The 72,089-nt window shown below is 38.1% G+C and overlaps 3 protein-coding genes across 3 annotated transcripts; 2 read left to right on the top strand and 1 right to left on the bottom strand.

Moving 5' to 3' along the window:
• The first annotated feature begins 3,547 nt into the window (after window positions 1-3,547).
• Window positions 3,548-4,426, top strand: LOC149022057 (F-box/kelch-repeat protein At3g06240-like). The gene has a single exon (XM_089147535.1). The coding sequence runs from the start codon at window positions 3,548-3,550 to the stop codon at window positions 4,424-4,426; it is 879 nt and encodes a 292-aa protein (XP_089003661.1).
• A 29,023-nt stretch (window positions 4,427-33,449) lies between these two features.
• LOC149022056 (uncharacterized) lies at window positions 33,450-35,909 on the bottom strand. The gene is made up of 5 exons (XM_089147533.1): window positions 35,458-35,909; window positions 35,142-35,350; window positions 34,901-35,037; window positions 34,172-34,798; window positions 33,450-33,965 (listed from the first exon to the last, which is right to left on the bottom strand). The coding sequence occupies exons 1-5, from the start codon at window positions 35,907-35,909 to the stop codon at window positions 33,450-33,452; spliced, it is 1,941 nt and encodes a 646-aa protein (XP_089003659.1).
• Window positions 35,910-43,843: 7,934 nt separating this feature from the next.
• Window positions 43,844-46,147, top strand: LOC149022055 (F-box protein CPR1-like). The gene is made up of 2 exons (XM_089147532.1): window positions 43,844-45,054; window positions 45,859-46,147. The coding sequence occupies exons 1-2, from the start codon at window positions 43,844-43,846 to the stop codon at window positions 46,145-46,147; spliced, it is 1,500 nt and encodes a 499-aa protein (XP_089003658.1).
• Window positions 46,148-72,089: the final 25,942 nt, after the last annotated feature.

Genomic DNA, 72,089 nt, shown 5'->3' with positions numbered 1-72,089 from the left:
TGGAGAGTTTTTTAAAAACAGCTCTAGAAGCAGAGGCACTCGCCCTCGAAAGACCTCAATGCTGGTTTCAGAATCTTGGACTGTCAAATTTGATTGTTGAAGGAGATAAATGTTGAAGTGACTACAAACTGTATATGTGAAGCTTTGCTGGGACTTAGTTCTCAGAATAATTCAGTCTAAATGTGTGCAAGCAGGGGCCGAGGGGGCCATGTTCCCCCTGGATTTTTAGAAAAGAGTACTAATTCTTTATTTTTTTATAGTTTTTATATAAATTTCCTTAATTTTTTCGGTTTTTTCTCTTCCCACATGTGAAATGTCACTATTTGGCCCCCCAAATATTGAGAACAATTTTCTTCAAGGTAAAATAATGGGTATAAATGTCATTCCAAATTAAAAACTAACTCCTCAATCCCTATTTATTATCTCCTTTCTTCTCTCTTATCTTTTCTTCCTATTTATTCTCTTCTATTTCTATAAACGTGGATTAAGGAAAATTTTGAAAAAAAAATCTTTTAAGGTATTCAAAATTTCATTCTTAATTAAAAACTAACTCCTCAATCCCTATTTATTCTCTCCTCTATTCTCTCTCATCTTTTCTTCCTAGTTATTCTTTTCTCTTTCTATAAACGTGGGTTAATGAAATTTTTGACAAAAAAGTCTTATTAAGTATTGAAAATTTCATTTCTAATTAAAAACTAACTCTTAAATGCCTATTTATTCTCTCATATCTTCTCTCCTTGCTTTCTTTCTATTTATTCTCTACCCTTGGGGAAAAAAATATACTACACAATTAGGTACTCTTTTTCTCTCTCAATTTATTTATCGTTTCTCTTTTTCTCATTTTCTTTGTTATTCTTTTTATTTGATTTTATATTTTATGTTTCTTTATTTTTTTCTACAATTTTTTTATGTGATTTTGTATTGTGATTTGGGAATAAAATATCTATAGTTAGTAAGGTAACTACCATTGGTTTGCATCTCTTACCCTAAAAAAAAAAAATTTGGTTTGCAACTCCTACCAAAGAAAATTTTGGTTTACATATAACTTTTTAGGGTTGAATTCTATCGTGCGACCCGGCGGCTTATGTGCGACCTGTAGCCCAAGCCTCCTATTTGTTCAGGGCGGGCGGCGTGAACTTTGATTCGATCTGGGTAATCAATCCCGCCGCTGAGATGCTCAGTTGACTCCTTAACCTTGATAGGAAGATGGCTTATCCCTTTTTTTCAAATATGTGTGGGCCGCACAAAATATTTGTTGGTTATTCCCTAATATAGTAAAATAATTTAGAGCTGGGATCCTCAATAGATCTTATAAGAACCTACACAATATGTGTGGCAAAAAAGCATTAGTGCTTCCCCAACGGGAAGGTTATCTGACTTTCATTCTTCGGCCCCCCTCAATATTGAATCCTGGGTCTGCCCCTGTCTGCCCCTGTGTGCAGGGTTTTCAAATCTCCAAAAACAGGAGACAGGACGTTGTTGGGGACTTCTGGATATAAAAAATAAATGGATCTGTGCGTGGTTAGGAGTCATATATGTGACGGATATTGTTCAAGCTGTTGTCAAGGGATCGCTTCATGGGGTACATCATGCTACTCAAGCACGTGCCTAAATACATCTTGCTTGGTGTACTGAAGGGAAACTAGACTTGTACATTCCAAAACCAAAGAAAATTTGGCCACTGGACATAGGTTCCAATCAACTTGATCTTAGTCAGAGGCCGACGTACCCAACAGTTACCTACGGTACGATCTAAAATACATCGTCAAAATCAAGTTTGAGCATGTTGAAAGATTAAAGAAGTCTCCGAATTTAAAATCGAACTTATCAAAGTAATTTTAAAGATATGATCATTCAAATAAAATACATATTTATGATATTTTCAAGAATTCTCATTATCTCATGATATATGATCCTTCTTCAATTTAACTAATTGATATCAGTGAATTTTTTTTTTCTTTTTTCTGTTGAAGGTGGGGGACCGGGGTGTGGGTTGGCATGAATTTATTTATTTTTGGGGTAGGGGACCATGTTTCAAAATATTTGAAGGTGAAAAACTATCCAGTAACTTCTGCACAGAATTAATCACCCTTAATCTACATGAAATGAAATTTTCGAACAGTTTTTTTTTGTCTAGAATTTATTGATTTATTTTTTTGAAGAACACATATTATTTTTATAATAATGGGAATAAAATAAATAAATATATATTAAGAAAGAGAGACAAGAGACATGAATTTTTTTTTTTATTTTTTTATGTTTTTGGTTTTACACTGATTTATTTATATATATTGTCCATTATAATTCTTTGAATGAACTTACAGAAGCAAACATTTTCTTTTCTTTTCTTCCCCACTTTGACTGTGGGAATCGAATAGAAGTTCAAGTAACCCCTTTAATTAGGATTTGTAATTCTTTTGACTTTGAAGAAAGTATTGTTTCAAGTTTCAACTACCGCTGGCCTTCACCCACCATCTGAAGACGTGCATTTGTTAATTTAATGGCCTTCACGTTTTGTGACTTGTGAGTTTTACTTCTTTTAATCAATCATATTTAAATGGATCGATAGGTCAGTACTGGATCATGTCAATTAAGAGCGGTCACCCAAAAAATAAAAAATGCAGATGGCTATGGTAGTTTTTTTCTTTTTCTTCTTCTAATCATTCTATGTATTAAATATAGCACACACAGATTGGGTCTATTGTTAAATCAACCCATTTTATCTGGTTATTTTGTTTTGCTTGAAGAGTGAGTGTTCTTGTTAGATGGCTATGCATGCATGTTCTTGTTAATAGTCTAACAATGATGTCTTGTTATGGATGCGTTTCTGTCATAATAGTGGTAGTATTTTTTTTGTTTTTCTTTTTCCTAATCATTTTTTACATTAAATATAGCACATACAGATTGGATCTCTTGTTAAATCAACCCATTTTATCCGGTTATTTCGTTTTGCTTGAAGAGCAAGTGGTCTTGTCCGTGCTAGAATTGTTTAGTCTTGGAATTTTGTTATTGTTGCTTGTTTTTTATCGTCAAGAATTTGGACCAGGAATAGTGTGCATTGTAAAGATTAGGGGGCATTTCTAGGTGACAAGATCATTTGTGGGATTTGTAGGTTGATATACCAAATTCTATACTACACCTCCAATAGGGCTACAGAGGTGAGGTTGGTGCTTGCACTTGTAGTTTATAGGGTTAATACTTGCATGAATCAAACCCGAAAATCTCTAGTGTGAACATTGAGTTGCTGGGGTGCATGATCACCACGATTCCATCCCTCTTTTCTACCCAAAAAAATAATAATTAAAAAAAGGAAAAAAAAAAAGAAAAAAGAAGCTGATGTAATTGGTTTAGCCCAAAAATAAAAAATGCTGTAATTATCAAACAAAAGGCACTGGAGCTGTGGAGCATTGATTGACGGAGTGTGAGTGAGTCATGGAGAAGCGGGAGACTAGTCTAACAGCCAGTTGTTAGTAGGTTATTGTTGGTTGTGTTTTGATTCGTTTCATTTCTTACTCTCTGAACTCTAAGGAAGAAAAGAAGACCAGCAATGACGGAGCTCGATAAGAAGAAAAGAGGAGAAGATGCAACGGTAGTGAGCAACCTCACAGAGGACATCATCTTGGAGCTGCTTTCATGGCTTCCGGTAAAATCTCTTCTGAGGTTTAGGTGCGTATGCAAATCTTGGTGTGCTCTGATAGACCATCCGGATTTTGTTAAGATGCATCTCACCCGATCCATTGCAACAAGTAACAACCTAAGCATCGTCTCTGTAGGTCTAAATTATGAATATGACCATTGTAACAATAGCTATTACGATGGCTTGAAAGTCACTTCAGTTGACCTAGATGATTTTGAACAAAGAGGAGAAGAGGCGGTAGGAGTAGAATTTGATTATCCGATCAAATTCCAGGACACCTTTGACATGACTTTTTGTAATGGCTTAGTATATATGTTTCACCGCGACGGCGGCTTTGAAGACCCCGCATTCCTTTTTAATCCATCTACAAGAACACACAGGGAGTTGCCCCTTGCGTATGTAGAAACTGCCCGTCAGGCTGGTATCGGAGTTGGTTACGACCCTACCACCAACGATTACAAGGTGATAAGGGTTTTTATGAACCATGATGATGAGTACCTCTCCCTCGTGATGGTGTATTCTCTTACTAGCAATTCATGGAGAAGAATCGAGAACATTCCCTTATTTCACATCCAATACTGGATTGGGGTTTTTATAAATTCTGCTTTTCATTGGGTCTCACCGGATAATGTGATTCTTGCTATTGACATTAAAGCTGACAAGCTTAGGGAGGTGCCTCTGCCTGATCTTGGAAAAGATGAATTTTACATGACCATCGCGGTTCTAGGAGAAACACTTCAACTCTGTATGCTCTGTAACTACTCCAAGGTCCGCATTGACTTTGGGTGATGAAAGATTATGGGGTGAGGGACTCCTGGGAGAAGCAGTTCTCCATTGAAGAACCATCGGTGTCAGGGCATGTTATAGTCATACCTAAATGCTATTCAAAGAAGGGTGAAGTTCTACTCATGACTGGTGAATCTGATCGGGATTTCGGAGAGCTGGTGCTTTATGATCCCCATAAAGGAAGGGCAAGTGATCTTAGGGATCATGAGGATATGGAATTATGCATTGAGAATCTCATATCACTTGATACGAAACATGAAGCTGATGACAAAAAACTATGGGAGGAATGCAGGTAATCCGGCAGAGCAGACTTTACACTTCAAGTTAATATATCATGTCTAGAATTGTTTTCACATCGTTGAATTGTGTTTTTACACTCTTCTTATGAATTATAGTTTCATCTCAGAAATTTTCGTCAATAATTATTCCATTCTTGCAACCATCTAAAGCCGTAATGAAACCAATCAAAATTCAGGTGTCGGCGGTCGAAATAGAGGAAAAGTTGGTTGAAGAAACGAGCTTCAGTTTTAAGCTTAACGGATAATGCATTTGGTTGATGTGAATGGACTTGTTTTTAATTTAACTGTCAATTATAATGACTTGAGGTCTATCTATGTGACTCACATTTAAGTTAGTTGGATAAGAGTAATTAGGATTTAAGTTATTTAGAAAACAGTTAAGCAGTGAGATTGCGAAAGTCCCTTTAGGAAATTTGTCATGTTTTCCTTTTTAGACTACATGTTATCATCAAGAAGCTGTACTTGTAAGAATTTGTTTGGAAACAATTACTGCTATTGCCCATAATTTTTTAGATTACATACCCCTAACATTTCAGTTTTATCTGTTAAGTCATGATATCTTCACCTAAAATTCTTCAAAACTAAGAAATTCTTTCCTTCAACAGATCCGTTTTGGTTTATCTCTTTCTTTTTGTTTTGTGCCTCAATATTGGTACACAATATGCATTGGGAGTCTCACTTCACTTCATACTAAAAAAGGAGCTGACAAGGAAAAGAAAAAGGAAGAAACAGAGGTAATTTGATAGAGCAGATTTACACTTCAAGCTGCTCTATCATGTATAATTACAATTTTTTTCTTGTTAGTTTTGTGTTTACACTCTTCCACTTATCAATTATAGTTTCATGTAAAAAAAATTCTAGGAATTATATTATTCCTTTATTCCAACAATCTAAAGTCCTGATGGGATCAACCAAAACTTGGAACTGTTTACAGAAGAGTAGCTAAAGACATGAAAAATAGTTTGAGCTTAAGATGTTTTCATTTATCACAACACCAATGCATTTGGGTGATGTGAAATTGTATTATTATTTATTTGTCAGTTCGAAGTATTGGAGATCATTCCTTTAATTAGACTGCTAAAGCGCTTTTGGAAATTGTCTTGGTTTTCCTTGCTTTTCAAATACTCTTTAGCCTGTGCTGAATTCTGTTAATTTGTTTCTCCTCAGTATTTATTTGCTCATCCTTCACTGTTAATGAATGTTGCTGCTTGGAATGGTAGCCTTATGACAGATTTTGGAATTTGGGAATAGAGTGATGTATGGATCTCTTTCTCTATTGTTAACAACATTAAGATTTAGACTTATGTGATTCTTCGCATTAACCAGTGAAGATGTTTAGGTAGATTATCATTACAAGCACTGCCGGAGGAAGTTTTGTGATTGGTTCATATGTTGAAAAATATTTGTTCAAAATGTTTATATCCCACCAAGTGTGAAAAGAGATTTGGGTATTTGGATTAGCATTCTTGGCGAGTAGATTTGAACCTATCTTTTTGAAGTTAAGGTTTGATGATTTTGTTTTGATATAGTTATATTGTAGTTCTTTGATGTGATGATATAGGTTAAACATGTTGTTGATATGAAATCGTTGTTTTCAAGAATTCTTGTGGTATCAATTTCTGGAGTACATTTATATTTTGAGGAACATGTGCATGCAATAGAAAATCAAAGAATTGCCAAGGTTATAAAATTATATAGGAAATGGTGAGTGAGGAGATAACCAGTAATTTTATTCTTTTCTTTTCTTCTTTTGTTTGTTTGTTTGTTTTTTTGGAGATGGATAAAGAATTCATAACCGAACTTTGAAGAGGAAGAAAAGGAATGTGAACCAATTTGATTATGACCCTTTCCAGTAGGGGTTTGGATACTGGATGAGGATACACCCTACACCTTACTAGAAGTCCAAAAGGTGAGTTTCTTTGAAGCCTTGGAAAGACTAAGACTGGTGATTCATTCCAAAGCCTCACTCAAATTTCATGAGCTAGCTCCTCTATTCTTGGGTCCCACATTCTAGATATATCTACCTATACAAGAGTGTGTTTATGCCTCACTCTTTTGCTTGGTACAGTTAAAGACCTTGACCTAATAGAATTTAAATTACTGGAGAATTCTCTCTTTAATAACACCATTGAGTGATCTGCTTTATTTTATCACACTGCATCATTATTTTCATATCATAAAGATTTACCATGCTTGTTATTTATTATTATTATTTTTTTGGGGGGGTTCTCTGGTGTTAAAGGTCTAACTTTCTAGGCTCTTGTAAGCTCAACTCTTTGATTTAATGTTTCTCTTAGATTAAAAAAATACCAGGAGGAGGTTGAGGAGGTTGAGAAGGCTTACTTGTTGGACCCAAGCAGCAAGAAATTGAGGGCAGACCCCAGGGAGGGCACATCTCTCATGGCTCAGGAAGAAGTGTATACTCCAGAGTCTTTAGCCATGCCAATTTTTGCTCCCCAGTGGAACTTGACTGAGAAATCATCAGTCATCAATGATCCTTTTGTGTCTCAAGTCTGGGCCACACTTGCCCAGCTCCCTGTTGATCGTAAGGCTATGGCCGAGCTTGATGACAAGAAGTCTACTGATTCTGCTTTCTGGTATGCCCCTGAACTTTGTATATATTGCCTTCTTGTATTTCTGATTCTCGACCGTACTAACTTGTTTTTGTTTCCTGTGTAGTGCCTCGGCCGAGTTGCTCCCTTTCTTTGTGGAGGCAATCAACCGTGCATCTTGTTCTTCAACAGAGGCCTCTACTTGCCTGAAAAGAATCAATGAGCAGCATACTGAGATTGAAGGTCTTCATGACTCTATGAAGAAGCTCATGGGCGAGGTGGATGACCTCAAGAAGGAGAAGGATGTGCGAGTCCATAAGGAGAATTTGATCCTGAAGGAAAGGAATGAAGCACATTTAGAGGCCCAAAAGGCCAAAGTGGAAATTGCCCATGCTCGGGATGAAGCTGCTAGGGCCTGGGAGGAGTTTGCCATAGCTCAAGAGGAGGCCTCTGTATACGCCAAGGAGCATGCCAACCTCAAAAGGAAACTAAATCTACTACACTTGGCTTGGGAGAACACTATTGAGAAGGCCAAGGCCCAAGCAGTAGCCGAGTATCTAGAGAGTCTTGAGTTCGGGAAACTCGTAACTAGCTATGACTTCAAAGCCTTCAAGCTAGGTCTAAAGGATGTGTGGATGAACCTTCTTCGGGACTACCCAGATCTTGACACTTCAAAGTACGCCATTTGTTGCAACCCGGCCATCTATGATGAGTTGGGAATGGAGAGACCGAGCTGGTTCCCTCCAAAGGCTAACTCTAAGTTGGAGGTTGTTGGCAAGGAGAAAGGTATGGAAGAAGACGAAGTGGATGAGGTTAGCAAAGGATTCCAAGATGTGGCCAAAAATGGAGTCCAGGACAAGGCAACCCAAGAGAAGGAGACTAATACCTGAACATAGGAGGTTCCTGAGGAAAGGGAGAGGCCACTCACTCTAGACATTAGATATTGTGGGTAGTCTTCTGGAGCACTGGTGCATTGGAGTCTTGTTTCACTTGATACTAAAGTTGGAGCTGATAAGGTAAAAAAGAACAAAGGACAGAGTTAATTTGACAAAGTAGAGTTACACTTCAAGCTAATGTATCATGTTTTTAATATTGTTGTCATTTGTATTTGTGTTGCACTCTTGCACTTGTCAATTATAGTTTCATGTAGAAAATTTTGTTTGATAACTAAAAATAATGATCGCAAACCAACCGGGTTGAACCATGGTCGGTTCTGTTTATCCCCGTCAGTATCAAAATGAGAGGTCAACCCAAAAGTGCCCTGAGCACGAAGGGACTCAATAGTTTTGGAATGAAACGTGTTCCCGCTAAATTTGAGATAGGCAATCGTGCCTAAAAAGGAAATAGCAACTAACTCAAATTGTATAGCTACAAGATCTAGACTCAAAATTCATATGATTTGTTCATGAATTTCTTCTTGTATGACCTTCTTGAACTTAGTTTATATACTGAAGTTACTTTCAAGGATAAAAATTGAAGCCGTCGAGCACTCAATTGACGTAAACAACTAAAAATTACGTTGCATTATAGTGGTTAGGTTGGGTCGGATTGGGTTGAAGTTTTTAAAACCCTATTCTTCACTTTAATCTTGAATATCCTAAATCCCAATCCTGTTAAATCAGGTTAGATTGAGGCAAGTTAATTACTCAACCCAATCTTAACCTTGATTCTTGACTCTAACTACAAAATCAATGAAACAAATCATAATTTCATATTAAAACTATTATCTAAGTTGAAGCCCTCAACTACTCCAAAACTTAACAAGTGATAAGTTATGAAATTTGGTTACTAGCTAGGGGCACAAATATTCAAGCACTCCATTTTGGAAATGTGTCTATTTCTCTGTTGTGAGTGTTCCTGCCTTTCGTTGTTCCCTGCAGTTGCATTAGACTCAAAATCAATGGACTCATATAGCGGTCGCGGTAAAGGACGCCTTCCCCTAGGTACACACGCAGTAGGGAGAGGAAGGCATCATCCAGCGTATTCTGAATTGGTTTTATTGGACATCGAAGCCTATGATGTCGGTGATGAAGTGGAAAACACTGTAAAAACCACTAGAGATAACACCTTAGCAGGGTTGATTTTGGATGGTAAACCATGCCGAAAGCAAGCATTGTTCGAGGGTTTGTTAAATGAATGACACATAGGGTAGCTAGTAGAGATAAAACATATGTTTGGGGATCAATACATGTTTCATTTTACACACCACCAAGACCATGATCACTTGGTATGTCCTTCTCAACCACGAACCATAGGTGTAGTAGGTGGAAGTTAAACGACCCTACGTCTTCCAAACGTTATCGAAACATTGCATTTATTGTAAGAAATGGTACGTCTTCTCGAGCCGTATTTGCTTATCACATATCGCTCCTTTAACTCCGTGTGCTTGTTGGGAATAGGCGCCATCATAATGCCCTTTTACTCGAGCCGTCTTCATCTTTCGACCATTAACCATGGATTAATCTCGTTCGTTGGTTTCCAAGTCTCGAATCATCGCCTATTCTCTATCGTCAATCTAAATTAATCTCATACGTTCAAATCCATCCCTTGGCCTATTTAAGCCTTCCTCAGCCTTCATTCCACTTCTTCACTTTGTTTTTTCACGAATTCATCTGTTCCTAAAGATTCCAGAAAGCTTCAAGCAACCTTGTTCCCAATGCATATCTCTAATCTTGTCAACTCTGTTCTCTCCTCTTTCTACACTTCTCACCCCTCTTCTTTGGTTTCTTGATCTCCAGTAGCTCAGGGTTCCCCCTTTCTTCTTTCTAGTTTATCTCCTAAGTTTCCTTCATTATGGGTAGTGGAAGAACGTCCGAGGACGATTCTATTGATAGAATGGTTGAAGGGGACAATTCGGCTAATCAACCGAGCCCTTTGACCTTCGTAGAATTATCTGGTGATAGGAATATTAGGATTGTCGACCAATGGTTTGGTCCTTCGGCCAAATTTTCTAGTAGGGGGCCATCGGGAACCCAAATGGAGGGTGAGGCTGCTACTTCACCCCTTGCCTCTCGAAAGCATAAGGCTTTTTCCAAACCTGCTGCTGGTAGCTCGTGACCATCAAAGAAACCTTCTCAAGGTCCCAGCTATTTTGTTTCTCATGTTCATCATGATGATATCTCAGACCATTTTTCCATCATGTTTACATATCTCCTTCGGGTCCCTAACTCTATCGAGAGGGTTATTTGGAATCCTCCCCAAGAGTTTTTCGTGTATATTGACAGCTTGAAAAGTGGTGTTAGGTTTCACTTATTTTCTTCCTTATTTTCTACCATTCTGAATCATTGGGACTTGTGTCCTGGTATGCTCCTCCCGAACAGCTGGCGTCATATTGTCGGCTTCCTTTGTTTGTGTTTTGGGTTTGGAATTTCTCCCTCTTTACCCCTCTTTTAACATTTTTATTATTTGAGTAAATCCAACCCACCCAGATGGGTTTTCTTTTCCAAATGCCATCGCAATGAGTTGGGCTGGTTGGGGAGTATCATAGCCGATGGTAGTTGCCCATCTAATCACAAGGGGTGGTGTCACCAGTTTTTTTCTATTCTGTCGGGCACCTCCCACAGACCTGAACTTCCCTGTTACCTGGAACAATCGGTGTTCTTATACACAGGTTAATCGACCCCTTCTTCTCTCTCCCTATGAGGACAGTGTCATTCGAACAATAAAGTCCATGCATGCGTCAGGAGATCCATGGACAAGCCATGGAATACGAGGATGTACTCCAATGGTGGGGTCTTGCCCCTAGTGAGCCCCTAAGCTCTTAGCTTTTTTTCTCTTTTACCTTTGCTTCTTTATTCTACAAATTCCTGTTCGTTCATTTTTGTGTTGTGCCTCTCAAATACAACCCCAAGGTTGTGAAGGCTCTTGCCATCCAAGCGTTTGAAGCTGCCAAGGACAGGGACGGCTTGATCGAAGAAGGAGCCAGAAGTAGAAGGCTACATCCCGAGGGCTCAATCCCAAGCGCCCAAAGGGGTACTAAAGGTTCGTCGGGATCCAACAAAGTGGGGTAAGGTTTCGATCGACGTTGTCAAGTCAACCTAGGATGGCATCAACTTGGCAAAGAGGAGGCACTACCTCCTCGACGATGCTGCGTTTCAAAAAGCAAGGGTTGAGCAGGGAGATACATACATCCCCCTTGGAAGTTTACGGTGAGGGATAGGGTCTCCAGAGATCCCAACCTAGCTCTTGAGTGGGGCACTAGTGCTTGCATGCCAGTGGATCGAGAGATCCTGAATGCTATGCCCGATGAAGAGTTTGTAAGCTCTTCTATTAGGTAAGATTACTGATTTGGTTGTGCCTTTTTTTGCTTTATTTTGGGTCTTGTCGTTCTAACCACTTGTTGATTTTAGGGTCCTTACCAGCGACTTCCACATGTAGATGGAGGCTTTATTAAGGGTTGGGTGTCTGAGCGTTCAGTTGAAGTGCCATGACAAGGAGATAAGGTCAAAGGAGAAGAAAGTCTCTCGCCTTTGGGAAGAGAGCTCAAAACTCAGTAAAGCTGGGGAGGAGCTGATGGTAGCAATTGGGATAATTGGGGAGCAGGATCAGGAGGTGATCAGGCTTCAGGCAACACTCACGACTTTAGATGCCAAGGTTGAGAGTTAAATGAAGGAGCAGGATGAACTGCAAAATCTTCTTACTGTTGCTGTTCCTTTTGAACTTGAACAACTTTCCTCTGAAGTTCGGAAGGCATGTGTTTAGAAATACTTGAACAACAAGCCTTTCACTACCTTGATGGTCCATTACATCTCTATGACTTATCACTATGGTCAGAATCAGGTGTGGAGGTCCATCCTAAGACAGGACCCTTCATTCAACACTGAGGCCCATCAAGAGGTTTGCCATAGTGAAGTATTTGGAGAGCTAAACCTGAAGGCCCCCCAATGGACTCTCGACAAGCCCAATCATGAACCAATAGATCCAAATATCGAAGGCTACCTGAGCAATGAGCCCCCAGCTTCTCCTGAACCCGAGGCTGCAGAGGAGAATGTTCAAGATAAAACGAATTTGCTTGCGTACGACTCGACCTAGACTCAAGGCCCCTACAAACACTACTGCCGAACCTTAAATCATTTTTTTTCTTGATCATTTGTAATTTTTCCTTTTCTTTTTCTTTTTTGGTAAGGGTTGACCCCCTTGGCCCATATGAATATAAATTGTGTTTTTTTATCCTAACTTTATGATCGCTAAAATGTTGGCAATACTATTACTTTAACTTAGCCCTTGTGATCAATTCAAATCATTCAACCCGAGCGTTCTAATATGCTTTATTTGAGTGAGTCGAAGCCATATATTAGGAAATATTCTCAGATTTCCCTAAGTGTTAGAAAGTCTAGGTCAGCGTGTACCGAAGCCTTCCCTTAGAAAAATTCACAGATTTTTCTAAGTGTTAGAAGGTCTTAGTTAGGCATATACCGAAATATTTCCTTAGAAAAACTCACAGATTTTTCTAAGTGTTAGAAGGTCTTAGTCGGATGTATACCAAAGCCTTTTCTTATAAAAACTCACAATTTTTTCTAAGTGTTAGAAGGTCTTAGTCGGGTGTATACCGACGCATTTCCTTCGAAAAGCTCACAATTTTTTTCTAAGTGTTAGAAGGTCTTAGTCGGGCATATACTGAAGCCTTTTGAATCCTTACATCACATGTCCCCCATTCATAAGCGGTTCGGTGTGAGGAAAAATCTTTTTTTTGAACCGATAAAGACTAAGGGTAAAATTTCCTCAAGTTTCGAGCATTCCACGATCTGTCTAGTTCTTGACCAGTTTCTACGCTTTTCAACTGATAAGCTCCCGAGCCCACTTGCTTTACTATTATAAATGGTCCTTCCCACGAAGGATCTAATTTCTTCTGGTGTTGACGGCCTGAAGCAACAGTATATCTTAGGGTAATATCTCTCGGACGGTATTGTTGATGCCTTACTCGGGAATTGTAGTATGACAAAATTTTCTTATGATATTGTTGGATTTGGATCACTGCCTTTGCCCAAACCTCATCTAGGATTCCAGTTGTCCAGTAGACCTACCTCATTCGACCTTTCTCCAAATTCTGTTTCTCTGAGAGTTTTGGCCATTACTTCTACTGGAGCTAAAGCCTCTAACTCGTAAGTCAATTTTGAATGGTGTTTTTCCAACTGGTGTTCAAACTATAGTTCTGTAGGCCCATAACACATTCAAGAATTCTTTAACGCATAAAGCCTTGTTCGCTTCCAGTCATTTCTTGATTCCATCTAGCAGGGTTCGATTGGTTACTTCAACTTGCTCGTTACTTTGGGGGTATGCTATAGAAGACATTCAGTGCTCGATTATGTAGGTGCCACAATACTAAGTGAACTATGGATTTTCAAATTGTGTCCCATGATCGATTATGATATCAGGAGGCCAAATCGGTGTATTATTGAGTGGAACACAAATTTCTCAATCGTTTTTCAGTTATTATGGCAAGTGGAATTGCTTCAACCCATTTTGTGAAGTAGTCAATGACCATGACCAGGTATTCCCTTCCTCCAAAAGCTTTTATGAATTTGCCCATTATACCCATCCCCCACATAGCGAACGGGATTGGGTCTAAGATGGATGTTAGAGGCATTGCTAGTCTTTTTGGTACGATTGAATGTATTTGGCAATTTTTGCAATGCCGAACACGTAACAACCCCTGCATTTCTAACTTGAGATCCGTATTGCAGGTCCGAGTACCTGAAGGTCGAGCCATAATAAGTTGTGAAGTATCTAGGTTGAAGTCCATGATCCATACCCTGAGCCCATGGATCTGGACTCCACCGATGAAGAACCTGCCTTACTGGGAATTCAAAGAAGAACCTGTAGAAACCTTGATGGACTAGGAAAGTGGAACACCAGTCGGAGTCAATTTGTGATTGAAGACGTTTGAAATCAAGGTAAGATCACCCCCACATGTTGTTTAGGGTTAGAGTTGAGTTGGGGATCAACCCCTTGAGGGAAGCACCCAAGTACTGAAAGTACTAGGGGTGGTTGCTTAAGGCGGTTGATTGACCAATCAACCGTCCCAAGCGGTTGCCCATGTCTGCTTGTGGGAATTAAACCCTATTTTGCTCTAGTTGACTATAAATAAGTAACTTCAACCTTTTCACTCCTTATTATATTCTGGATTGCTATTGTGGAAGGTTAGGAGTCAGAGAACCCATGGTGGAAGGTGAAGGAAGCATGATTTGAGAGGAAGATCCAATCCCTTGTCAGTTTAAGGAATCTTTCAGAGTAAGTAGATCTCACGACCTCTATATCTTTTCCTCATCTCTTTGAATGGTGTGGATTCATCCTCCTTGAGTGTTACTAAGTTATTTGTGATGGTTCTATCATTCCATCAGTAATTTTGGTTAGATCATGTCCGAAAACGGATCCTTGTATCCAAATAAAGGATTGATCTGATTAAAGGAGATGATGTGGTTATGAATCATTAGAATTCTAGGGTTTTGGTTTGTGCTTGTGATGTAGGCTCCTTAAGGACAAAATTCAGATTTAGATCATTCCAAAATTAGATTAAAATTGAGATCTCAAAACTTAGAATTTTGGACGTATAATGTTGTCTGGAATAGAGGCGGTCACTTAGGGCAGTTGATTGCCCAACCAACCGCCATAAGCGACCGGTGAGGTCACAGTAGCCCAATCAAGTCCAATTGTTGCTCTGTTTTGACTACTATCCTTAATATATTTTTACAACCTTATTTTAGGTAGTCTCTGAAGTTCTCTAGACTTTCTAATTGTGAGGTTCGACTGCAATTACAATAGTTTTTACATTCCGACAAGGACACATTCTTATATATATGATAAGATATGATCTATGATGAACTGTCTGATTAATTGTATGCATCATTATTTTGATGAAATGATTCGTAGTTGAATTATATATTGTGGATCATGTTAAGATGTATTTTAATTACTTTATGATGTTGAATGACTGATTATTAAATGATGAGTTATGATGTGTTGTAATTATGGTGGAGGGTATCCATACTGGGTATCCATTGCTTGGGATATCAGGGTTTGTGGTATGAGACACTGCTTACTAATAAGCATGCATTTACCATTATTTATTTGATTTAATTTCCCATACTTAGTTAATTGAAAGAGAGTTAGTTGTGTAATTTTGTGTCTTTTTCAGGAATAAAGCGATTTTGGTTATTACAGATAATGTAGAGCAAAGTTGGCAAATATATTAGAGGATTCTAATTAAAATAAAATCATGGGATTCAATCTTGCTACCCAATGAATCATGAAAAAGGAGATCCAACTTAATTAATGCAAAAAGAGCATGAATCTTAGCCAAATTGGAAATAGGTGGAGGTCCAAGGAACAAAATTGATTACAAGATTTGAAAATCGGGTAAACAAACCCACCTTGATTATTTTGGGCATATCTCTCTCGTATGAATCAGATTGCGGCGATTCAAGATTCTATGGAAAGATAACAAAAATATCTACAACTTTCTAGTTTTGAATTTTTCCAGAATCCGAATGAATAAAAATCTAGTTGACGAATAAAGGCAACGAATTCATTGTGTGCGGGATACATAAAGAGAGGTCAGCCACATAGAAGAGGAGAAGACGGAAAACACGGATCTTGGCTCTAGTCTCTCTCTCATTGCTCCAGAAGAAGACCAAAACTCTCTCTCTCTCTCTCTCTCTCTCTCTCTCTCTCTCTCTCTCTCTCTCTCTCTCTCTAATTTATTTGTTTTATGAACTTTATTATAATAAGTAGCTAGTTCCTTTCTTTGGGATGTAGATGAACCACTGCTATTTCATTAATTTGATTGTTCTATACCTTCTAGTTGATTGTGTTTGAGTCTGGCCAAAGATGTTCTATAGCTAAGCAAACTAAGCGTGCCAAGCTTCGACAAAGGACGATAATCTTGCGAAGATAGGGCATATTTAGAAAGATCATCCTTTGTTTTGAAGCGTAGAGTTATAATTGTTAGTGAAGAGCATTGGGGATTCAAAATCCCAAAGATCTTCACCTATTGATAGTTTAATTTTTTTGCATTAATTAATGGGTAATTTTCATTTGGACCCCCTGAGGTTTGGTCTTGGTCACTTTTAGTCTAGTTTAAATTTTCTTTTGCATATGGCTCCCCTGTGGTTTCAAGAAATTATTAATTAAGGACAAGTTTAATAGAAAATGTTAGTTTGATAAATTTTGTGACAAAAATACCCTTGTGTCCATTGCAGTTCTGTTGCCTGCAACTAGTAGATGAACTTACTAATATTGCCATTTCTCTATTTCCCTTCACAGATTTGTATGTGACAATACACTCTCTCCTATACAAGAAGCATTTCACGCATGTAAATATAGCTCTCTCACTCTTTGTAGTCTGTACTCTACGTCCTGCATTATTGGGTTTTTGCGAAAAAAGAAGAAAAAAAAATACGACATACACATTCAAAACAGAGTTTACCCAACAAAATATTAATTTAAACATCCTAAATTTTATATCTTCTCCATTAAAATGGTGGAAAACAAACTTAACGAGAAGCCCTAAGAACCCATTATGGTCAGTTCAGAGATCATGACTTCACTTTTAAGGTTTTTGAGCTTGGGTTCCAAGAACTCCATTAACCACATAAGTCACAACAAGAACACCCAAGAATTCAGCCCCTGCAACCACTACGGCCTGAGCAAAACCACCAAAAGCGGGTGCAATTTCTGCCTCCACCGCCACAATCCCCATCTCAGCACTTTCAATTCCTTTCTCCGCTGTCTCAGTTCCTTCTTTTAGTATCTCCTCTGCTTTCTTCAATTTCTTTGCTCTCAGATCCTCCTCGTCGACGGCGAACCTATTCCGACGTTCAACAGGTATGGTTTATTATTTAGTTATTTTATAGTATCTATTTTAGTAGATTAAAACTAAAATCAAAAAAAAAAAAATCAAAGGACACAAGGTTATTTTTGTCACAAAATTTATCAAACTAATAGTTTCTGTTAAGCTTGTCCTTATTTAATCATTTCTTGAAACCACAGGGGAGCCATATGCAAAAGGAAACTTAAACTGGACTAAAAGTGACCTGGACCAAACCTCAGGGGGTCCAGATGAAAATTACCCTTAATTAATAGATTAATTTTAAATTTAATTTTGTTGAATTCAATCTTAGTAACTTAGCCTTTTAATTAGTTCCCCATAGTTCGACCCTGTACTTTCTGCTAGCTAGATTAGTATAGGATTTTATTTTTAATTGGTTAGCGACACGATCACTTACTGATGCCCCCAACACTATCATGGTTGCTGGATGACATACCTAGGAGGTGTAGAATGCATGGCTAGGTACCGACACATGCTACTACCCTTTCGGCAGGAGAATTGAAGTCGAATGACCTGTGATGACGGTGATGTGACTTTGTGTCATCCTACAACAGTAGCTAGTCCGTGTGGAGATTTATTGGTCCATTGTTGATCATGCATTGGTAGGTTTGCATATGTTGGGCTCATGGACATCCAAGGAGCGGCCGGGAGTTGTGAGGGGTCATGAGAGCATTTGCCCCTACAATATATTGATGACCATAGGGTTAGAGAATGGAGTTCAACAGTGGTAGCCAGTCCGTGAGGGTTCTCATTCCTAGGTAGAGAAAGATACTGAACCGAGTTGGTTGGTGCCATAGGGGAAGTATTTGGACTACATGTAGTATGTCATTGTATGACCTTGCATTGGATTAGAAACCCCGACATGCGCCAATGCTCATACCTACGGTCATGATGAGAGAATGTGGACCTAAACCCTAGTCATAGTTGATCGACGATGGACTGAACCCATTGCCTGGGATCCTAATAGAGTTAACCAGTCCGTGACATATCAAAGTGACTAGACCTACCTAGAGGAAGGCTAGTGTTATATCTTAAAGAATGTCTATCACTTAGAGACTTATATAGTTAGATTTATAGCTGCATCCATATACTTGCATATCATTCTTTATATATGTTGATTATTCTGATACATTGTCAATATGTACGTGAGATGTGTTTCCTTACTGAGTTCTTTAGAACTCTTTCCTTTTTGTATGTTGCATTATATTATACAGATGGGTATACTAGATCAGGAGAAATTCCGTATGACTGGGAATGACCCCTATGAAGAGGTTATGGAGGCACCAATGGGATGGAGATGTATGCCATGAAGTGACTGCGGATGCCCTGGAGTGCGCTTATAGCACCCACTAATGGAAGGAAGAGGTAGATAGCTCGACATTTTGAGAAGCAATGGAGGAAAGCTAGATGGCTTCCTTCATTGCTAAATTCGAAGAAAATATCATTGCCCTCCAAAGATCTAAAAACATTAAACTAGATAAGTCTAACTTTTGCTTCTGTTGAACTCTACAAATTTTGGAGCATATTACTTTATTTCCTTTTCCTTGATTATTCTTTTGAGTATTGGACTCATGTTATTCCTTTTTATTTAATTATTTGGATTAATTCTTGCTCTTGATTATTATTGCATGCATTTATTATCATTCATGGTAAACCGTGGATCTTGTAACTGTGAATCGCACCCACGGGGTGTGGGGCAGGATCGATTCCGGTGGGTCGGGTGTGACAAAACATATTCCAGTGCATCCTCCTGTATTTTATTTATATATACTATGCAAAATAATCCCTTTAAAGACCAAGCATAAGCAAACATTTTTTTTTGGGGCTTGATGGAGCTCAAGTAACCTATTATTTAATCAAGATTTATAATTTTTTTATTTATGAGAGAGTTTTGTTTCACCTATTGGATGGACACCCACAATCTAAAGACGTGCATTTTTTATTTTTATAGGCCTTTTTATTGTCACCCACGTCTTGGTGTTTCACCTTTTTAAATTATTCCTGTTTAAATGGATTGCTAGGCAGCACTTTGGTCATTTCAATGGATCGTGTCAATTTTTTTTTTCTCCTTTTGTGCAAAAGGACCACGTAAATTAAGAGCCCTTCACCAGAAAAATATTGAGATGGCTATGCATGCATCCTCTTTTTTATGGCCTAACAACGATTTCATGTTATGGATGTGTTTCTTTCACATCTTCTGGCCTATGGCCTCCAGTCCTTGGGATGGGGTTGATGATGGATGATAAAAGAAAAACAATGATGTCATGCCTTAAAGTAGTTTTGTGTTCTATTTTTCTAGAATATAGTTGTTTTTTGTATTAGCATTGTATCGATTATCATCTATACTAATATGGTTCGAGAAGTATGAATGTGTGTTAGTTCATATTAGTAACGAATTCATGTATAAATCATTTTGCAGCCAATACTCCTATTTCATTAGGGGGTGATAGTTTGGCTCTTGTTGCCAAAAATGCTCTGAACTAGCATAAGCCTAAAAATGGACCAGTGATAGCGTTCTAATCTGGAGCACAAGTCAAAGTCAAAATATTCTGATCTTAAGTCATGACTAGGATTGGATCAGGTTGTGTGTTTGACCTAGCTTAACCTTACCACCTTGTAGGATGATCTTTAGTTAGCAGTTTATGGAGGACTAGTTAGAAACCATCATGGGAGATTGCTGATTTGTTTGTATCAATTAGGATGTGGAGAGAAAACAGCTCTAGAAGCAGAGGCACTCGCCCTCGAAAGAGCTCAATGTTGGACATAGCTTCCAATCAACTTGGTCTCCTCAGTCAGAGGCCGACGTACCCAAAAGCTTACCTACGGCATGATCTAAAACACATTGTCAAAATCATGTTTGAGCAGGTTGAAAGATTAAAGAGTCTCCGAATTTAAAATCGAACTTATCAAAGTAATTTTAAAGATATGATCACTCAAATAAAATACATATGTTATGATATTTTCAAGAATTCTCATTATCTCATGATATATGATCCTTCTTCAATTTAACTAATTGATATCAATGAATTTTTTTCTTTCTTTCTTTCTTTTCAAGGTGGGAGACCGGGGGTTGGGTCAGCATGAAATTATTTATTTATTTATTTTTTTTTTTATTTTTTGGATGGGGGACCATGCTTCAAAATATTTAATGGTGAAAAACTATCCAGCACTTCGCCATAACCCCTCAATCTCGTTAGCATTCACGTTTTTGGTCGTTTTTGTTTATTTTTTGGAGAACACTTATTTTAGAGATAAATATATAGGTCTGCTTTTTTTTTTTTTTTTTTTTTTTTTTAATTTTACACTGATTTATTTATATACATTGTCTATTATAATTCCTTGAATGACCTTATAGAAGCAAACATTTTCTTTTCTTTTCTTCCCCAATTTGACTGTGGGAAATAGAAGTTTGAAGGAGCTCAAGTAACATCTTTAATCAGAATTTATAATTCTTTTGACTTTGAAGAAAGTATTGTTTCAACTACCGCCGGCCTTCACCCACCATTAAAGACGTGCATTTGTTAATTTTATGGCCTTCACGTCTTGTGATTTGTGAGTTTCACTTCTTTTAATTATTCCTATTTAAATGGATCGATAGGTCAACACTAGATCATGTAAATTAAGAGCCATTCACCCAAAAAAAATGCAGATGGCTATGGTAATTATTTATTTATTTATTTATTTTCCTAATCATTATATACATTAAATATAGCACATACCGATTGGGTTTCTTGTTAAATCAACCCATTTAATCCGGTTATTTCGTTTTGCTTGAAGGGCGAGTGTTCTTGTCCGTGCTAGAATTGTTTAGTCTTGGAATTCTGTTTTTGTTGCTTGCTCTTTATCGTCAAGAATTTGGACCAGGAATAATATGTATCGTAAAGATCAGGGGGCATTTCTAGGTGACAAGATCATTTGTGGGATTTGTAGGTTGATATACCAAATTCTATACTATACCTCCAATAGGGCTACGGAGGTGAGGCTGGTGCTTGCACTGGTAGTTTACAGGATTAATGCTTACATAGGTTGAACTCAAAAGTCTACCGCATGAGATCATTATCGGCTTTTGTAGACTATATTATGCTGTCGATGGGGCTATGTTGATGGGGCCAATGCTTGCACTAGTAGTTCATAAGACGAATAACTAATATTTGCATGGGCTGAACTTGAAAGTGCGCTATATGAGATCGACACCGATTTATATAAATTATTTTAGACCTCTAGGAGGGCTGGGGCTGTTGCTTGAGTTACTAATTTATTAGACTAATATTGCATTGCGTGATCACCACGGCTGCATCCCTCTTTCTACCAAAACAATAAGAAGAAAAAAGAAAAAAAAGCTGATGTAATTGGTTAGCCGAAAAATAAAAAATGCTGTAATTATCAAAGAAAAGGCACTGGAGTATTGATTCTATTGAAGGCCGGAGTGTCAGAGAGTCATGGAGAAGCGGGAGACTTGTCTAATAAGCAATTGTTGGTTTTGTTTTGATTCGTTTCATTTCTTACTCACTGAACTCTGTGAAGGAAAAAAGAAGACCAGCAATGACGCAGCTCGATAAGAAGAAAAGAGGAGAAGATGCAATGGCAGCGAGCAACTTCACAGAGGACATCATCTTGGAGCTGCTTTCATGGCTTCCGGTAAAGTCTCTTCTGAGGTTTAGGTGCGTATGCAAATCTTGGTGTGATCTAATAGACCATCCGGATTTTGTTAAGATGCATCTCACCCGATCCATTGCAACAAGTAACAACCTAAGCATCGTCTCTATAGAGCTAAAGTATGAAAGTGACGACCATTGTAACACTAGCTATTACGATGGCTTGAAAGTCATTTCAGTTGACCTAGATGATTTTGAACAAAGAAGAGAAGATGCAGTAGGAGTAGAATTTGATTATCCGATAGAATTCCAGGACACCTTTGTAATGACTTCTTGTAATGGCTTAGTATATATGTTTTACCACGACGACGGCTTTGAAGACACGATGCCCGCATACCTTTTTAATCCATCTACAAGAACACACAGGGAGTTGCCCGATGCGTATGTAGAAACTGCCCTTCAGGCTGGTTTCGGAGTTGGTTACGACCCTACCACCGACGATTACAAGCTGATAAGGGTTTTTATGAACCATGATGATGAGTACCTCTCTCACGTGATGGTGTATTCTCTTACTAGCCACTCATGGAGAAGAATCGAGGACATTCCCTTATTTCACATCCAATACTGGATTGGGGTTTTTACAAATTCTGCTTTTCATTGGGTCTCACCGGATAATGTGATTCTTGCTATTGACATTAAAGATGACAAGCTTAGGGAGGTGCCTCTGCCTGATCATGATCTTGGAAAAGATGAATTTTACATGACCATCGCGGTTCTAGGAGAAACATATCAACTCTGTATGCTCTGTAACTACTCCAAGGTCCGCATTGACATTTGGGTGATGAAGGATTATGGGGTGAGGGACTCCTGGGAGAAACATTTCTCGATTGAAAAACCATTGGTGTTAGATTGTCCTAGAGTCTTACCTCTATGCTATTCAAGAAATGGTAAAGTTCTACTCGAGGCAAGTCAATGGGACTCAGGGTTTGGAGATCTGGTGCTTTATGATCCCCATAAAGGAAGGGAAAGTCGTCTTCGTGATACTGACGAAATGGAATTATGCATTGATAATCTCATATCACTTGATACGAAACATGAAGCTGATGACAAAAAACGATGGGAGGAATGGAGGTAATCCGGCAGAGCAGATTTTTTACTTCAAAGTTAATATATCATGTCTAGATTTGTTTTCGCATCGTTGAATTGTGTTTTTACACTCTTCTTCTTATCAATTATAGTTCATCCAAGAAATTTTCATCAATGATTTTTCCATTCTTGAAACTGTCTAAAGTCGTAATGAAACCAATCAAAATTCAGGTGTCGGCGTTCAAAATAAAGGAAAAGTTGGTTGAAGAAACGAGCTTTAGTTTTATGCTTAACGGATAATGCATTTGGTTGATATGAAGGGACTTGTTTTTAATTTAACTGCCAATTATAATGACTTGAGATCTATCTATGTGAATCACATTTAAGTTAGTTAAATAAGAGTAATTAGGATTTAAATTATTTAGAAAAGAGTTAAGCAGTGAGATTGCGAAAGGGCCTTTAGGAAATTTGTCATGTTTTCCTTGTTAGACTACATGTTATCATCAAGAAGCTGTACTTATAAGAATTAGTTTGGAAACAATTATTGCTATTACTCATAATTTTTTAGATTACAAACATACCCCTAACATTTCAGTTTTATCTGTTAAGTGATGATATCTTCACCTAAAATTCTTCAAAATTCAGAAATTCTTTGCTTCAAAAGATCCGTTGTGGTTTATCTCTTTCTTTTTGTTTTATGCCTCAATATTGGTACACAATATGCATTGGGAGTCTTGCCTCACTTGATACTAAAAATGGAGCTGACAAGGAAAAGAAAAAGGAAGAAACATAGGTAATTTGATAGAGCAGATTTACACTTCAAGCTGCAATATCATGTATAATTACAAAAAAAAAAAAAAATTTTCCTGGTTAGTTTTGTGTTTACACTCATGTACATATCAATTATAGTTTCATGTAAAAAAATTCTAGGAAATATATTATTCCTTTATTTCAACAATCTAAATTCCTGATGGGATCAACCAAAATTTGGAACTGTTTACAGGAGTAGCTGAAGACATGACAAATAGTTTGAGCTTAATATGTTTTCATTTTTCACAATACTAATGCATTTGGGTGATGTCAAATTGTATTATTATTTATTTGTCAGTTCGAAGTACTTGAGATCATTCCTTTAATTAGACTGCTAAAGCGCTTTTGGAAATTGTCTTGGTTTTCCTTGCTTTTCAAATACTCTTTAGCCTGTGCTGAATTCTGTTAATTTGTTTCTCCTCAGCATTTATTTGCTCATCCTTCACTGTTAATGAATTTTGCTGCTTGCAATGGTAGCCTTATGAGAGATTTTGGAATTTGGGAATAGAGTGATAGATGGACCTCTTTCTCTATTGTTGATGACATTTAGATTTGGACTTATTTGATTCTTGGCATTAACCAGTGAGGATGTTTAGGTAGATTATCATTACAAGCACTACCTGAGGAATTTTTGTGATTGGTTCATATATATTGAAAAAGATTTGTTCAAAATGTTTGTATCCCACCAAGTGTGAAAAGAAATTTGGATATTTTGATTAGCATTCTTGGTGAGTAGATTTAAACCTATCTTCTGGAAGTTAAGGTTTGATGATTTTGTTTTGATATAGTTATATTGCAGTTCTTTGTTGTGATGAGATAGGTTAAACATGTTGATATGAAATCTTTGTTCAAGAATTATTGTGGTATCTATTTTTGGAGTCCATAAGGTGACTTTCTTTGAAGCCTAGGAAATACTAAGACTGGTGATGCATTCCAAAGCCTTGCTCAAAGCTCATGAGGTAGCTCCTCTACTCTTGGGTCCCACATTCTAGATCATATCTACCTATACAAGAGTGTGTTTGTGCCTCACTCTTTTGCATGGTACAATTAAAGACCTTAACCGAATAGAGCTTGTGCTGCACTCTTTTGTATGGTACAATTGAAGACCTTGACCTAACAGAATATAAATTACTAGAGAATTCCCTCTTTAATAACCATTGATTGATCTGCTTTATTTTATCACATTGCATCCTTATTTTTCATATCATAAAGATTTACCATTCTTGTTATGTTTTTATTTTTTGGGTTCTGGGTTGTTAAAGGTCTAATTACTTGCTAGGCTCTTGTACGCTCACCTCTTTGACGTGATGTTTCTCTCAGATTAAAGAAATACAAGGAGGTTGAGAAGCTTGACTTGTTGGACCCAAGCAAGAAGAAACCAAGGGCAGACCTCGGGGACGGCACATCTCTCATGGCTAAGGAAGAAGGGTATATTGCAGAGTCTTCAGCCTTGCCAATTTTTGTTCCCCAGTGGAACTTGACAGAGAAATCGTCAGTCATCAATGATCCTTTTGTGTCTCAAGTCTGGGCCACACTTGCCCAGCTCCCCATTGATCGTAAGGCTATGGCCGAGCTTGATGACAAGAAGTTTACTGATTCTGCTTTTTGGTATGCCCCAAAACTTTGTATATATTGCCTTCTTGTAATTTTTTATTTCCAACCGTACTAACTTGTTTTTCTTTCTTTTGTAGTGCCGCGGCCAAGCTGCTCCCTTTCTTTGTGGAGGCGATCAATCGTGCATCCCGTTCTTCTGCAGAGGCCTCCACTTGCCTAAATAGAATCTCTGAGCAGCATACTGAGATTGAAGGTCTTCATGACTCTGTGAAGAAGCTCAAGGATGAGGTGGATGACCTCAAGAAGGAGAAGGATGCACGAGTCCGCCATATGGAGAATTTGATCCTAAAGGAAAGGAATGAAGCACAGTTAGAGGCCCAAAAGGCCAAAGTTGAAATTGCCCATGCTCAAGATGAAGCTACTAGGGCTTGGGAGGAGGTTGCCACAGCTCAGGAGGAGGCCTCTAAATATGCCAAGGAGCATGCCAACCTCAAAAGGGAACTGAATCTACTACAATTGACTTGGGAGAACACTATTGAGAAGGCCAAGGCCCAGGTAGTAGCCGAGTATCTAGAGAGTCTTGAGTTCGGGAAACTCATAACTAGCTATGACGTCAATGCCTTCAAACTGGGTCTAAAGGATGTATGGATGAACCTTCTTCGGGACTACCCAGATCTTGACATTTCAAAATACACCACTTGTTGCGACCCGAGCATCTATGATGAGTTGGGAATGGAGAGACCGAGCTGGTTTCCTCTAAAGGCTATCCCTGAGTTGGAGGTTGTTGGCAAGGAGAAAGGTAAGGAAGAAGACGAAGTGGATGAGGTCAACAAAGGATTCAAGGATGTGGCCAAAAATGGAGTCCAGGACAAGGCAACCCAAGAGAAGGAGACTAATTCCTGAACATAGGAGGTTCTTGAGGAAAGGGAGAGGCCGCTTACTCGAGACATTAGATATTGTGGGCAGTCTTCTGGAGCATTGGTGCATTGGAGTCTTGTTTCACTTGATACTAAAGTTGGAGCTGATAAGGAAAAAAAGAACAAAGGACAAAGTTAATTTGACAAAGTAGAATTATACTTCAAGCTACTGTATCATGTTTTTAATTTTGTTGTCATTTGTACTTGTGTTGCACTCTTGCACTTGTCAATTATAGTTTAATGTAGAAATTTTTGTTTGATAAGTAAAAATAATGATCGCAAACCAACCAAGTTGAACCATGGTCGGTTATGTTTATCCCCATCAGGATCAGAACGAGAGGTCAACCCAGAAGTGCCTTGAGCACGAAGGGACTTAACAGATTTGGAATGAAACGTGTTCCCGCCAAATTCGAGATAGGCAATCGTGCCTAAAAAGGAAATAGCAACTAACTCAAATTGTACAACTACAAGATCTAGACTCAAAATTCATATGATTTGTTCATGAATTTCTTCTTGTTTGACCATCTTGAACTTAGTGTTTATATACTGAAGCAACTTTCAAGGATAAAAATTGAAGCTGTCGAGCACTCAATTTGAGGTAAACAACTAAAAATTATGTTGCATTACAGTCAGGTTAGGTTGGGTCGGATCGGGTTGAAGTTTTTAAGATCCTATTCTTCACTTTAATCTTGAGTATCCCAAATCCCAATCCTGTTAAATCAGGTTAGACTGAGGCAAGTTAATTACTCAACCCAATCTTAACCTTGATTCTTGACTCTACCTACAAAATCAATGAAATAAATCATAATTTCATATTAAAACTATTAACTAAGTTGAGGCCCTCAACTACTCCAAAACTTAACAAGTGATAAGTTATGAAATTTGGATACTAGCTAGGGGCACAAATATTCAGGCACTCCATTTTGGAAAGGTGTCTTGTGAGTGTTCCTGCCATTCGTTGTTCCCTGCAGTTGCATTAGATTCAAAATTAAGGACTCATACAACGGTCACAGTAGAGGACGCCCTCCCCCAGGTAGACACACAGTAGGGAGAGGAAGGCATCATCCAGCCTATTCTGAATTGGTTTTATTGGACGTCAAAGGCTTTGACATCGGCGATGAAGTGGAACACATTGCAAAAACCACTAGAGATAACACCTTAGCAGGGTTGATTTTGGATGGTAAGCCATACCGAAAGCAAGCATTGTTCGAGGGTTTGTTAAATGAATCACACACAGTGGAGCCGGTAGAGATAAAACATATGTCTGGGGATCAATGCATGTTCCATCTTACACACCACCAAGACATGTTCAATGTCATTGAAGAATCACCTTGGGGGTTGTGGAAATTTACTGGTTTTGGAACCATGGGGGGAGGATCACTCTAGATCTTCATACATGTAGATTTCTAGATTCAATTCCATAACATTCCCAACGATTTATTCCACTTGGAGTTTGGTTTTCAATTAGTTTCAGGATTGGGAGAATCAGGTCTGAGGATGGTTATTCAGGGCACCCAATTTGGGAACCACGTTCGATTCTTTTGAATCAATGTAATGAGGTATGGATCTAATGAACTGAAATGAGTAGTCTCTACATTTTTCTCTTTGAATCAGTAAACTGATGAATGAATAGATGGATGAATAGTCCAGTTCTTTCTCTGTTCCATTGTTTATTGCATGACTGTTGTTGTGTGTATATTTATAGTCTTCTATTTTTCGCATTAAATAGTGTGGCTATTTAGGTAAATTTTCTTCCCAAGCACTATTGAAGGGATTATATAATTGGTATAACATATAAATAGAATACAATTTGTTGGACATGTTTATATTCCATCAAGTGTGGAAAGAACTTTGGATATCTAGATTAGCATTTCTGGTGAGTGGAAGTTATATAAGGTATAATGAACGTGTTTTAATAAAATTATATGAGAAAATTCCTCTAACACCCGAAAATGGAGGCCTTTAAACCTTGACGCCCCACTTTACTTTTTAAAAGCACATAGATCTACTTCCATTAGGATAGTTAATTATACAATAGCAAGGACCATTCTACCCTTATGTTCACAAGTGTCTTGTATTACTTGAAAGGCATTAAATTCTTAAATTTACAGAGGATACCCATTGATGTGTTTTTTGAAACCAAAGAGAATATATATATATATATATATATATATATATATATATATATATATATATATATATATATATATATATATATATATATAAGGAATAATACAATGATATTACAAAGCAAATTATAGTCTCATTAAAACTCTCCCACCAGCCTCCTCAGCCACAATGGCTTTGAGGCGTTCAGGGAACCCTCCCGGATCAAAAATCACCTCCTTATTATCATTTATCAGACTTGCCATGAAGTCAGCACCTCTATTCGTCTCTCTAACTTGATGAACCACCTTTCATTGTTGCAGCTTCCCTATGGAATCCCAGACCTCTTCAAGTAAAAAAAGGACGTTCCAGTGAGTATTCACCACTTTCTTGACCATGTCCATGCAATACTTCGAGTCTGAATAAAGCACCACCTTACTATATCCTTGAGAGACAACCTCCCTACAGCCACTAGCCATCCCCATGGGCTCAAAAGAAGTGATATCCTGCACCTCAACACCACCCGCTATAGCAAAAACACCATCACCAGCATGGTTACGGCATAAAGCACCATAACCACCCCTATTATTTTTAACCGATCCATCGGTATTAAGGACTACCCAGCCATTGTCTGGAGAATTCCAATGATGAAACGATGGCAATCGTTGAGCATAAGTGTCACACCCCGCCCGCCGGCCTCAGTTACCTGCCCGACAACCCGTGGATGCGATCCGTCACTGGATCCACGATTTTAGTCTATCAATAATAATAAATACAAATACATGTAATCATGAGCAAGAATAGTGCAATAATTAATAAAAATGTTACAGGAGTCCAAATACTCCAATAAATATCCAACAAAGAATCAAATGTAATATCGAGTTCAGCGGAAGCAAAATAAATAACTAAATAATCTTCTCTCTGGTTCTCTTTTCTAAATCTAAAAACTAGTTTTCTAAATTAGCAAGTAAAGATGTCCTCCAATCTTTCTCCATACGATCATCAAAATCCTGGCAATCTGCCTCCGTCAGCCATCAATGGTTGCTATAAGCGCTCATCAAGCATCCTTAGGAGGCTTCATGCTCTGCAAGTTCATGTACCACTGTCTGTGTCACGTCATTTTCATACGAGAAGGCTCTTTCATACGAATCATCTCCAACTTCCGACGTTGTGCAACCATCTGTACAACTCATGCAATATATACAATGAAAGGAATGAGTTCTAACGAACTCAATAAGTAACCGACAATTCTCATATATATGTCAATACAATCCACGAACACGAATGCACATATGAAATGATATGGATGGTATACAGAAATATGAATGCTACTAAGATCTAACTATGCAAGTCTCTAATAGCTGACATGCTTTAAGATATAGACCAGCCCTCCTCTGGGTAAGTCTCATCACTCTGATCCGGTAAGTACTAGTTACCTCTGTAGGGATCCCGGGCAAAAAGGAAAAGTCCACACCTGGCTCTCAAACCATGGCTGGGGGTTAAGTCAACACTCTCTCACCACGACCATTGGCAATGAGTACTGGCGCATGTCGGGGTTTCTAATCCAATGCAAGTTATAATGGTAACATACTATATGGAGTCCAGATACTTCCCCTATGGCACCAACCAATTCGGTTCAGTATCCTTCGCAACCTAGGAGTTAGAACCCTCACGGACTGGCTACCGCTATTGGACTCCACTCCTTAACCCTATGGTCTTCCACATATTGTTGGGGCAGATGCTCTCATGACTCCTCACGACACCCGGTTCATTCCTTAGACGTCCATGAGCCCAACCCTAACATATGCAACCCTACCATTGCATGACCAACAGTGGACCACTGAGTCTCCACATGGACTAGTTACCGCTATAGGATGAAACATAGTCACGTCACCATTGTCATGGGTCACCCGGCTTCAATCCCCCTGCCGAAAGGGTAATAGCATGTGGGGTACCTAGCCATGCAATTCTAGACTCTCCTAAGTATGTCATCCAGTTATCATGATAGTGCTAGAGGCATCAGTGAGCATGTGTCCCATACCACAACCCTCTGATATCTCCAGCCAAGATATCCCAATGGAATACCCCTTCCATCACAACTACACTACATCACTCTTTATCATACCATGAACAGTTGTGCAATATCATGAAAGATGAAGTACATCAAGGAATACCACAAACAGCAACTGTATAATAAGATTCACATGCTTTATACAATTACAACAAGTTACATGATCAAAGAATAGTAAATAGAACAACTGAATCATCATGTATATGTAATTGCATATAAATAAGAATGCATGTCCTTACCTATAATTATGTAAAATTCCTCTAACTTGAATTCCGAAAACTATTATAAGACTTTTACCTGAAACAGAGAACACCTATATACAAGTTTACAATAAGGTATAAGTCGAATGAATCAAAACGGATCAAATATAGAAGTCCAATGGTCACTGGGTACTAGCCGGTCGCTTTTATTTGAGCGACCGCCACTAGTGACCGCCCCAAAAACAAAGAGTTTCAATCCGAAACTCAAGCTTCTGATCATCCGTTTTCAATCCAGATTTCGAGTGATCATAGCCTAAATCTCGAATCTAACACTCCTATAGCCTAAATCTCGAATCTAACAATCACCATAAATGGATTACCCAGAACTCTCCCCTTGACTGGATTTATCCTTTTCACGAAAGCAGGGTTTCGTTTTCGGATGGATCACATCAAGAAGATTGGAAAGAGAGCTACAATTGATCAAAAGGGTAACCACCATGATGAAGGGATGGGTTAACATGAAATTGAAAGACAAAGGAGATAAAGAATGAAGGGAGAATCCAATACCTCGCACTAGAATACCAGAAACAGAGAAGGATTAATCTCCAGATCACTGCCAGCACTTCAGATCCACTTTCGGCACTTCTCCGCAGCCGTCTGACCTCCAAATACGGTAACCACGAATAAAATATTCATAAGTTGGGCGAGGGTTACATTTTATAGAAGTCAGGGGGAAAATAGGGCAAAACCCCAAAAACAGAGCCGGGCGGTGGCTCCAGGCGGTCGCTTGGTTTGATCGACTGCCACTAGCAACCACCTCCATGTATATTGCTATACAAGGGTGCTTTGCTCATGGGGTTGATGACCAAGTACAACCTAACCCTAATGAAGACATGGGGGAGATCTTAGTCCGAAAATCAATCTCAATAGGTCTATAACAAAGGGGTTAGGGTTTCATCATACATAACCTATGGCTCTCATGGAAAAGGCTAGGGAGAATCAAGATTCACCGTGATTCTCCCTAGGGAAAGAGAAACAAAGAATGCACAATCTGAAAAGGTGTTAGGGAGTTTCCAACAGATAAAAGAACATTAGAGTTTCATATATGGTTACCTCTCATGAGAGTTACCCATAATTAACTCTCACAAAAATAACCCAAGATAGATAAGGGAACATCTCATTAGTATTTCAAAATAAAGAATGGCATTGGGAAGGGTCTAACAATGAGAGAAAATAAGGTTCTCCATTAAAGTCAAAGAAAAGAAAATCAAATCATACAATTAGGGAATTACTAACAAGAATCCGTGTATCCCACGGAGGGAGGATAAAATCCACCCTTAGGGCAAAGAATTTACAATCAAGAAGGTTTTGGGGAGGGTCCAATGAATTAACAGAAATAAAAGGGTTCCCAATTGGTTACCCTCTCATGAGGGTTACCCAAGAATTTCCCCTCAAAATCTCTCCCTTTTGGCTTCCAATGGTCCAAGGAATATTAGGGATCAACTCCTCAATTATGAGGACACAAGGGAAGGTCATGGTAATAGTATGAGACCTTCCCCAATATCATAAAGATAGGTAGAAAAATCAGGGAGAGTGTTATCAAGATCTTTGGTGGAGTCAAATTCAAGAATCATCGCCATATAGCTTCAAGAACATAGAGTGAATTGGGGGATTTACTCTAGGGCTAAAATAATTAGAGAAGAGGTCATTACAGTAGTGTAATACCCTTCTCATAATTAGAAGATCAAAAGTAGAGAAGAAAGAATGAATTAAAGAAGAAACGAATTGAATACCAACCTCTTAGAAGAGAAACCGATGAAGAAACCTGAACAGATGCTTGAGGATCTTTCTAGGCTTTGGAGGAGAGGTTCAAGGGATTTTCCCACGTTCTCTAGAGGTTTAGAAACATAGTGGGATAGCTTACCACGAAATTTAAAGAAATAAAGCTTTTAAAAACCTTCAAAACAGAAATTTACCAAATTGCCCTTGCCTAGACAGCTTGTTCAAAAATAGGGATTAATGGGCCTAACTTCAATATTTTTGGATGGGGTTCTTTCAACACATTATACTACTTACCTAGTATGGAGGGATGTCTTCAAACCAGGTCCATCTAAGCTTTAGGCCCATCAACCAAGTTCTTCTTTGCAAATGAGTAGTCAAACTCCAAATCAATTAAGGTTTCCATAAGGAAACACCATCATCAATATCCATGGGTTTTGGGTCAAACACTATATCTTCTACTGAGATGGCCCACAAGATTTCTTCCTTCATTTTGGGATATTGGATCAACCCTAAGGAAAAGGTCTGACATGGCTTCCTAAGATTTTCAAAGATAGTAATACTGAAATCAAGGTCCAACTTCAAAGTCAACATTAAACAAACCCTACTTCACCCAAAACAGATAGGGTTTCCTAACTAGGTTTGGGCTGGATGTCACAATAAGAAACAGAAAGACCCCACTTCCCAAAAAAGTCATGATGAGAAGAGGTATCTTCTACCAAAAGTGCATCATCTGAGAACCTATTGTACCATACAAGTGATTCTGCAAAACAATGGAGAGATAGTGTTTTGCCCCCTCCCAAACACTCTATTATTGCGTTCTTGCCAAATGGAATAGACTAATATATTAAAACTAAAGCAATGAACAACACTCATTAGAGAGTTCTCAGCAAAGTGTTCCGATACCCTTTGCACCATCTCACCCCATGGCTTAGGAGCATGCGTAGAAAACCCATTGAGATGAAGGATGCATTTCCAAAGATCAGCTGAAAAAGAACAACTAAATAAGAGATGATCAATGTCTTCCTCACCTAAATTGCATAAGGGGCAGGTAACATCCATCAAAACTCCCCAAGAGGCCAAACGCTTCTTTGTGGGAAGCCAATTGAGAATAGCAAGCCAAGTTATAAATGAGAAACGAGGATGGTGTTTTTTACCCCAAACCACCTTTGACCAATTGATCTTCCAAGAGGGCTCTCTAACTTGAAGAAGAGCTGATTTCAAAGTAAATTTACCCAGAAGGATGAAGCCTCCATATAGCAGTGTCACAAGGTAGACTTTGATGAATACGAGTCTTCTCAATCTCACCCCATCTACTAAGAATGAGGCTATCCTCAGTCCTTGCAAGCCAACCCCCATAGTCACTACGAATCAATGACATTGTGGCTTTAGAATCCCGTCCAAGAGCAGTAATTAGGTCCTTGTCATTGACTTTGAGGGAACCACTTGGTAACCAAGGATCATGCCAAAGCAAAGTGTTTCTCCCATCATGAATCAAATTGGTAATACATCTACTAGCATAGTCACGAAGACTCAAGATAGCTTTGAAAGAACCTGAGCATTTAGAAGGGACAAGGAGAGACCAAATGGAGTTCTTGCGCAGCCATCTATGATGAACAAACTTGGACCAAGCTGAAGATTTATCACTCAACAGTCTCCACAGTTGCCGCATCAAGCAGGCCCTATTCCAATCCCCCATACTCCATAAACCAAGGCCACCCTCATCCTTTGGCCTACAAATGGATCTCTAAGAGACTTTGAAAGAACCATGATCTAATGAGCCCGCCCAAGAAACCTAGCCATAGCCTTGTTGAGATAATCAGTAACACTCCGCCGTAATTGGAAAATAAACAACCAATATCTAATGATCCCCAAAATGACTGAGCGGATGAGGGTAAGTCTTCCTGCAAAAGATAGAGTTAAATTTCACCAAGAATTTAACCTCCCCTCCACCTTGGTGATAAATCCAGCATAATTAGATGGAGACGGCCTCTTAGAAGTCAAAGGCACTCCCAAGTAAGTAATTGGTAGAGTCCCAATATTGAAGCCCAAGACATCACAAAAGAAGGATCTATCTTCAACTGTCACCCCAGCAAAAAATATCAAAGACTTGCCTTGGTTAATGGTGAGGCCATAATTGTTTGAGAAATTGGTAAATATATTATGCAACAACACCGCATTACTTCTAGAAGCTCGCCCAAAGATGAAAATATCATTTGCAAAGCAAACCGAAGTGATGGACGGACCACGACATAAGGGATGATACTCAAAGGACCCTGTAGAAGTGGCTGCAGCAAGGGAGTCAGTAAAATATTGCAGCACTAGGTGGAAGAGGATCGACGACATCGGACAACCCTGTCTGAGACCCCGATTAGCATAAAAGTGAGGGGACTGGATTCCCTCAATGGCAATGACAAATGAAGGATTAATAACACATTGCACTACCCAATGAATAAAGGTGGGATGAAAATTGAGCTGCATCAACAAAGTGAAAAGGAAGCTCCATTGAACTGCATCATAAGCTTTCCTTAAGTCAATCTTTGCTGCAAATTTGCCAAGTCCACCATCTAAGTGATAGCCCTGCATGATTTCTTGACAAAGGAGGATATTATCATAAATAAGTCAAATAACCCTGCCTTTTATGAAGGCTGACTGGTTCAAATCAACAAGAGATGGGCAAACCTCCATCAACCGATTAGCCAACAACTTGGCAATAAATCTGTAAATGAAAGAGCTCACTGCAATGGGTCTATAGTCATGAAAAGAATTTTGAACATCACCTTTGGGGATAAGGGTAATACGAGAAATCTTAACATGATCTGGTAAATAAGGGGACTCAAAGAGCCTCCAAATGGCATTGCATAAGTCTTGCCAACAATATGCCAACACCGTTTGTAGAAGTAAGCACCAAACCCATCAATACCAGGAGAGCTATTATCATCAGCGCAGAAAACTATAGCTTTAATCTCCTCAATAGAAAAAGGATGAATCAAATGAAAACTGTCAAGATTTGAGAGCCCCCTATCAATTGGCAACAGAAAATTATCGCAAATCACTTGCGGCGTTCCCATCATCATCTGCTCAAAAAATCTAGCTGCCTCCGTTCTGATATCAGCAGGGTTAGAAATCCATCTACCATTAAGATCTTGGATAGATGAGATACGATTTGAATTATAACGGCTTTTAATTGAGTTGTGAAAGAACTTGGAATTACCATCACCCCCCTTCATCCAACGCACCGTTGCTCGCTGTCGAAGCTAGATTCACACCTTTGTTGAAGAGAGAGGAGTTCATGGGAGCTGAAAACCTCATCCTGAACAACATGATCATTCACATATCCCACACCAATTTGAGCCTGAAGGTTCAGCACCTTATTTTCAAGGTTGGCAATTTTGTGATCAAGATTATGAAAATGCCATTTACTCCATTTCTTTAATTCACCCTTCAAAATCTTCAAGCGAGTGGTTAGGATGTGTATCAGTGTGCCTACAATAGGAGTGGACCAAACTCTTGCCACCAGAGGGAAGAAACCAAACAAAGAAACATCCCTTGAGTACCGACCAACAACGATGCAAATTGGATGGAGTGATTGTCCATTTTGCTGAGTCAAAGACACCAACACTGAGGGTTGGTTAGTAGAGAGGAAGAAACCAATGTGGACTAGTTCTTCTTTTTCTTCGTCCTCCTCCATTGGAAATCCATGTCTTATTTCAAACCCAAAATCATTCAAGACCTCAAACTAGTAGATCTGTAGACTTTGTAGTGAGAGGCGATAAGTGGCGTCAACATAATCATTCTACCTGAACAATCAATTTCAATCAATGAATGAAATCCCCTTCAATTATGACATATTTTGACTAAGAAAGTAGGTAACCTGCATTGTTTAATTACCTACAGAATTTGGAATTGAATCTTACATATGCACCAGAAACAGATCCAAACTACCAAATAGGAGAAAATACTGAAGCAATAAAGCTAGGTTCAAACCCTTCTGTAAAAGAAGGGAAACAAACCTAATTGAACGGATTTGAATCACATTAGGACCAGGTACAAATATAGAGTTCCTAATGTGATCATGGACCCATATCCCCTCTTTGAGTGTTCTCCACTGGAGGCAGAGCTGAAGCAAGGCAAAGTATATAGCAAGAGATGGGTAGGTTTTAGAATGGGGTGGTCAACGATTCAGACATTTCTTTACCTGAGATCCAGCCCCAAACCAACGTCTTCGTCTTGTCAAGTTTGTAGAGAACAATCAATGAAAAACCAATTTCCTAATAGTTTGATTACGAGGAAGAAGAGTAACAATGATGCGTCAAAAAATTGTCCTACCATCGGAGGCCTTATGATTCCTGCAAAACGAATGTCAAACGTGGGCCAACTTAGCGGTCAGAAAGCAACCTCCAATGTTAAGTCAGTAGGAGTACCACCAAGGAGCTATGACGAGTAGTAGCAATTAAGATTCAATGGAGGGAAACTACTCAGTTACCTTTCCGTTGTGTTGTGCTTTAGTTTATATGGGGTTTATCTCCTATTTTCGACCGTTGGATTTATTCAAAAGTCTTGTATGTAGCCTTCTGATCGTAGGGTTTCCTCCCTCAATCCAAGTTAGTTACGGTTTCCATATAGAACACGGTCACCTATTCCTAGTTTGACGGGATCACATCTCCTTCTACAACCTTTGGGTTCCTTGGTGCTTACGATACCTCTAGATTTAATTCTTGAACCTATCCTGATTGGGATATATAATTGAACTGATCGTGGTCCGACCCTGTTGATTGTTAGTTTTTTTTCTCATCACGAGCCCCCAGACCAAGGGGATCAAAATCCCGAGACCGGTCACTTGGTATGTCCTTCTCGACCAAAAACCATAGGTGTAGTAGGTGGAAGTTTAAATGACCCGTCTTCCGAACGTTATCCAAACATTGCATTTATTGTCAGAAACAATACGTCTTCTCGAGCCATATGTGCCTGTTGCAAATTGTGCCTTTAACTCCACGTGCTTGTTGGGAACAGGCGCCATCATAATGCCCTTTTACTCAAATTGTCTTCATCTTTTGACCATTGATCTTGGATTGATCTCGTTCATTGGTTTCCAAGTCTCGAACCATCGCCTATTCTCAATTGTGATTTAGATTAATCTCATACATTCAAATCCATCCCTTGGCCTATTTAAGCCTTCCTTAGCCTTCATTCCATTTCTTCACTTTGCTTTTTCGCGAATTCGTCTGTTCCTGAAGATTCCAGCAAGCTTTAAGCAACCTTGTTCCTAGAGCATTTCTCCAATCTTGCTCAAAGTTCGAATAAGTGTTCCTCTCTACTTGTTCAACTCTATTCTCTCCTCTTTCTTCAATAGAACCCAGTGCTTCAATCTTTGACCCTTCTCTCTCTCTCTCTCTCTCTCTCTCTCTCTCTCTCTCTACTAAATAAAAATAAAATAAATTCTCAAAGCTCTTCCAAGCTTCCAAGAACAATTTCCAGGTTCTCCTCATAAAAAGCCAATCTTCCATCTTTTCTGAATCTCTGTAGTAGACAAATCTCTAAGAAGACAAGGTAAGAGGGGCCGGCCCTGAAGCCTGGGTTCAGATTCTTCCGAAACTGCAATTCTGGAAAACAGGGATTTGGGTATTATACTAAGATAGATGAAGCTAGGAAAAGCATATAACAACACAAGGAAAAGCATACACCAACACAGGAGGTACGTATATATAAAAGTAGTCTCCGAGTTTAATTTGATGGTCAAAAAACCCTCGTCCAGCTAATCTAAAATAATCATCTTCCAGCAACTCATTGTGATTTGCAGGGATCCATCATTACATGTACGGATCTATATATATTACGCACATACTTTTCTGAGTGACTACACCTTTGAGATGATGTCATATGTGATGATGTTATCACATAATGCTATGTATATGTGGACAAAAGAGAGAAGCAAATTAAGTACAGTAGGAAGATGAGAAAGATAAATTAGTTCCACGTATATTGCATGAATTTAGCAACTTTGGTAGCTATTTTAGTAGAAAATCTGAAAAATAGTCACATATCATAGGTAAAAAAATTATAAAAGTAAGAAAAATAAATCTAAATAAGTAATTTAATTGGATAATTTTATCGAACGGATAATAATCGGTAAGAAAGGGATATACCATATCCGCATCCTATTAGTAATCGGACGGATTCGGATTCCCCTAAACGGATGTGGATGCAAATTTTGAAGCGGATTTCGATTATCTATTTACACCCTAATTTATACATTCCCAAACCAAAGAAAACTTGGCCACTGGACATAGATCAACTTGATCTCAGCCAAAGGCTGAATACTATGGAGATTGTTGTACTCTTGATTTAAGAAGTGCAACAATGGATGATAAAGCTGGCAATGCAAGCAGCATATAATAGTAATATGGACCAAGTTGTTTGAATGCTTCTTTCAAAAAAAATTGTCCCAACCTAACCATATTGCTGTCCTATTTTTTAGTTTTTTTTCCCCCAAAAATACCCTTGTAGATACTTCATCAGTGTTTTTTTTTTTTCAAAAAAATCACTTTAGAGACTTGTTTCACTTGATAATAAAGATGGAAATGACGGGGAAAAGCACAAAGAACAGAGCTAATGTGACCGCAGAATTACACTTCAAGCTACTATATCATGTTTTTAATTTTCTTGTTATTAATATTTGTGTTTGCAGTCTTGCACTTATAAATTATAGTTTCATCTTGAAAATTGTGTGAATTATTATTCATTTCTTTTAACCATCTGAAGTCGTAGTGCAATCAATCAAGATTTTGACTATTAAAGCGAATGTAGCCTGAAGACCTGAAAAATATATAGTTTGAGCTTAATATATTTTCATTTTTCTCATAATACTAATGCATTTAGGTGATGTGGAAGTGTCTTATTATTTAGTTGTCAATTCGAATTCCTTGAGATCATCCCATGTGATTAAGATTTAAGTTACTTGGATAAGAGTTATGCGATTCAACAAAAAATAAATAAATAAATAAGAGTTATGCAATGAGCCTTGCTTTTTGCATCCTTTATTTTTCCTTTATTATTTTTTTTTTGGATGATTTTTATTTATTTATCCTTGAATCAACGGGCTTTGGGTAATTGTCTCTGTTTTCCTCGTTTCAATATATTCATTAGTCTCCACTGAATTCTTTTCATTTCTTTCTCCTTATTTATTATTTATTTATTCAGTCATCCTTCATTTTTAATAAAATAAAATTTTAGTATCTACTTAATGTTTCTTCAAATTTATCTTCTAAATAATAAGAGAAGGAAGCAAAGTAGATTTACCTAGTTTTGTTGAATTCATTTTACCTAGTTTCATGAGTCATCATTCCATTTATCTTCGATACTAATTAGTTTTCTAAACTTGCAAAACTAAACTTTCTAGAGCCTTGGAAGGCATGGATTCATGTAGTCGACATTTTTTTTTTTTTTAATTTTTTTTTAACATCCATATCAAATCCGACAAGTTTTCATCAACTCATCTAACCATTAAAAACGTATATAAAATTCACACACAGTGATAATGAGTTTTATCTTTGGTGCAACAATAAGAAATGCAATATAAAGAAAGCTCATGTATCGTGATATTATGTCCCATGATGCCTATTTCTTAAAAAGCCCAATCCAACTTACCTCAGTTGTGTCTTTGTACCAATAAACAAAAAGCAAGGATTACATAGACTAATACTATAGGGGAATCTTCTACACCATATATTTATAGTCCTTGAGGTACAAACTTACCTAATTTGGATGTGAATGAGAATGAAAAAGTATCTACTGAAATTTGCAATATGGTAAAAGATGTCTTCTTTAATACTCATTTTCATCCTGATGTGAACCATATTTTTTAGCCCTATTACCGAAAGTTGATGGCCAGCTTCTGTGGGTGATTACCGTCTAATTAGTCTATGCAATACAACATACAAAATCATCTCCAAAATTCTAATGAATGGATTGAAACAAATCATGTTGCGTCTTATCTTCTTTCAGCAAACGGCTTTGTCAAAGGTACACACATTCAATATAATATCATTATTCCTCATGAATTGATGCACTAAGGACCTGTTTGGTTACATGAATCCAGAGATTTCAAATCTCTGGATTCATGAATCTGAGAATTATACCCGTTTGGTTGTAAAAATCTCAAGATTCATGAAATCTAGAGATTCACCTTTTTACATTAAAAACGTGAATCTGAAGATTTATGGGTGAGGGGTGAAATCCAGAGATTTCAAAAAAGCTATACATTTGCACATTCACAAAAATCACGTCGATCAAATAGGTTTTTAGGATGAATCCACATATTTCATTCCACAACCAAACATTTAATTTTATAAATTATGACTCCATAGATTTGAAATCTCCAGACTCATGTAACCAAACAGACCCTAAATACATTTTCATAGTAAAAGGAAAAGAAGACTCATGGCAATTAAGTTAGACATGAGTAAAGCCTATAACCGCAAAGAATGGAGTTTTATCGAGTCAGCTCTTGGTAGCTATGGATTTCCTCCAAGGTGGATTACTTGAATTATGAAGTGCATTACTACTACCCAACTCTCAGTACTAGTTAATGGGTCACCTCAGGTGTCCTTCACCCCGTCATGTGGCCTACGCCAGGGTGATCCACTTTCATCTCACTTATTCGTGCTTTGTGCGGAAGTCTTGACCTCTTACCTTGAATTGGCTCTACAAACAAAAAAACTCCGAGGCATCCAACTCTCACGAGGAGGAGAACGCATTTCAGATCTAGCCTTTGCTGATGATTTGATCCTATTTGGTTAGGCAACTAACACTGAAGCCAGAACCTTCCATCGAATTATTGCAGAATATTGCTCTCACTTCAGGCAGCAATTGAACATCCAAAAAACCCGAGCCCATTATGTCCAAGTACCTCATCGGGACTGAAGTTTACTCTCTCAACTCATTTCAACATCACACCCACCATGGAACTTGACATTTATCTCGGGATTCCCCTAATCCATGGTAAGCTCAAAAAGAAGCATTGTAACACCCTCATAACTAGAGTAAATAATCGGCTTCAACACTGGCGGGTCAAATTCCTATCCTAATGTACTTATTCAATGATTCAATCCACTCTTGCTGCAATGCCCACTCATTTCATGTTATGCTTTCAATTACCAGTCTCGATTACAAACGCACTTGACAAGCTTTCACGAATTTTCTTTTGATCTGATGGAAATCAAAGGCTTATCCACACAATTTTCTTGAATTTAATTTGTAGCTCTACTAGAGATGGAGGACTCAACCTAAAGAAAAACACCACTTTTAACCTCGCTCTTCTGGCTCGGAAGGCATGGGAACTCCTAAATCCAAGGGACTCCTTATTGGGTCAATTGATGAAACCTAAGTATTTCAAGCATTGTACCTTTTTAGAAGCTCTGGCTTCCCTAGTGGCATCGTGGTGATGGAAGTCTTTGATTAAAGCAAGGGATCTCTTACATCAGCACCTCTTCTTTCAAATAGGGGATGGACATCTAGCGAGCCCTTGGAACCTCAGTTGGGTCCCTAACCACCCCTAAGACTTGGGATGTTATCCGACAATTAACTTACTTGCCTCTCAAAGTTTCTGACTTCATTAATTCTAAGATAGCATCATGGGTGCGGGAAAATGTGTTTGATTGGTGGCCTCTTGAAGTGGCGACAAAGATCCTCAGTATTCCCCTTCCACTTACTCAAACAACAAATCATCAAAGTAATTTTAAAGATACGATCATTCAAGTAAAATATAGATGTTGGATATTTTCAAGAATTCTCATATCTAAAGATATATGATCCTTCAATTTAACTAATTCATATCAGTATTTTTATTATTTTTTATTCTTTTTTCTGGGTTATGCTTCAAAACATGTAAAGCTGAAAGGAGAAAAAACTGTCTAGCTGATTTCTTCCTCGGAATTAACCACCTCTATGCTACATGAAAAGAAAATTTTTGCACAGTTTTTTTATCTAGATTTTTTTTTGAGAACACATTTATTGTTTTTACAGCAATGGAAGTAAATATATATACTAAAAAAGAGAGACAATAGACATGAAATTTTTTTTTAAACTGAATTATTTATATACATTATGCATTATAATTCCTTTAATGATTGCGTAAGTAAACATTTTCTTCTTCTTCTTCTGTTTTTTTCACCCGAATTTGATTGTGGGAAATAGACGTTTGAAGAAGCTCAAGTAACCAATTTAATCAAGATTGTAATTCTTTTGACTTTGAAAAAAGTATTGTTTCATCTACTGTGTGGCCTTCCCACCATCTACAGACATGCATTTGTTCATTTTATGGCCTGCACATCTTGTGAGTTTTACTTCTTTTAATTATTTCTACTTAAATGAATTGATAAGTCAGCACTTAGGTGATTTCTATGAATCATGTCAATCAAGAGCTGTTTACAAAAAGAATTATAAATAAAAAAATTAAAATTAAAATTATATATATATATATATATATATATATATATATATATATATATATATATATATATATATATATATATATATATATATATATAATTCATTTTATGGCCTTCACATCTTGTATGTTTCACTTATTTTAATTATTTTATTTAAATGAATTGATAGATCAGCATTTAGGTGATTTCTATGGATCATGTCAATCAAGAGCCGTTTACAAAAAAAATTAAAAATAAAATAATAAATAAATGAATATATCATTCAATACACTAAATATAGCAAATAAAGATTGAGTCTCTTGTTACATCAGCCCATTTTGTTTATCGCGTTATTTCGTTTTGGTTGAAGAGCGAGTGTTCTTGTTCATGCTAGAATTGTGTAGTTTTGGAATTCTGTTATTGTTGCTTGTCATTTATCTTCAAGAATTTGGACCAGGAATATTAGTGTATATTCTAAAGACTATGGGTGTTTCTGGGTGACAAGATCATTTGTGGGATTTGGGGGTTGGTATACTAAATTCTGTACTAGGCCTACGATGGAGCTAAGCTGATGAGGTTAGTGCTTGCGTCGGTAGTTTATAGGGTTAATGCTTGCATAGGTCGAACTCGAAAGTCTAGTACTACATGGGATCACTATTGGCTTCTGTAGATTATATTAGGCTTCGGTGGGGCTACATTGACAAGCACTGATAGTTCATAGGACTAACAACTAATGTTTGGATAGGTCCAACTCAAAAGTACTCTTCATGAGATTGATACCAGTTTTTGTTAACTATTTTAGATCTCCAGTGAGGCTGGGGCCAGTGCTTGTGCTAGTAGTTTATTGGACTAATACTTGCATATGTCAAACTCAAAAGTCCTAACATTGCGTTGTGGTGGTGCGTGATCATCACTAATCATCCTATTTTCAAAAAAAAAAAAAAAAAGTAATAAATAAATAAATATAATAAAAATAAAAAGAAGAAAAGAAGCTGATGTAATTGGTTAGCCCAAAAAAAATGCTGTAATTATCAAAGAAAAGGTTCTAGGCATTGATGGATGCAGTGTCAGAGAGTCATGGAGAAGCGGGAGACATGTCTAATAAGCAATTGTTAGAAGGTTATTGTTACTTGTGTTTTGATTCGTTTCATTTCATTTCTTACTCTCTGAACTCTGAAGGAAGAAAAGAATACCAGCAATGACGGAGCTCGGTAAGAAGAACAGAGGAGAAGATGCAACGGTAACCATCAATCTCACAGAGGACATCATCGTGGACATCCTTTCAAGGGTTCCGGTGAAGTCTCTTCTGAGGTTTAGGTGCGTATGCGAATCTTGGTGTGATCTAATAGACCATCCGGATTTTATTAAGATGCATCTCAACCGATCCATTGCAACAAGTAACAGCCTAAGCTTTGTTTCTATAGACCAACATCATGAACACGATGCCCTGCAAGTCACTTTAGTAGACCTACATGATTGTGAACAAGGAGGAGAAGCGGCGGTAGGAGTAGAATTTGGTTTTCAGCTACCTAACGCAGTCTATGATGTGGCTTCTTGTAATGGCTTAATATATATGCTTCTGGACGACGATGGATTTCAGAGCCAGAGACCCGCGTTCCTTTTTAATCCATCTACAAGAACACACACAGAGTTGCCTCCTGTGGAGATTGATGCTGAGTCTTGCTGGCAGTGTGTCCACGTTGGATACGGATTTGGTTATGACCCTACCACCGACGATTACAAGGTTATAAGGGTTATTTTGGCAAATGTTGAAAGTGAAACTGATACACCTACTGATGACTACAACCCCTTCCACGTTATGGTGTATTCTCTTCGTAGCGACTCAGAAAGAAGAATCGATGACATTCCCGTATTTCACACTCAAGACATTGTTGGGGTTTTTACAAATTCTGCTTTTCATTGGGTGTCACCGGATAATGTGATTGTTGCTATTGACATTAAAGATGACAAGCTTAGGGAGGTGCCTCTGCCTGATCTTGGAAAAGATGACTTTTACATGACCATCGGGGCTCTAGGAGAAACACTTCAGCTCTGTATGCTCTGTAACTACTCCAAGGTCCGCATTGACTTTTGGGTGATGAAGGATTATGGGGTGAGGGACTCCTGGGAGAAACGCTTCTCGATCCAAGAACCATCCGTGTTAGGGTATCCTAAAGTCATACCTGTATGCTATTCAAAGAAGGGTGAAGCTTTAGTCATGACAACTTTATCTGAGGTGGACTATCCGAAAGCTCTAGTGCTTTATGATCCCAATAAAGGAAGGGCAAGTCATCTTTGGGATGATGGCGAGTCTAGCTACCTAGTCAAAGTGACAGTTTGCATTGAGAATCTTTTATCACTTGATACGGAATATGGAGGTTATGTGAAAAAAGAAAGGAAGAAACAGAGGTAATCCGGCTCAGCAGATTTTAATTTACCTTGCCTGTTAATTGTAATTGTACGTGAATCACATTTAAGTTAGTCGGATAAGAATAATAGGAATTTAAGTTATTTACAAAGGAGTTAAGCCGTGAGATTGCTAAAGGGGCTTTTGGAAATTGTCTTGTTTTCCTTGGTTTTCAAATACTCTTTACTCTTTAGCCTTAGCTGAATTCTTTAATTTGTTTCCCCTCATTATTTCTTTGATCATCCTTAACCGTTAATAAATGTTGCTACTTGCAATTGTAGCTTTATGAGAGATTTTAGGATTTGGGAATGGAGTAATAGATGGACCTTTTTCTCTGGTGTTAACTAGTGAGGATGTTTAGCTAGATCATCATTACAAGCACTACTAGAAGTCAGAAAATGAGTTTCTTTGAAGCCTGGGAAATACTAAGACTAGTGATGCATTCCAAAGTCTCGCTCAAAGTTCATGAGGTAGCTCTCCTATTCTTGGGTTCCCACATTCTAGATCATGCCTATCTATACAAGAGTGTGTTTATGCCTTGCTCTTTTGCATGCTACAGTTAAAGACCTTGACCTAATAGAATCTAAATTACTCAAGATTTCTCTCTTTAATAATAACCATTGATTGATTTGCTTTATTTTATTGCACTTCAACTTTATTTTTCATATCATAAAGATTTATCATGCTTGTTATATTTTCCTTGATCCCTTTTTTTTTTTTTGAGGGGATGGTTTGGGGGGAGGTGTTAAAGTTCCAACTTGTGAGGCTCTTGTAAGCTCACCTCTTCGATGTAATGTCTCTTTCAGATTAGAGAGACGCGAGAAGGAGGGTGGAAAGGCTGACTTGTTTGACCTAAGTAGGAAGAAACTGATCGCAGACCCAGATCTTGAAACTTCAAAGTACACCACTTGTTGCGACCCAACCATCTTGGGAATGGAGATACCAAGATCATTTCCTCCAAAGGCTATCCTTGAGTTGGAGGTTGCTGGAAAGGAAGAAGATGAAGCGGATGAGGTCAGCAAAGGATTCCAGGATGTGGCCAAAAATGGAGTCCAGGATGAGGCAACCCAAGAGAATAAGGAGACTAATACCTAAACAGAGGAGGTTCTTGAGGAAAGGGAGATGCCGCTCACTCGAGACATTCGATATTGTGGGTTGTCTTTTGGAGCACTAGTGCATTGGTCTTGTTTCACTTGATACTAAAGTTGGAGCTGATAACGAAAAAAGAACAAAGGACAGAGTTAATTTGACAAAGCATAATTATACTTCAAGCTATTGTATCATGTTTTTAATTTTGTTGTCATTAGTATTTGTGTTGCACTCTTGCACTTGTCAATTATAGTTTCATGCAGAAAATTTTGTTTGATAAGTAAAAATAATGATCGCAAACCCACCGGGTTGAACCATGGTTAGTTTAGTTTATCCCCGTCGGGATCAAAATGAGAGGCCAACCCGGAAGTGCCCTGAGCACGAAGGGACTCGACAGTTTTGGAATGAAACGTGTTCCCGCCAAATTCGGGAAAGACAATTGTGCCTAAAAGGAAATAGTAACTAACTCAGATTGGAGGAGTCAAAACCTTATAATCGTGCGGCTATGAAGGAGATCTGTGTATCTATCCAACGGTCGAAAATAGAAGGTAAATTATATATAAGTAAAGAAATACCGCAAAGAGAAGGCAACTAAATTGTTTACCTCCACTAAGTCTTTCAATTAAGCTCTGCTATTGGCCAGGGCTCTTTGGTGGTGTAATAATTGACTTAACCATCGGAGGTGGCTTTCTGAGCACTAAGTCAGCCCACGTCTAACGTTTGTTTTGCACTCCTCCGATGGTTGGACAATTTTCATTGGCATCATCTGCGCCGTCTATGGGAAAAGATTCAGAAAAGTCATGGTAGACACCAAATCAACATTTTTGAGAAATCAAAATCAATTTCATCCACCACCTCAAGGAGGAGACCCACTCTTTTTGGATGGAGATCCGTTACAAGAGATCGAGTAACGAGAAGAAGAAGAAGTAAACGGAGATGGGCATTTGGACGACCAAAATGGAGAGAGATGAATTATCTAGGCCATCCAAACGTAGATGAATCAAAGTCAGCAACAAATGAACCAAATGCAAGCCCAATTCCTCGAGCTACAGGCACTACTTAGAACGATGGTGAGACAATTGAGAGTCCTAGCTCGAGGGGCACAAAAGAGGGCTTCATCCGCGAGAAGACACTGCCTAAGAGGAGAAAGGACCTTGTTGAGAGACAAAATTTTCGGCAACCTCTCGACAAGAACCCAAGGCATCATGAGAGAGAAAAAGCCAAAGGCAAACACTCGGGAGTACGAAGAACAGGAGAACTCCCCTAGAGGAATGATGTTGATTTGCAAGACCGATCACAAATCAGTTGAACGGGAACTCTTACAAGATATGAAAGGGCTGTCCAAACATATTCCAATACATCACGATGCTCTGATAGGGGATGCGTTTGAACACCTAGCATTAGAGCTATTCAAATCGATCGGGTATTGGCTAATATAAACCAAGAGTTGGGAAAACTCACAAAGGAAAAGAAGACAGATGACATTTACTCGATAAACAATGACAAATGTAACACACAAAAAAAGCTTATGTGTTGTGATATTAGGCCCAATGATGCCTGATTTTTCAAAAACCTAATCTAGACTACCTAAATTGTGTGTTTTGGTCACACCCAAAAAAAATTGTGTCTTTTGTACCAAATAAATAGAATGGATTACACAAATTGATACCATAGGGGAATTTTCTACACCATATATTTATAATCTTGAGGTACAAGCTCACCTAATATGTATGTGAGTGAGAATGAAAAAGCATCTTGACACAATTTACAAAATATTTTGTTGAGATATTGTCGCATCCACCCAACCAATACCCTATCTAGAATACCCGAGTGTGTGATCCAACCCTGAAAATCAATTTTAGGAACGATTATATCCACTTAGTACAATAACATAACAAAAGAAAAAAAAATCATTGTATTCAAGTAATTGAATAATAAAAGTCAAGAAATGATCTTAGAAGGACCACAAAAGAATATCAGAGTGCAGAAATAACAAGATACCAATCTAAAGAAACTGTAAAGTATAGCGGAAATATACTCCACACACAAACGTGGAAGGTAGATCAAAATCTTAAGCAAAGCTAACTATTACAGATAAAAATAAAGGTCTAGAAGAAACAAGAGAAATCTAATCAAAATCTTATGTCGGCTCTTCTTCTTCTTCGAGTTGTGCTCTTGTAGCTTCAGGTCAACATCTAACTCACGATCCTATTGGCAAACAAGACGATGCCGGCTGCCATCAATAGGAACCATCAGAGCAGTCCAAACCTATGAGTTGGCTACCCCACTGGTCATAACCTTCTCTAGAGACTTTCGGAGCTACACCATATGAGGAAGGGTCCTCCATACCGTAGCACAAGTTCTCTTCCAAACCTGCAAGGTCATCTAAAAAAGTCTCCCAAAGGGTAAGCTCAAAAAAAACTTAGCAAGTATCCAATCGCAATAAACATCTTCACACACAATCCAAGGCAAACATAAATGCAATGATATGAAATAATAATCCAAATAAGCTTCTAACTCTATATATGTATGTTGGTCTCTATTGGTAGACACGCTTTAAGTCATAGCACTATACTCCTCTAGGTGGGTCTCAAATCACTCTCCCTTAGCCTTCCCAGCATCTTGGGTTCTCCGGTTGGTAAATGGGTCCTGAAACCTTCCCGGACATACCTTGGCTGGGGTTTAGGTCAACAGTCTCTCACATCATCGTTTGGCCTGAGTACTGGCACATGTACAGGGTTAATCTTAGCCTAATGCAAGTCATCTACTGAGTCACATCTACTTAGTTAGGGTTAGATATGTCCATTCCTCGCTTCCCGCGATCCTTTCCGATACCTTTCCCACTAGAGTCACCATCTCCTTCCCAGCTACGTAGACTCTTAACCCTATTAGTCATCCACACATAGTAAACATGAAGCTCTCGTGTCCTCTTATGCTTCCCGCAATCTCGAGAGCCCACGAGCCCAAGTCTACCACATGCAACCCTACCAATGAATGGCCCCCACAATGTGATTCATGTCCTCTCACGGGTTGGTTATTGGTCTTGAGCACCCACAAATCTCCATTGCTACCATGGGTCACTCAATCTCAATTCCCCTTCCGATGGGGTCAAATATGACAAAGGTTTCCTATCCAAACACTTCTAGACCAATCCTAGGTGTGTCAACCAGTAGTCAAGAGAAAGCACTAAGGGGCACCATAGGAAAGCGTCCCACACAACTCCACAGGTGTCCAAAGATAAAAACCCCAAAAGGGCATTCCCCATTCCACAACTACAACCTAGGCATTCACATCATATCATGATTCCATACATATCACATTCATCATTTCACATCATAGTCCAAATCACATTCAACTCAATAAATCATCAATTCCAATATGTAAATAACATTATAAACATGCTACTGTAGTTACAAAAGTATCATGATGTAAAGAAAACAAAATAGTAGTAGCTAGATCATGCATTCATGTCATATCATAAAAGGCATGTAAATAGGCATATTGTGAGTTGGAATACTCACCTCGTATTCCAAAATTATAATCTTCGAGAAAGAGATAATGGGCAAGTCCAGGATCACCAAAATAACCCTAAACAAACATGGATCAATCATTAGGAACAAGCCCTAGAATATTAGAGGTCAAACGGATCAAATCGGACAAAGAAATCCATTACTGTCAGCTTGGGCAGCTTGGTCCAATCGACCCAATGAACAGTACGCGACAACAAACCCTAAATATGTCATAACTTCTTCATTTGAAGTCCAATTACTCTGAAATTCGAAGGGAAACTCCAAAAAAACATACTAAGACTATCTATGAAGGTATAATCATCTATTAAGGTCAATAAAATATAATTCTAACAAAACCCCTATTAGGCTAAAACCATGGATCAACATAGAAAGGCTAGAATGAATGGGGATTCATTCAAAGAGATAGAAAACATTGGAATAATGGAAAACTAATAAGAAGCAAGTCTAACACTGATTAGAATAGAAAAGTATAGTAGGAAAAGATCATGCTATCAAAACTCAATCAAAATCATGAAGAATCACCATATGGCTTCAAGGAAAGCATAGAGTGAATAAGGTTTCACTCTAAGACAAAGGAGATCAGAGGTTGGTTCATTACAGTAGTGTAATACCTTTCTCACAATAAAAACAATAAGAAACAATGGTGGGGAGAAGAGAATTCAGCACTAGGAGATTGATTACTAACCTTGAATGAGAGAAACCAAAATAAAAACTTGATAGAATGCTTGGGGATCTTCCACAACACCAAGAGAGGGCTTTAGAGAGGCTGAAAATCATGTAGTCCCATTAAATAGAGCACCAAAAAACCTAAAAAGAAGATCTTACATAGATTATGTCCTCTTGGGTCGATTGTTGGGCTGATTCTTTGCGGTCTCTATCGCCCGATCCGACCAGGTGACAGCAAGCCCAGAAATAGGGATTTCAAGCTACAAAGCTCAAAATTTTGCATGGGGCTTCTCCCAACTCAACAAGCAACTTACGTAGCCTTGAGGGGTACCTTCAAACCATGTCCAAATAGGCTTTAAGTCCATCAACCAAGCTCTTAAACATCAAGGTGCAGTTCATCTCCAAAACAAGATAAGGTTCCAAAAAGGAACTCCATCATCAATCTCCATGGGTTTTGATTCAAACACCATGTCTTCCACTGAGATGGCCTACAAAGTCTTCTTCCTTCACTTTGGGTCTTCGGATCTACACTAAGGGAGATGTCTGACTTGACTTCCTAGGACCTTCCAAAGATATCAACACTATACTCAAGGTCCAATTTCAAGGTCAAACAACAAACAAGCTCTTCTTCATCCAAAATAGATAGGGTGTCCAGGTTAGGGTTTGGGCTTGGTTTCACATTATGGCTGTGGAAAAAAGAAAAAAACTTCAATTTAGCATGGAACATACCCAACAGTTATCTATGGCATGATCTAAAGTACATCATCAAATTTTGGTTTTAATAGGGTTTTAAAGTTATCCTAACACAACCTTATTGCTGCCTTATTTTTTAGTTTTTTTTTTTTTTTCAAAAATACCCTTTTGATACTATTTCTTGGGCTTGAAATTGGAATAAATTTTTTATTTGATTGGCGTATTATGAAATTGTAATTTCTCTAATCAGACAATACCCAAGGTCTTTTTTCCTCTGAGGAGAAGTGGGTTGTTCACATGACTTGTGGCTAATCGTCGAAGGCTTATGATTCTTGCAAAATGATTGTCAGATGTGGGCCGACTTAGTGGTTAGGAAGCAACCTCCAATGTTAAGTCAGTAGGAGCACCACCAAGGAGCTATGACGAGTAGCAAAGCTTAATTGTAAGATTCAATGGAGGAAACTATTTAGTTACCTTTCCTCTGTGTTGTGCATTAGTTTATATAGGGTTTCTCTCCTATTTTTGATTGTTGGATTTATTCACAAGTCTCGTATGTAGCCACCTAATCATAGGGTTTTCCTCCCTCAATCCCAGTTAGTTACGGTTTCCATATAGAACACGATCACCTTTTCCGAGTTTGACGGGATCACATCTCCTTCTACAACTATCGGGTTCCTTAGTGCTTACTATACCTCTGGATTTAATTTTTGAACCTGTCCTAACCGGTATAATTGAACTGATCATGGTCCAACCTTGTTGATTGTGATTTTTATTTTCTCATCACGAGCCCCCAACCAAGGGGATCAAAATCAAGAGACTGATCACTTGGTATGTCCTTTTCGACCACAAATGATAGGTGTAGTAGGTGGAAGTCTAAACGACCCTATGTCTTCCGAATGTTGTCCAAACGTTGCATTTATTGTCAGAAACGGTACGTTTTCTCGAGCCATATTTGTCTATCGCAAATCGTGCCTTTAACTCCACGTGCTTGTTGGGAATAGGTGCCATCATAACACCCTTTTACTCGAACTGTCTGCATCTTTCGACCATTGATCTTGGATTGATCTCGTTCTTTGGTTTCCAAGTCTCGAACCATTGCCTATTCTCAATTGTCGATCTAAATTAATCTCATACATTCAAATCCATCCCTTGGGCTATTTAAGCCTTCCTTAGCCTTCATTCCACTTCTTCACTTTGCTTTTTCGCGAATTCGTCTATTCCTGAAGATCCAACAAGCTTCAAGCAACCTTGTTCCTAGTGCATTTCTCCAATCTTGCTCAAAGTTTGAACAAGTAAGTGTTCCTCTCTACTTGTTCAACTCTATTCTCTCCTCTTTCTTTCACTTTTCACCCTTCTTCATTGGTTTCCTGATCTCCAGTTGCTCAGGGGAGCCCTTTCTTCTTTTTAGTTTATCTCCTAAGTTTCCTTCATTATGGATAGTGGAAGAATGTTCAAGGATGATTCTATTGATAGAATGGTTGAAGGGGATGATTCGGCTAAGTAGAATTATCTGGTGATTGGAATATTAGGATTTTCGATTGATGGTTCGGTCCTTCGGCTGAATCTTCTAGTAGGGAGCCATCAGGAAACCAAATGGAGGGTGAAGCTTCTAGTTCACCCCCTACCTCTCAAAAGCGTAAGGCTTTTCCAAACCTATTGCTGGTAGCTCCCAACCATCAAAAAGACCTTCTCAAGGTCCTAGCTATTTTGTTTCTCATGTTCGTCATGCCGAACTTGATGATATCTCAGAGAATTTCTCCATTCCATTCACATATCTCCTTTGGATCCCCAACTTTTTCGAGAGGGCTAACTGGAATCCTCCCCAAGAGTTTTCCGTGTACATTGACACCTTGAAAAGTTTTGTTAGGGGTTTCCTTCTATTCTTTTTTATTTTCTACCATTCTAAATCACTGGGACTTGTGTCTTGGTATGCTCCTCCTGAATAGATGGTGTCATATAGTCGGCTTCCTTGGTTTGTGTCTTGAGTTGGGAATTTCTCCCTCTTTACCCCCTCCCCTTTCCACATTTTTATTATTTGAGAAAATCCAACCCACACGAGTTTTTTTTTTTTTTTTTTTACCAAACGCCCACGCAGTGAGTTGGGCTTGTCGAGGAGTATCATAGCCGATGGTACTTTCCCATCTAATCACTAGGAGTAGCGTCACCAGTTTTCTATTATGTCGGGCGCCTCCCAAAGACCTGAACTTCCCGACTACCTGGAAAAATCAAGGTTCTTATACCTAGGTTAATCAAACCCTTCCTCCCCCTCTCCCTACGAGGATAGTGCCATTTGAACAATAAAGTCCATGCACGCATTAGGAGATCCATGGACACACCATGTAATACGAGGATGTACTCTAATGGTGGGGTCTTGCCCCTAGTGAACCCCTAAGCTTTTTAGCTTTATTTTCCTTTACCTTTGGTTCTCTTTTGTACTAATTCTTGTTCGTCCATTTTTGTGTTGTGTCTCTCAAATACAACCCCAAGGTTGTGAAGGCTCTTGCCAGCCAAGCGTTCGAAGCTACCAAGGACAGGGCAGCTCAATCGAAGAAGAAGGAGCCAGAAGTAGAAGGCTCTGTCGTGAGGGCTCAATCCCAAGCCCCAAAAGGGGTATTAAAGGTTCATCGAGATCCAGCAAAGAGGGTAAGGCTCCGATCGACGTTGCCAAGTCAACCCAAGACGGCATCAACTTGGCAAAGAGGAAGCACTTATAAGAATTGTTTGGAAACAATTACTGCTATTACCCATAAATTTTTACATTACAAACATGCCCCTAACGTTTCAGTTTTAACTGTTAAGTGATGATATCTTCACCTAGAATTCTTCAAAAGTCAGAAATACTTTCCTTCAACAGAACCATTTTGGCTTGTCTCTTTCTTTTTGTTTTACGCCTCAACGTTGGTACACAATATGCATTGGGAGTCTCGCTTCACGTGATACTAAAAATGGAGCTGAATGGGAAAAAGAAAAAGAAAGAAACTGAGGTAATTTGATAGAGCAGATTTACACTTCAAGCTGCTGTACAGGTTTACAATTTTTTTTTTTTTTTTTTGTTAGTTTTGTGTTTACACTCTTGCAATTTTCAATTACAGTTTCATCTAAAAATTCTATGAATTATATTATTCTTTCATTTTAACAATCTAAAGTCCTGATGGGATCAAACAAAATTTGGAACTGCTTACAGAAGAAGTAGCTGAAGACATGAAAAATAGTTTGAGCTTAATATGTTTTCATTTCTCATTTGGGTGATGTGGAAGTGTCTTATTATTTATTTGTTAGTTCCAAGTACTTGAGATCATTCCTTTAGTTAGACTGCTAAAAGGGCTTTTGGAAATTATCTTGGTTTTCAAATACTCTTTAGCCTGTGCTAAATTCTGTTAATTTGTTTTTCCTCATTATTTATTTGTTCATCCTTCACTGTTAACGAATGTTGCTGCTTGTAATGGTAGCCTTATCAGAGATTTTGGAATTTAGGAATAGAGTAATAGATGAACCTCTTTCTCTGTTCTTTGTAACATTTTCACTTATTTGATTCCTGGCATCAACCAGTAAGGATGTTTAGGTAGAGTATCATCACAAGCACTAATGGAGGAATTTCTATGGTTGGTACATATATATTGAAAATAATTTGTTCAACATGTTTATATCCCACCAAGTGCGAAAAGAAATTTAGATATTTGGATTAGCGTTCTTAGTGAGTAGATTTGAACCTATCTTCTAGAAGTTATATTAAGTTTGATGATTTTTTTTTATATAAATATATTGTAGTTCTTAACATGTTGATATGAAACAGTTGTTTTCAAGAATTCTTGTTGTAGCTATTTCTAGAGTAAATTTAATAGTAAATCAAAGAATCTCGAAGGGTAATAAAATGATTTAGGAAATGGTGAGTAAGGAGATAACCTCTAATTTTTTTTTTTCTTTTAAATCTTTTTTGAATGGTTAAAGAAATTCATAACCAAACTCTGAAGAGGAAGAAAAGGAATGTGATAGTTAACCTTTCTGGTAGGGGTTTAGATATTAGATGAGGATACACCCAACACCTTACTAGAAGTCCAGAAGGTGAGTTTCTTTGAAGCCTGGGAAATACGAGGACTGGTGATGCATTCCAAAGCCTCTCTAAAAGTTCATGAGGTAGCTTCCCTATTCTTGGGTCCCACATTCTAGATCATACCTATTTAAAGGTCTAACTTGCTATGCTCTTGTAAGCTCACCTCTTTGACGTAATATTTCTTTCATATTAGAGAAATGCAGAAAGGAGGTTGGGAAGGCCAACTTGTTGGACCGACGTAGGAAGAAACCGAGGGCCGACCCCAAGGAGGGCACACCTCAGATGGCTTAGGAAGAAGGCCGAGTCTTCAGGCTTGCCAATTTTGTTCCCCATTGAAACTTGACTGAGAAATCGGCAGTCATAAATGATCCTTTTTGTCTCAAGTATGGGCCATGGTTGCCCAGCTCCCATTGATCATAAGGCTATGGCCGAGCTTGATGACAAGAAGTTTACAGATTCTTCTTTCGAGTATGTCCCTGAACTTTGTATTGCCTTCTTGTATTTCTGATTCCTGACCATATACTTGATCTTATTTCATGTGCAGTGCTGCGGCCGGGTTGTTCCCTTTCTTTGTGGACGCAATCAGCCGTGCCTCCCATTCTTCCGCATAGGCCTCCACCTACCTGAATAGAATCATTGAGCAGCATACTGAGATTGAGGGTCTTTATGACTCTGTGAAGAATCTCATGGTCAAGTTGGATGGTCACAAGAAGGACAAGGATGCACGAGTCCTGATGGAGAATCTGATTTGGGAGGAAAGGAATGAAGTGCAGTCAGAGGCCCAGAAAGCCAAAGGGGACATTGCCCATGCTCAGGATAAAGCTACAAGGGCTAGGAGGAGGTTGCCACAGCTTGGGAGGAGGCCTCTAAATATGCCAAGGAGCAGGCCAACCTCAAGAGGGAACTAAATCTACTACAGTTGGCTTGGGAGGACACCATTGAGAAGGCCAAAGCCCAGGCCATGGCCAAGTATCTAGAGAGTCTTGAGTTTGGGAAAGTCGCAACCAATTGTGACGTCAAAGCCTTCAAGCTGGGTCTAAAGGATGTGTGGATGAACCTTCTCTTGGCCTACCCAGCTCTCGACACTTCAAAGTACACCATGTGCTACGACCCGACCATTTATGACGAGCTGGGGATGGGGAGACTGAGTTGGTTTCCTCCAAACCTATCCCTAAGGTGGAGGTTGTTGGCAAGGAGAAAGGTAAGGATGAAGAGGAAGTGGATGAGGTCAGCGAAGGATTCCAGGATTTGGCCAACAATGGAGTCCGGGACGAGGCAACCCAAGACAAGGAGACTGATGCATGAATAGAGGAGGTTCTTGTTTCACGTGATACTAAAGTTGGAGCTGACAAGAAAAAAAGGAACAAAGAACAGAGGTAATTTGACAGAGCAGAATTACACTTCAAGCTAATATATTATGTTTTTTATTTTCTTGTCGTTAGTATTTGTGTTTGCACTCTTGCACTTATCAATTATGGTTCATGTAGAAAATTCTGTGAATTATTATTCCTTTCTTTCAACCATCTAAAGTTGTAATGCAGTCAATCAAAGTTTCAGACTCTCAAAGCAATAGCTTGAAGACCTGAAAAATAGTTTGAGCTAAACATATTTTCTTCTATCTTATAGTATTAATGCATTTAGGTGATGGGGAAGTGGCTTATTATTTACTTGTCAAATCTAATCACCTGAGATCCTTCCAGGATAAGAGTTATGCAGTGAGCCCTGCTTTTTGCATCCATTATTATTTACCCTTTAATTAGACTACTAAAAGGGATTTCGGAAATTTTCTTGTTTTCCTTGTTTCCAATAAATAGTCTGTGCTGAATTCTGTTCATTTCTTTCTCCTCATTTATTATTTATTTATTTATTTACACATCTTTCTTGTTAGTAAAATTCCAGTATCTGCTTAATCTTTCTCCAAATGTGACTTCTAGATAATAAGTGAAGGAAGCATAGCAGATTACGTAGTTTTGCTTAATGCATTTTACCTAGTTTCAAGATGCATCATTTCATTACCGGGGATGCTAGTTAGTTTTCTCAACTTGCAAAACTAAATTTTCAAGAGCTAATTGGAAGGCAAGGATTCATGTAGTCGACCTCATTGAATTGGGATAAAACTTTGATCTCTTTTTTTTTCTTCTATTTATCAAATACTTTCACGCCCATATTGATTTGACAGGTTTTCATCGAGTCATCTAACCATTGAACATATATAAGATTCACATTTTGACAATATTATCAAAAGATATTGAGTTTTTCCCTTTTGTGCAACTATGAGAAATGCAATATAAAAAAAGCTCACGTACTGTGATATTATGCCCAAAGATACATGAGTTTTCACAAACCCATGATATTATGTATTTTTCTATTTGAAATTAAGAAATAGTGGTGGGAAAAGGGGGGGAGGGGTGAGAAGCCTCAATGATGCATGAAATATATCCAACAATTACCTATGGCACGATTTGAAATAGATTATCAAAATTAGGTTTGAGTATGTTAGAAGATTAAATAAGACTCTGAATTTAAAACCTTGCACTTGTCAAAGTAATTCTAAAGATATGATCAGCCAAGTAAAATGCTTATGTTGGATATTTTCAAGAAGTATCATTATCTCGTGATATATAATCCTTCCTCAATTTACCTAACTCATAACAATATGATTATTTTTTTTGGGGTGTGGGGGTGGGGGATTTGGATTGGGGGTTAGGATTTTTTTTTTTATTTTTTTTCTTTCCAAAACTTGTAAAGCTGAGAGGGGGGGGGGGGAAGCTGTCTAGCTGACTTGTGCCCCAGAATTAACCACTCCTGTTCTACATGAAATGAAAAATCTCATACTTATTTTTTTATATAAAAATTTAGTTACTTATTCTTTTGAGAACACATTTTTTGTTTTGTTAGCAATGGGTGTAAAGAGAAATAAATATATATTCAAAAAGAGACACAAAAGACATCAATTTTTTTGTTTTAATAGGATGAACCATAACTTCACCAATGTGTGTTTCACATTAACCTATTTATTTGTATACACTATGCATTATAATTCCTTTAAAGACCAAGCATAAGCAAACATTTTTTTTGGGCTTGATGGAGCTCAAGCAACCTACTATTTAATCAAGATTTATAATTTTTTTACCTTTGAGAAAGTTTTGTTTCACCTACTGGGTGAGGTTCACCCAAAATCTAAAGACGTGCATTTGTTATTTTAATAGGCCTTTTTGTTGTCATTCACGTCATGGTGTTTCACTTTTTTAAATTATTCCTGTTTAAATGGATGGATATGTCAGCACTTTGGTCATTTCACGTGGTTCGTGTCAATTTTTTTTTTTTTTTTTTCTTTTTGTGCCAAAAGGACCACATAAATTAAGAGCCCTTCACCAGAAAAATATTGAGATGGCTATGCATGCATCCTCTCTTTATGGCCTAACAACGATGTCATGTTATGGATGTGTTTCTATCATAATGGTGGTAGCTTTTTATGTATAAATAGTAAGACCAAGGAGATGTTAGTTTTGAGCCTTCATCTTTTCCCATCCGCTGGGCCTATGGCCCCCAATCTTGTGACAGAGTTGATGATGGATGACAAAAGAAAAAACAGTGATGTCATGCCTTAACATAGTTTTGTATTTGTTTTTCCAGAATATAGTTGTTTTTAGTATTAGTATTGCATCGATTATCATCTATACTAATATGGATCCAGAAGTATGAATGTGTGTTAGTTCATGTTAGTCACGAATTCAAACATAAATCATTTTGTAAGCTAATACTCCTAATTCATTAGTGGTGAGAGTTTGGCCCTTGTTACCAAATATGCTCCGGACTAGCATAAGCCTAAAAATGGACCAGGGATAGCGTTCTAATATGGAGCACAAGTCAAGGTCAAAATATTCTGACCTTAAATTATGACTGGGATTGGACCGGGTTGTGTGTTTGACCTAACTTAACCTTACCACCTTGTAAGATAATCTTTAGTTAGCAGGTTATGGAGGACTGGTCAGAGACCATCATGGGAGATTGCTGATTGTTTTCATCAAGGATGTGGAGAGAAAACAGCTCTAGAAGCAGTGGCTGTCGCCCTCGAAAGAGCTCAATGCTGGGTTCAAAATCTTGGACTGTCAAATTTGATTGACCAGATTAATTCAGCAGCATCATGAGGAGCCACCTTGGAAGATCAGGTCGGTTATAAACGATAGTTTTGCTGGGAATTAGTCTCAGAATAATTCAATCTCAATGTGTGCAGGATTTCCAAATCTCCAAAAACAGGAGACAGGATGTTGCTGGTTAGGAGTCATATATGTGATGGATATTGTCCAAGGGATTGCTTCATGGGGTACATCATACTACTCAAGCACGTGCTTAAATACATCAGTCAGAGGCTGAAGACTACGGAGATTATTACATTCTTGAATCAAGAAGTGCAATAATGGATGACCAAGTTGACAATGCAAGCAGCATATAATAATAGGTGACTTGTGTATCTGTATGGACCAACTTGTCTGATTGCTTCTTTCCAAAAAAAATATAAAAAAAATTGTCCCGACACAACCATTTGGGGTTCGCCCCTCTCTAAGAAGAAAACTTGGCCGCTGGACATAGCTTCCGATCAACTTGATCTCCTCAGTTAGAGGCCGACGTACCCAACAGTTACCTACAGCACGATCTAAAATACATTGTCAAGATTAGGTTTGAGCAGGTTGAAAGATTAAAGAAGTCTCTAGATTTAAAATAGAACTTATCAAAGTAATTTTAAAGATATGATCATTCAAATAAAATACATATGTATGATATTTTCAAGAATTCTCATTATCTCATGATATATGATCCTTCTTCAATTTAACTAATTGATGTCACTGGAATTTTTTCTTTCTATCTTTTGAAGGTAAGGGACCGGGGGTTGGGTCGGCATGAAATTATTTATTTATTTATTTATTTTTTATTTTTGGGTGGGGGACCATGCTTCAAAATATTTAAAGGTGAAAAACTATCCAGTGACTTCTGCACATAATTAACCACTTCTAATCTACATGAAATGAAACTTTTGAACAGTTTTTTTGGTCTAGAATTTATTGATTTATTTTTTTGGAGAACACACATTATTTTTATTGTAATTGGAATAAAAAAATAAATATATATTAAGAAAGAGAGATGAGAGACATTTTTTTTTTATTTTTTTTATCTTACACTGATTTATTTATATACATTGTCCGTTATAATTCCTTTAATGACCTTACAGAAGCACACATTTTCTTTTCTTCCCCAATTTGACTGTGGGAAATAGAAGTTTGAAGGACCTCAAGTAACCTCTTTAATTAGGATTTGTAATTCTTTTGACTTTGAAGAAAGTATTGTTTCAACTACCGCTGGCTTCATCCACCATCTAAAGACGTGCATTTGTTAATTTTATGGCCTTCACATAGTGTGACTGGTGAGTTTCACTTCTTTTAATTATTCCTATTTATGGATTGATTGGTCAGCATTGGATCATGTCAATGCAGGGTTGGTAGAGTGGTAAGATCCATACTTCTCAGTGGAGAGGTCATGGGTTCGACCCTTGCGGATGACAAAGCTCCCCCCCCCCCCCAACGATGTAATCGAGGTGCGCGCAAGTTGACCCGGAAGAACCTCAGATACCCCAATAAGAGCTGTTCACCCAAAACAAAATGCAGATGGCTATACATGCACGCTCTTGTTAATAGCTTAACAATGATGTCTTGTTATGTTGGTATGCCAATAGTGGGTTAGTTGAGCAGTTAAAAGTCCAGACTCCCATAGGGAGGTCTTGGGTTAATGCTTGTATAGGTTGAACTCGAAAATCTACTACATGAGATCATTATCCACTTCTGTAGATGATATTATGCTTTCGATGGGGCTATGTTGACAGGCCAGTGCTTGTTCATAGGACTAATAACACTAATGTTTGCTTAGGTCGAATTCGAAAGTATGCTACATGAGATCGATTCTGGTTTTTGTAAACTATTTTAGACCTCCGGTGAGGCTGGGGCCAGTGCTTGCGCTAGTAGTTTATTGGACCAATACGTGGATAGGTCGAACTTTAAAGTCCAAACATTGTGTTGTAGGTGTGCAATCTCAACATGCATCCCTCTTTTCTAAAAATAAAAAATAATAAAAATTAAAAATTAAAAATTAAAAATAAAAAAAAATAATAAAAAAAATAAAAAGAAAAGAAAGAAAAGAAGCTGATGTAGTTGGTTAGCCCAAAAAAAAAATGCTGTAATTATCAAAGAAAAGACAGTGGAGCATTGATGGACCGAGTGTGTGAAAGTCATGGAGAAGCGGGAGACTAGTCTAACAGGCAATTTTTAGAAGGTTATTGTTGGTTGTGTTTTGATTCGTTTCATTTCTTACTATCTGAACTCTGAAGGAAGAAAAGAAGACCAGCAATGACGCAGCTCCATAAGAAGAACAGAGGAGAAGATGCAACGGCAGCGAGCAACCTCACAGAGGACATCATCTTGGAGCTGCTTTCATGGCTTCCGGTAAAGTCTCTTCTGAGGTTTAGGTGCATATGCAAATCTTGGTGTGCTCTAATAGACCATCCGGATTTTGTTAAGATGCATCTCACCAGATCCATTGCAACAAGTAACAACCTAAGCCTCGTCTCTATGGAGCTAAATTATGACGCTGGCTATTACGATGGCTTGAATGTCACTTCAGTTGACCTAGATGATTTTGAACAAAGAGGAAAAGATGCAGTAGGAGTAGAATTTGATTATCCGATAGATTTCCAGGACACCTTTGAAATGACTTCTTGTAATGGCTTAGTTTATATGTTTTACCACGACGGCGGCTTTGAAGACACGATGCCCGCATTCCTTTTTAATCCATCTACAAGAACACACAGGGAGTTGCCCTATGCGTATGTAGAAACTGCCCTTCAGGCTGGTTTCGGAGTTGGTTACGACCCTACCACCGACGATTACAAGCTGATAAGGGTTTTTATGAACCATGATGATGAGTACCTCTCCCACGTAATGGTGTATTCTGTTATTAGCAATTCATGGAGAAGAATCGAGGACATTCCCTTATTTCACATCCAATACTGGGTTGGGGTTTTTACAAATTCTGCTTTTCATTGGGTCTCACCGGATAATGTGATTCTTGCTATTGACATTAAAGATGACAAGCTTAGGGAGGTGCCTCTGCCTGATCATGGAAAAGATGAATTTTACATGACCATCGCGGTTCTAGGAGAAACATATCAACTCTGTATGCTCTGTAACTACTCCAAGGTCCGCATTGACTTTTGGGTGATGAAAGATTATGGGGTGAGGGACTCCTGGGAGAAACAGTTCTCCATTGAAGAACCATTGGTGTCAGGGCATGTTATAGTCATACCTAAATGCTATTCAAAGAAGGGTGAAGTTCTATTCATGACATATGAATCTGATCGGGATTTCGGACAGCTGGTGCTTTATGATCCCCATAAAGGAAGGGCAAGTCGTCTTCGTTATCTTGAGGATATAGAATTATGCATTGAGAATCTCATATCACTTGATACGAAACATGAAGCTGATGACAAAAAACTATGGGAGGAATGGAGGTAATCCGGCAGAGCAGATTTTATACTTCAAAGTTAATATATCATATCTAGATTTGTTTTCGCATCATTGAATTGTGTTTTTACACTCTTCTTCTTATCAATTATAGTTCATCTAAGAAATTTTCATCAATGATTTTTCCATTCTTGAAACTGTCTAAAGTCGTAATGAAACCAATCAAAATTCAGGTGTCGGCGTTCAAAATAAAGGACTCTATAGAGGAGTGCAAACCCAAATAGATCATGAAGATCAAGCTCTTAAAGGGTTGGAAAATCAAAGAATGAAGGTTGGAGTGTGTAGAACTTACCCTGTTTAACCATAGTCAGGGATTATACATCGGGCCCTTACCCTTTACGGTGACTTCCTGGAAACTGTGCGAGACAAGGGTCCTTTCAGCCGCCTTACGATGTGTAAGAATTAAGAGATATCTTGTCGTCCCAAGGCTCGAGGAGATCTTAGATCATGCCAGGCACTGAGTTTATTTAGATATCCGGTTCAAGCACGTGGGTCCCATGCCATATAGATCTCCGTAGAGGATGAGTTGGCTTGGTACCCCTTAGCTGTCTAGAACCGGTCCCGAGATTATCCTTCTAGTTCAGAAATATCCGTGGCTATAACACTTGGTATCACAAGACAATAAGAATCTAATTTAAGATGTTGTGATACACAAAATGTTCATGGCCACCCATCTGACTCTTCCTTTTTGTATAAACTCTCAAACATGGATGTATATAGCCATTCTGGTCCTTCTTTATGCAGGGGAGACGATCCTGGTGAGTAGATTTAAACCTATCTTCTCGAAGTTAAGGTTTGATGATTTGTTTTGATATAGTTATATTGCAATTCTTTGTTGTGATGAGATAGGTTAAACATGTTGATATGAAATCTTTGTTCAAGAATTATTGTGGTATCTATTTCTAGAGTCCATAAGGTGACTTTCTTTGAAGCCTAGGAAATACTAAGACTGGTGATGCATTCCAAAGCCTTGCTCAAAGCTCATGAGGTAGCTCCTCTACTCTTGGGTCCCACATTCTAGATCATATCTACCTATACAAGAGTGTGTTTGTGCCTCACTCTTTTGCATGGTACAATTAAAGACCTTAACCTAATAGAAATTGTGCTGCACTCTTTTGCATGGTACAATTAAAGACCTTGACCTAACAGAATATATACTAGAGAATTCTTTCTTTAATAACCATTGATTGATCTGCTTTATTTTATCACATTGCATCCTTATTTTTCATATCATAAAGATTTACCATGCTTGTTATGTTTTTATTTTTTGGGTTCTGGATTGTTAAAGGTCGAATTACTTGCTAGGCTCTTGTACGCTCACCTCTTTGATGTGATGTTTCTCTCAGATTAAAGAAATACAAGGAGGTTGAGAAGGTTGACTTATTGGACCCAAGTAGGAAGAAACCGAGGGCAGATCTCGGGGAGGGCACATCTCTCATGGCTCAGGAAGAAGGGTATATTGCAGAGTCTTCAGCCTTGCCAATTTTTGTTCCCCAGTGGAACTTGACCGAGAAATCGTCAGTCATCAATGATCCTTTTGTGTCTCAAGTTTGGGCCACACTTGCCCAGCTCCCCGTTGATCGTAAGGCTATGGCTGAGCTTGATGACAAGAAGTTTACTGATTTCTGGTATGCCCCAGAACTTTGTATATATTGCGTTGTTGTAATTTTTTATTTCCGACCGTACTAACTTGTTTTTCTTTCTTTTGTAGTGCCGCGGCCAAGCTGCTCCCTTTCTTTGTGGAGGCGATCAACCGTGCATCCCGTTCTTCTGCAGAGGCCTCCAGCTGCCTGAATACAATCTCTGAGCAGCATACTGAGATTGAAGGTCTTCATGACTCTGTGAAGAAGCTCATGGGCAAGGTGGATGACCTCAAGAAGGAGAAGGATGCGCGAGTCCATATGGAGAATTTGATCCTAAAGGAAAGGAATGAAGCACAGTTAGAGGCCCAAAAGGCCAAAGTTGAAATTGCCCATGCTCGGGATGAAGCTGCTAGGGCCTGGGAGGAGGTTGCCACAGCTCGAGAGGAGGCCTCTAAATATGCCGAGGAGCATGCCAACCTCAAAAGGGAACTGAATCTACTACAATTGGCATGGGAGAACACTATTGAGAAGGCCAAGGCCCAAGTAGTAGCCGAGTATCTAGAGAGTCTTGAGTTCGGGAAACTCGTAACTAGCTATGACGTCAATGCCTTCAAGTGGGTCTAAAGGATGTATGGATGAACCTTCTCCGGGACTACCCGATCTTGACACTTCAAAGTACGCCACTTGTTGCGACCCGAGCATCTATGATGAGTTGGGAACGGAGAGACCGAGCTGGTTTCCTCTAAAAGTTATCCCTGAGTTGGAGGTTGTTGGCAAGGAGAAAGGTAAGGAAGAAGACGAAGTGGATGAGGTCAACAAAGGATTCAAGGATGTGGCCAAAAATGGATTCCGGGACAAGGCAACCCAAGAGAAGGAGACTACTACCTGAACATAGGAGGTTCTTGAGGAAAGGGAGAGGCCGCTTACTCGAGAAATTAGATATTGTGGGCAGTCTTCTGGAGCATTGGTGCATTGGAGTATTGTTTCACTTGATACTAAAGTTGGAGCTGATAAGGAAAAAAAGAACAAAGGACAAAGTTAATTTGACAAAGTAGAATTATACTTCAAGCTCTTTATATCATGTTTTTAATTTTGTTGTCATTTGTACTTGTGTTGCACTCTTGCACTTGTCAATTATAGTTGCATGTAGAAATTTTAGTTTGATAAGTAAAAATAATGATCACAAACCAACCGAGTTGAACCATGGTCGGTTCTGTTTTTCCCCATCAGGATCAGAACGAGAGGTCAACCCGGAAGTGCCTTGAGCACGAAGGGACTCAACAGTTTTGGAATGAAACGTGTTCCCACCAAATTCGAGATAGGCAATCGTGTCTAAAAAGGAAATAGCAACTAACTCAAATGTACAACTACAAGATCTAGACTCAAAATTCATATGATTTGTTCATGAATTTCTTCTTGTATGACCATTTTGAACTTAGTGTTTATATACTGAAGCTACTTTCAAGGATAAAAATTGAAGCTGTCGAGCACTCAATTTGAAGTAAACAACTAAAAATTATGTTGCATTATAGTCAGGTTAGGTTGGGTCAGATCGGATTGAAGTTTTTAAGACCCTATTCTTCACTTTAATCTTGAATATCTCAAATCCCAATCCTGTTAAATCAGGTTAGATTGAGGCAAGTTAATTACTCAACCCAACCTTAACTTTGATTCTTGACTCTAACTACCAAATCAATGAAATAAATCATAATTTCATATTAAAACTATTATCTAAGTTGAGGCCCTCAACTACTCCAAAACTTAACAAGTGATAAGTTATGAAATTTGGATACTAGCTAGGGGCACAAATATTCAAGCACTCCATTTTGGAAAGGTGTCTTGTGAGTGTTCATTTTCTTCCGTTACGATTGTTCCTGCCATTCATTGTTCCTTGCAGTTGCATTAGATTCAAAATTAAGGACTCATACAGCGGTCACGGTAGAGGACACCCTCCCCCAGGTACACACATAGTAGGGAGAGGAAGGCATCATCTAGCCTATTCTGAATTGGTTTTATTGGACGGCGAAGGCTTTGACGTCGGCGATGAAGTGGAACACATTGCAAAAACCACTAGAGATAACACCTTAGCGAGTTGATTTTGGATGGTAAACCATACCGAAAGCAAGCATTGTTCAAGGGTTTGTTAAATGAATGACACATAGTGTAGCCGGTAGAGATAAAACATATGTCAGGTATCAATGCATGTTCCATTTTACACACCACCAAGACATGTTCAATGTCATTGAAGAATCACCTTGGGGGTTGTGGAAATTTACTGGTTTTGGAACCACGGGGGGAGGATCATTCTAGATCTTCATACATGTAGATTTCTTGATTCAATTCCATAACATTCCCCATGATTTATTCAACTTGGAGTTTGGTTTTCAATTTGTTTCAAGATTGGAAGAATCAGGTCTGAGAATGCTTATTCGCGGGCACCCAATTTGGGAACCACATTCGATTCTTTTGAATCAATGTAATGAGGTATGGATCTAATGAACTGAACTGAGTAGTCTCTGCATTGTTCTCTTTGAATCAGTAAACTGATGAATGAATAGATGGATGAATAGATCCAGTTCTTTCTTTGTTCTATTGTTTATTGCATGACTGTTGTTGTGTGTATATTTATAGTCTTCTATTTTTCACGTTAAATAGTGTGGCTATTTAGGTAACTTCTCTTCCCAAGCACTACTGAAGGGACTATATAATTGGTATACCATATAAATAGAATACAATTTGTTGAACATGTTTATATTCCATCAAGTGTGGAAAGAACTTTGGATATCTAGATTAGCATTTCTGGTGAGTGGAAGTTATATAAGGTATAATGAACGTGTTTTAATATAATTATATGAGAAAATTCCTATAACACTCGAAATTGGGGGCCTTTAAACATTGACACCCCACTTTATTTTTAAAAGCACATAGATCTACTTCCATTAGGATAGTTAATTATACAATAGCAAGGACCGGTCTACCCTTATGTTCACAAGTGTCTTGTATTACTTGAAGGGTATTAAATTCTAAAATTTACAAAGGATACCCATTGATGTTGATGTTTTGAAAGTTCTAGGTTCAGGTTTAGAGGACCGTACATGGAAACCAAACAAAGAAACATCCCTTGTGCGACCACCAACAGCAATGCAAATTCGATGGAGTGATTGTCCATTTTGCTGAGTCAAAGACACCAACACTGAGGGTTGGTTAGTAGAGAGGAAGAAACCGATGTGGACTAGTTCTTATTTTTCTTCGTCCTCCTCCGTTGGAATTCCATGTCTTATTTCAAACCCAAATCATTCAAGACCTCAAACTAGTAGATGCTCCAGACTCTGTAGTGAGAGGCTATAAGTGGCGTCAACATAATCATTTTACCTAAACAATCAATTTCCATCGATGAACGAAATCCCCTTCAATTATGACATATATTGACTAAGAAAGTAGGTAACCTGCATCATTCAATTACCTACAGAATTTGGAATTGAATCTTACATATGCACCAGAAACAGATCCAAACTACCAAATAGGAGAAAATACTGAAGCAATAAAGCTAGGTACTAACCCATACAGCAAAAGAGAAACAAACCAATTGAATGTATTTGAGTCACATTAGGACCAGGTACAAATATAGAGTTCCTAATGTGATCATGGACCCATATCCCCTGTTTGAGTGTTCTCCACTGGAGGCAGAGCTGAAGCAAGGGAAAGTATACAGCAAGAGATGGGTAGGTTTTAGAACGATGGTCAACGATTCAGACATTTCTTTACCTGAGATCCAGCCCCAAACCAGCGTTGTCGTCTTGTCAAGTTTGCAGAGAACAATCCATGAAAAATCAATTTCCTAACAGTTTGATTACGAGGAAGAAGAGTAGCAATGATGCGTCCAAAAATTGTCCTTCCATTAGAGGTATGATTCCTACAAAACGAATGTTAGACGTGGGCCGACTTAGCGGTCGGAAAGCAACCTCCAATGCTAAGTCAGTAGGAGTACCATCAAGAAGCTATGACGAGTAGTAGCAATTAAGATTCAATGGAGGGAAACTATTTAGTTACATTTCCTTTGTGTTGTGCTTTAGTTTATATAGGGTTTATCTCCTATTTTCGACCGTTGGATTTATTCACAAGTCTTGTATGTAGCCGTCTGATCGTAGGATTTTCCTCTCTCAATCCAAGTTAGTTACGGTTTCCATATAGAACACGGTCATCTTTTCTGAGTTTGACGGGATAACATCTCCTTCTACAACCTTCGGGTTCCTTAGTGCTTACGATACCTCTAGATTTAATTCTTGAACCTATCCTGACCGGGATAATTGAACCGATTGTGGTCCAACCCTGTTGATTGTTAATTTTTTTTTTCTCATCACGAGCCCCCAAACCAAGGGGATCAAAATCTAGAGACCGATCACTTAGTATGTCCTTGACCAGAAACCATAGGTGTAGTAGGTGGAAGTTTAAACGACCCGTCTTCCGAACGTTATCCAAACATTGCATTTATTGTCGAAGCTGTTCGTCTTCTCGAGCTGTATTTGCCTATCGCAAATTGTGTCTTTAACTCCACGTGCTTGTTGGGAATAGGCACCATCATAACGCCCTTTTACTCAAATTGTCTTCATCTTTTGACTATTGATTGATCTCGTTCATTGGTTTCCAAGTCTCGAACCATCGCCTATTCTCAATTGTGATCTAGATTAATCTCATACATTCAAATCCATCCCTTGGCCTATTTAAGCCTTCCTTAGCCTTCATTCCATTTCTTCACTTTGCTTTTTTAGCGAATTAGATACATTCTGAAGATTCAGCAAGCTCTAAGCAACCTTGTTCCTAGAGCATTTCTCCAATCTTGCTCAAAGTTCCAATAAGTGTTCCTCTCTACTTGTTCAACTCTATTCTTTCCTCTTTCTTCAATAGAACCCGAGTGCTTCAATCTTTGACTCTTCTCTCTCTCTACTAAATAAAAATAAAAAGAAATTCTCAAAGCTCTTCCAAGCTTCCAAGAACAATTTCAGGTTCTCCTCATAAAAAGCCAATCTTTCATCTTTTCCGAATCTCTGTAATAGACAAATCTCTGAGAAGACAAAGGTAAGAGGGGCCCGGCCCAAGCCTGGGTTCAGATTCTTCCAGCGCAATTCCGGAAAACGAGGGATTTGGAAAAGCATATAACAACACAAGGAAAAGCATACACCAACACCGGAGGTACGTATATATAAAAGTAGTCTCCGATTATAATTCGATGGTCAAAAAACCCTCGTCTAGCTAATCTGAAATAATCATCTTCCAGCAACTCATTTTGATTTGCGAGGATCCATCATTACATGTACGGATCTATATATATTACACGCACATACTTTTCTGAGTGACTACACCTTTGAGATGATGTCATCACCATAATGTCTATGTATATGTGGACAAAAGAGAGAAGCAAATTAAGTATATTAAGAAGATGAGAAAGATAAATTAGTTCCACGTATATTGCATGAATTTAGCAACTTTGGTAACTATTTTAGTAGAAAATCTGAAAATTAGTCACATATCACGAGATAATAAAATTATAAAAATAAGAAAAATAAATCTAAATAAGTAATTTAATCGGATAATTTTATCGAACGGATAATAATCGGTAAGAAAGGGGTATACCATATCCGCATCCTATTAGTAATCGGACAGATTCGAATTCCCCTAAACGGATGCGGATGTGAATTTGAAAGCGGATTTCGATTATCTATTTACACCCTAATTTATACATTCCCAAACCAAAGAAAACTTGACCATTGGACATAGCTTTCGATCAACTTGATCTCAGCCAAAGGCTGAATACTATGGAGATTGTTGTATTCTTGATTAAAGAAGTGCAACAATGGATGATAAAGCTGGCAATGCAAGCAGCATATAATAGTAATATGGACCAAGTTGTTTGAATGCTTCTTTCAAAAAAAATTGTCCCAACCTAACCATATTGCTGTCCTATTTTTTAGTTTTTTTCCCCCTAAAAATACCCTTGTAGATACTTCTTCAGTGTTTTATTTAAAAAAAAAAATCACTTTAGAGACTTGTTTCACTTGATAATAAAGATGGAAATGACGGAAAAAAAAGCACAAAGAACAGAGCTAATGTGACCGCATAATTACACTTCAAGCTGCTATATCATGTTTTTAATTTTCTTGTTGTTAATATTTGTGTTTGCAGTCTTGCACTTATCAATTCTAGTTTCATCTTGAAAATTATGTGAATTATTATTCATTTCTTTTAACCATCTGAAGTCGTAATGAAATCAATTAAGATTTTGACTATTAAAGCGAATGTAGCCAGAAGACTTGAAAAATAGTTTGAGCTTAATATATTTTTATATTTCTCATAATACTAATGCATTTAGGTGATGTGGAAGTGTCTTATTATTTAGTTGTCAAATCGAATTCCTTGAGATCATCCCATGTGATTAAGATTTAAGTTACTTGGACAAGAGTTATGCGGTTCAACAAAAAATAAATAAATAAATAAATAAGAATTATGCAATGAGCCTTGCTATTTGCATCCTTTATTTTCCTTTATTTTTTTTTTTGGATGATTTTTATTTATTTATCCTTGAATCAAACGGGCTTTGGGAAATTGTCTTTGTTTTCCTTGTTTCAATATATTCATTAGTCTCCACTGAATTCTTTTCATTCCTTTTCTCCTTATTTATTATATATTTATTCAGTCATCCTTCATTGTTAATAAAATAAAAGTTTAGTATCTACTTAACGTTTCTTCAAATTTGTCTTCTAAATAAAAGAGAAGGAAGCATAGTAGATTTACCTAGTTTTGTTGAATTCATTTTACCTTTTTTCATGAGTCATCATTCCATTTATCTTCGATACTAATTAGTTTTCTAAACTTGCAAAACTAAACTTTCTAGAGCCTTGGAAGGCATGGATTCATGTAGTCGACATTCTTCTTCTTTTTTCTTTTTCTCTTTTTATAACATCCATATCAAATCCGACAAGTTTTCACCAACTCATCTAACCATTAAAAACGTATATAAAATTCACACACAATGATAATGAGTTTTATCTTTGGTGCAACAATAAGAAATGAAATATAAAGAAATCTCATTTATCGTGATATTATGTCCCATGATGCATGTTTCTTAAAAATGCCCAATCCAGCTTACCTTAGTTGCGTCTTTGTACCAATAAACAAAAAGCAAGGATTACATAGACTGATACTATAGGGGAATCTTCTACACCATATATTTATATTCCTTGAGGTACAAACTTACCTAATTTGGATGTGAATGAGAATGAAAAAGTATCTACTGAAATTTGCAATATGGTAAAAGATGTCTTCTCTAATACTCATTTTCATCCTGATGTAAACCATATTTTTTAGCACTGGTACCGAAAGTTGATGGCCAGCTTCTGTGGGTGATTACCGTCTGATCAGTCTCTGCAATACGACATGCAAAATCATCTCCAAAATTCCAGTGAATGGATTGAAACAAATCATGCTGGTCTTATCTTCTTTCAGCAAAACGGCTTTATCAAAGGTAGACACATTCAATATAATATCATTATTGCTCATGAATTGATGCACTAAATACACTCTCACAGTAAAAGGAAAAGGGCACTCATGACAATTAAGTTAGACATGAGCAAAGCCTATGACCGTAAAGAATGGAGTTTTGTCGAGTCAACTCTTGGTAGCTATGGATTTCCTCCAAGGTGGATTGCTTGGATTATGAGGTGCATTACTACTACCCAACTCTCAGTACTAGTTAATGGGTTACCTCAGCTGTCCTTCACCCAGTCATGTGGCCTACGCCAGGGTGATCCACTTTCATCTCACTTATTCAGTGCTTTGTGCGGAAGTCTTGACCCTCTC

This window comes from Hakea prostrata, chromosome 3 (genome assembly GCF_041222555.1).
Source record: "Hakea prostrata isolate BN-2017 chromosome 3, UWA_Hpros_2, whole genome shotgun sequence".
Lineage (NCBI taxonomy): Eukaryota > Viridiplantae > Streptophyta > Magnoliopsida > Proteales > Proteaceae > Hakea > Hakea prostrata.
This window is presented reverse-complemented; position numbering and strand designations above follow the sequence as displayed.

Bases quoted from the DNA above. Each gene is read 5' to 3' on its own strand.
- LOC149022055 (XM_089147532.1), top strand. From the start codon at position 43,844: ATGACGGAGCTCGGTAAGAAGAACAGAGGAGAAGATGCAACGGTAACC. The intron at 45,055-45,858 runs GTAATCCGGCTC...TGTCTCTTTCAG, and splicing joins AAAGAAAGGAAGAAACAGAG to ATTAGAGAGACGCGAGAAGG.
- LOC149022056 (XM_089147533.1), bottom strand. From the start codon at position 35,909: ATGGAGGAGGACGAAGAAAAAGAAGAACTAGTCCACATTGGTTTCTTC. The intron at 35,038-35,141 runs GTATTGATGGGT...CTTATTTACCAG, and splicing joins TGATGATAATAGCTCTCCTG to ATCATGTTAAGATTTCTCGT. The intron at 33,966-34,171 runs GTGGAGGGGAGG...AAAGTCTCTTAG, and splicing joins ATGCTGGATTTATCACCAAG to AGATCCATTTGTAGGCCAAA.
- LOC149022057 (XM_089147535.1), top strand. From the start codon at position 3,548: ATGACGGAGCTCGATAAGAAGAAAAGAGGAGAAGATGCAACGGTAGTG.